General features: G+C 33.2%; 2 protein-coding genes across 6 annotated transcripts; one reads left to right on the forward strand and one right to left on the reverse strand.

Moving 5' to 3' along the window:
* Positions 1–33,539: 33,539 nt before the first annotated feature.
* Positions 33,540–37,426, forward strand: LOC107858502 (zinc finger protein GAI-ASSOCIATED FACTOR 1). The gene is made up of 4 exons (XM_016703182.2): positions 33,540–34,314; positions 34,425–34,821; positions 34,898–35,169; positions 35,976–37,426. Exons 1-4 carry the CDS (start codon positions 34,206–34,208, stop codon positions 37,274–37,276), a joined length of 2,079 nt encoding a protein of 692 aa, XP_016558668.1. The 5' UTR covers positions 33,540–34,205; the 3' UTR covers positions 37,277–37,426.
* A 1,413-nt stretch (positions 37,427–38,839) lies between these two features.
* Positions 38,840–51,370, reverse strand: LOC107858501 (G-box-binding factor 1). 5 transcript variants are annotated; one of them, XM_047406338.1, is made up of 13 exons: positions 51,071–51,279; positions 49,952–50,108; positions 45,870–46,007; positions 45,697–45,741; positions 45,497–45,583; positions 45,282–45,371; positions 44,995–45,152; positions 44,843–44,897; positions 44,680–44,728; positions 44,430–44,605; positions 43,279–43,356; positions 39,486–39,611; positions 38,840–39,213 (listed from the first exon to the last, which is right to left on the reverse strand). In XM_047406338.1, the coding sequence occupies exons 3-13, from the start codon at positions 45,924–45,926 to the stop codon at positions 39,112–39,114; spliced, it is 1,023 nt and encodes a 340-aa protein (XP_047262294.1). In that variant the 5' UTR covers positions 45,927–46,007; positions 49,952–50,108; positions 51,071–51,279; the 3' UTR covers positions 38,840–39,111. The 5 variants fall into 5 exon arrangements, with proteins under 5 accessions (XP_047262294.1, XP_016558664.1, XP_016558667.1 ...); XM_016703178.2 differs by lacking the exon at positions 49,952–50,108 and having other exon boundaries at positions 51,071–51,370; XM_016703181.2 differs by lacking the exon at positions 49,952–50,108 and having other exon boundaries at positions 44,430–44,575; positions 51,071–51,298.
* Positions 51,371–72,089: the final 20,719 nt, after the last annotated feature.

The following is a 72,089-nucleotide window of genomic DNA, read 5'->3' on the forward strand; positions in this document are numbered from 1 at the left end:
TTTTTAATACAACAATAACAACAACAAACCCAGTATATTCCTACATCATGGTGTCTGGGGAGGGTAGAGCGTACGCAGTCCATACCACTACCTCTAAAGAAGTAGAGAGGTTGTTTCCGATAGACCCCCGGCTCAAGACAAAGGACAGTACATATAAAAAATGCATGGAACATGATAAAATAACATAGGTATGACATCCACAAAAAATATTGAACACTGCCAAACAAGGACACCAAAGCCCTCTTACCTACTGCCTACAACTCAACCACACACCTTAGCCATCTATCCTAATGTTTTTCCTCCATACCTTCTTATCCTGGGTCATGTCCTCAGTCAGCTGTAATTGCTCCATGTCACGTTTAATCACTTCCCTTCAGTATTTCTTTGGTCTACCCCTACACCACTTGAAACCGTCCAAGGCCAACCTCTCACACCTACTAATCGGGGCATCCATGCCTCTCCTCATCATATGGCCAAACCATCTTAACCTAACTTCTCGCAATTTATCCTCCACCGACACCACTCCTACCTTCTCTTGAATACTCTCATTCCTAACCCTGTCAGTCCTTGTAAAACCACACATCCAACGCAATATCCTCATTTTCGCCACCTTCAACTTTTGGATATGAGAATTCTTAACCGGCCAACACTCCGTTCCATATAATATAGCTGGTCGAACTGCAACTCTATAGAATCTGCCTTTCATCTTGGGGGGCACCTTATTATCGCATAAAATTCTCGAAGCGAGCCTCCATTTCATCTAACTTGCCCCAATACGGTGAGAGACATCCTCATTTATCTCTCCATTCCCCTGAATCGTAGACCCAAGATACTTAAAATTATTCCTCTTGCAAACCACCTAAGAATCCAACTTCACTACCACCTCTTTCTCTTGCCTCGAGTCACTAAAATTGCACTCCAAGTACTCGTTCTTAGTCCTACTCAACCGAAAACCTTTAGACTCCATGGTTTGTTGCCAAACCTCTAACTTTTAATACTTGAGGAAAATATCAGGTATTTATAGCCTTAAGTGTATCCTTTCAGAAAGGATGCATTGGTTCAGCTGAAAGGCACTTTTTCTGCAATAGTTGCGTCCTTGCGTTGGGACTACGCTGGACCTACGCCCGAAGTGCGGCCGCAGGTGACGTTTTGCAGTTTTTAGTAAGCAAATATGCTGCGTCTGCACTACAGGTCGTGTATATGCGCTGCGTATGCGGTCGCATATCACCCTATATTGCGAAACAGTGTGCCTCTTCTCAAAGGGTCGCATCCCTTCGTAATGGGCGTTGCGTATACGTTAGCATTGCGTCCGAAATGTGCCCGCACTTAGAGAAAATTAATACTATCAGATTTTGGATTAAAATTTCACTTGTAAATAAGTTCCAAATAAATTTTGTCTAAAAAATTAGATCTCATCAATCGATCATTTTCCAAATCCAAATCCAAATTCGAAGCCGACGCCGAAGCCAAAACCAAGTCGAGTGAACGACGACGACAACAGCGTGAGGAATCACCTAGTTCTTGCCTCACTATCCATGTGGAGTTAGTGTTTCTCATTATAAACACTTTCAAGTTCTCTTCTCCTACCAATGTGGGAGAAATGAGTGAACTTTCTAATTTGAGAGTACACTTTCTAAATTAGTGTCTCCCTTCTCCCCATCATTTTTCCTCCATTTTCCATTCACATACACCTTGAACCCAACAATCCCCAACTTAAATGTGGAATTTCTATCTTTTGAAGAATTTACGGACAAGCATGTGATCATTTAGCAAAGACTGATTGCATCTGGATAAGTAGGTTTTCCTTTGAAATTTCCGTAGTGAACATCCATCGGATGCACTCGGTCAATCGGTAGATTTGATATTTTGAATCATCGATCTTTAATATACACATAGATAATACATGTTACACAACCAGTCTTTTACTGTTTATGGTTCTCACAATTTTATTCTTTTCAGCCATGAACACGTCCCAGTTTCATGAGAGCTTAGAGAATAGGCCTTTACTAACATTTTCTTTGAAGCGGCTTCCACTTCGCCCTCACATAGGTGATTTCTAAACATTCAATCCTATAGATTAAACTATTTGGTCAAATCTGCCAAATTTAGATAATAATTAAAAGGCTTTTCACTTTAAATCTTATCCTTATTTACTACACATTGTCTACATCATGAGAATGAGTTGGGTAATTAACAATGTTGAACCTGTCAGACACAACTTTGTTTGATCTCTTTGAACCTAGCTCTTGGATCTCCAGTCTGCTAGGTAGAGTTACCGCCATGCTGACTTATCCTAGGCCTTAAACCCATTTTCTTAGATGTCCTTTCCACTCCTTCTCTAGGTAGGCCTTTTGTAAGTGGATCTGACATATTATCCTTTGACTTCACATAGTCAGCAATGATAATTCCACTAAAGAGAAGTTCTCTAACGGTATTATGTCTTTGTCTTATATGATGAGATTTATCGTTATACATCATGCTCCCTGCCCTACCTATTGCCGCTTGGCTATCACAGTGTATACATACTGGTGCCACTGGTTTGGGCCAATAGGGAATATCTTCCAAGAAATTCCAGAGCCATTCTGCTTCTTCACCGATTTTATCTAATGCGATAAATTTAGATTCCATTGTAGAGCGAACAATACATATCTGTTTGGATGATTTCCAAGAGACTGCTCCTCCACCGATAGTAAATACATATCCACTTATGGATTTTACTTCATTTGATTCGGTGATCTAATTTGCATCACTATATCCTTCAAGTACCGCGGGATAGTTATTATAATGCAAAGCATAGACTTGAGTGTATTTAAGTTAATTCAAAAAAAATTTCATTGCCATCCAATGAGTTTTATTGGGATTACTTGTGTACTAACTCAACTTGCTAATAGTGCATGCTATGTCTGGTCGTGTACAGTTCATTATATACATTAAACATCCTAATACTCTTGCGTACTCCAATTGTGAGTCACATTCACCTTCATTCTTTCGAAGTGCAAAGCTCATATCCAAAGGAGTCTTGGCAATACCGAATTCCGTATACTTGAATTTGTCAAGTAAATTTTCGATATAATGAGACTATGACAATGCCAAGCCTTGTGGGGTTCTATGGATTCTTATACCTAAGATCACATCCTCAACTCCAAGGTCTTTCATATCAAACTTGCTCTCGAGCATTCATTTCGTTGCATTTATGTCAGAAATGTCTCTACTAATGATTAACATATCATCCACATATAAACAAACAATGACTTGGTGATTCGGAGTGTCTTTAATATAGACATATTTCTCACATTCGTTTATCTTGAACCCATTTGCCAACATGGTTTGGTCAAACATCACATGTCATTGTTTAGGTGCTTGCTTTAGTCCATATAGCGACTTAATAAGTTTACACACCTTATTCTCCTTTCCTGGAACCACAAAACCCTCAGGATGTTCCATATAAATTTCTTTCTCCAATTCTCTATTTAGGAATGTGGTTTTCACATCCATTTGATGCATTTCAAGATCATATACCGCCGCCAAGGCAATTAATATTCGAATCGATGTTATCCTTGTTACTGGAGAGTATGTATCAAAGTAATCAAGGCCTTCTTTCTGTTTGAAGCATTTTACTACAAGTCTTGCCTTGTATTTGTTAATAGTACCATCCGCCTTCATTTTCCTTTTGAAGATCCATTTAGAATCTAAAGGTTTATTTTCTAGAGGAAGATCAACCAATTCTCACGTATGATTGCTTAATATTAAATCAATCTCACTATTGACTGTCTCTTTCCAAAAGGATGAGTCTAATAACGACATCGCTTCTTTAAACATTTGAGGCTTATTTTCCAAGAGTAATGTTACAAAATTTGATCCAAATGAAGTTGACGTTCTTTGACGTGTACTACGTCTTGGATTCTCTTCATTACGTACATTTTTACATGGTTCATCTCGAGGTCGTTTAAACCCTTCACCAGACTGTTTATGTCTAGTTTTATATGGATAAATGTTTTCAAAGAATTTAGCATTATCTGATTCAATTACCGTATTTTTATTTATATTCAGATGTTCAAATTTATGAACCAAAAACCAACATGCTTTACTACTTTTAGCATATCCTATGAACACGCAGTTCACAGTCTTAGGTCCCTATCTTAACCCTTTTAGGCATAGGAACTTAAACCTTTGCTAGACACCCCCACACTTTAAAATATTTCAAGTTGGGTTTCCTTCTTTTCCATTTTTCATAAGGAATCGATTGTGTCTTACTATGGTGAACTCTATTGAGTATACGGTTGGCTGTAAGGATAGCCTTTCCCAACAAGTTTTGCGGTAAACCGAAACTTATAAGTAAGGCATTCATCATTTCCTTCAACGTTCGGTTTTTCTTTTCCGCAATTCCATTAGATTGAGATGAATACGGGGCTGTAGTTTGATGGACAATTCCATTCTCTACACATATTTGCGCAAAGGGAGATTCATATTCTCCGCCCCTATCACTTTTTATCATTTTTATCTTTTTCTCTAACTGATTTTCAACTTCAGTTTTGTATTACCTAAATGCATCTATTGCTTTATCCTTACTATTTAGCAAGTAGATGTAACAGTATCAAGTGCAATCGTCAATAAAAGTTATGAAATATTTTTTTTCACCACATGATGGTGTTGACTTCATATCATAAATGTCAGTGTGTATTAAGTTTAAGGGATTTGAATTCCTTTCAACGGACTTATAAGGATGCTTTGCAAACTTTGATTCCACATACATTTGACACTTTGATTTATTGCACTCAAAATTTGGCAAAACTTCTTAGTTAATCAATTTTTGTAATGTTTTATAATTAACATGGCCTAAACGTTTATGCCACGAATCATAAGACTCAAGCAAGTAAGAAGAATTTAAATTTTTATTGATTTCAATATTCATTACAGTCATCTTATAAAGGCCCTCAGTGAGATAGCCTTTTCCTACATACACTTCTCCTTTGCTAATTACAGTTTTTCCAGAAACGGTTACACATTTGAATCCGTTCTTGTCTAGAAGTGAAATAGAAATCAAGTTCCTACCTAACTCCAGAACATAGAATACATTGTTAAGTGTCAAGACCTTTTCTGAAGTCATTTTCAAGCACACTTTTCCTGTTCCTTCTACCTTAGCAGTAGCGGAGTTAGCCATGTAGATCATTTCTTCTACTTGAGCCGGAGCGAATGGCTAAAACAACTCTTTGTTGGCACAAACATGGCGGGTGGCACCAGAATCCATCCTCCATTCGTGAGGATGCCCCACCAAGTTGCATTCTGAAAGCATAGCACATAGATCATCACATTCTTTGTTGGACTCAATCATATTTGCTTGGTCCTTTTTCTTGCCTTTCTTAGGGGCACGACAATCCGTGGACTTATGGCCAATTTTGCCACAGTCGAAGCACTTTCCCTTAAATTTCTTCTTGGGTTGATTGCTTCCATGTTCAACTTTCTTTCTTTTCTTAGAATTGCTTTGGTCATCTTCTACAATATGTGCTCCATTAATTATAGAATTCCCTTTTGACCTTCTCTCAACAGCTTTATTATCCTCTTCAATACGTAGTCGGACAATAAGATCTTCGACAGTCATCTCTTTGCGTTTGTGCTTCAAGTAGTTTTTGAAGTCTTTTCACTTAGGTGGTAGCTTCTCAATTATCGCTGCTACTTGAAATGCATCATTCACAATCAAACCTACAAAACAGTTTATGTGAGTAATAAGAGAATTTTCAATTTGTTCAACTAAGGTATTTTTCAAAGATATACCTTTCGCTAGGAGATCGTGGATGATTACTTGCAATTCCTGCACTTGAGAGACAACCAATTTACTATCTATCATTTTAAAGTCCAGGAACCTTGCAACAAAGAATTTCTTAATTCTCGCATCCTGTCTTGTATTTTCGTTGTAGTACCCCCCACAATTCCTTCGATGTCTTAGTTCTACTGTAAATAGTATAGAGGTCGTCTTGGAGACCACTCAAGATATAATTCCTGCAAAGGTAGTCTGAGTGTTTCCAAGCCTCTATAATTATGAAACTCCCTTTGTCCGAGGTTCCCTCGAACACCTCAGGAGCATCCTTACTAGTGAACCTTTGAATACATAGTGTTGTGAGGTAGAAGAACATCTTCTACTGCCATCTCTTAAAGTCAATGCCCACAAATTTTTCGGGCTTCTCCTCAGGTACCATAGGTTGTGAAGCATTTTCTCGACTTGTTGAGGCAATACTAGTTGCCCCCACAGTCGTAGCTGCATCTTGCATTTGACTTTCGTTAGTCATTTTTCCTGTCACCCCAAGAAAGTACCTTTAGTATATTAAAATACTTATTAGAAAGTTGAAACAACTTTAAACACTTCTTGTTTCTAGTTAATGATGAAGTTTTTATGACTTTCAATCGTCAACCGAGTGATATTTAACTTGTGATGAAGATTTAATGTCTTCTAATCAATAGTTAAGTTCAAACGGAGTAGAAAGCTTAAAGTTTTAATCTCCAAAAACAAGCAATACAGATTCTGAGGATCATTCCTTAAGATTGTTATCTATGGTGTTTCGGGTACAAGAATCAGTATAAATGCAACACCAACTTCAACACAAATTCCTATATAAACAAGAACACCTATGAAGTTCTTTAACACCTTCAACACAATATTACTGATAATCTATCCAAAAAGTATGTTAATTTTTAGAAAACAGATGAAACAGAATTTGTAAAGCCGAGTCCCCCGACTTCAGGGAGTGTCCTTAAGGAATAATTTCCCTCACTGTACCCAAGGTTATGGAATCTTCCTCCCAAAATAAAATGGCCTTCAATCCGAACAATAGCGGTACCTCAAATTGTTGGATTCAACGAACTCACTCAACAGCTTAATGATCACATAGAGTTTTTGTTAATAACAAGAGAGTTTTTGCTGTCAGTTTTTTTTTAATGCCCGAGGAAAATATCAGGTATTTTTAGACTTAAGTGTATCCTTTCAGAAAGGATGCATTGGTTTAGCTGAAAGGCACCTTTTCTGCAACAGTCGCATCCCTTCGTTGGGACTGCGCTGGACCTGCGCCCGAAGTGCGGCCGCAGATGACGTTTTGCAGTTTCCAGTGAGCAAATGCTTTGCGTCTGCGCTACAGGTCATGTATATGCGCTGCATATGCGGTCGCATGTCACCCTATAGTGCGAAAGTGCTTCTCAAAGGGTCGCATCCCTTCGTGATGTGCGTTGCGTATATGATAGCATTACATCCGAAATGCGCCCACACTTAGATAAAATTAATACTAGGAGATTTTGGATTAAAATTTCACTTGTAAACAAGTTCCAAATAAATTTTGTCTAAAAATTTAGATCTCATCGATCGATCAAATCCAAATTCGAAGCCGAGCCGAGCGAGCGACGACGACGATGACGGGGCGAGGCATCACCTAGTTCTTTTCTCATTATCCATGTGGAGTTAGTGTTTCTCATTATAAATACTTTTAAGTTCTCTTCTCCTACCAATGTGGGAGAAATAAGTAAACTTTCTAATTTGGGAGTACACTTTCTAAACTAGTGTCTCCCTTCTCCCCACTATTTTTCCTCCATTCAAATACACCTTGAACCCAACATATAATACCTGTTTCCATTGAGCGGTGGAGTACTTTGTGGACCACAGAGATCGGTATGAATGAGCTGCAACTTCTCTATGGCTCTTCATGTGGAACTTTTAAATGGAAGCCTAATCTGCTTGCCAAGCAAACAAGCTTTACAGCTTGAGAGATGCTCCTCCAAGTTTGGTAAACCATTTACCATTTTTCTCATTTGCATAAACAACAAAGCTTTGTCATGAAAATGCCCCAGCCTTTTGTGCCACGTATCCCCAACGGAGGACTGACTTGTAAAGGCTATTTGTTCCTCCACCAATGGATTCAAGGAAAAACTTGTTTCCTGCATTTTAATTCTAAATATTTCTTGACCACTAGGATCACTGATTAGGCACGCCTTATCTTCAAATAATACTTTGAATCCATTTTCCCGCAGTTGTCCAACACTTAATAAATTCTGATCAAGTTCAGGAATAAATAAAACTTCATAAATAAGTTTTGTACCTTTATAACTCTCAATTGCTACAGTCCCTTTTCCTATCGCAGGGAGGTATTCTCCATTTCCGATCCTGCCTCTTGATTTAACTTATTTGTCAAGCTCTCTAAAAAGCTTTTCATCACTGGTCATGTGGTTCATACAACCACTATCAATAAGCCAGCTTTCACTTGAACTTTTGCTTGAGTAACAGGTAGCCACAAACAATTGCTCTTCTCGCTCTTGGTCTGCAATTTGTGCTTCATTTTGTTGTTGTAAACGCTTCTCTTTGCAGATAATCTCGGCATGACCAAGTTTTTGACACTTTCGGCATTTTATATCAGGCTTTCTCCAACACTTGAAGTGTGGATGATTTCTCCTTCCACAATGTTGACAAGGAGGTCTTTGTATTTGCCTTCTTTGTTGTTAGCGGTGGCAGTAGCATTTTTTTCAGATGTAGCTTCAGAGTTTCCATAATTTCCCTTCTTTCTTTTTCCCTTATTCCCCCCGGCAGCACCTGAATCAAGCTGCAACTTTGCTTGCAGGGCTCCCTTGATGGATCCTTCTTGCCTCATCATCCTCCGTTGTTCTTGTGCCTGCAGAGCACTCAATAACTCTGTCAAGCTAAGCTTTGACAGATCTTTAGTATTCTCCAATGAAGCAATAGTTGCCTCATATCTTTCAGGTAAGGTTACAAGTATCTTTTGAACTATTTTATTGTCATTAAGTTCAGTTCCAAGTATCCTTACCTTATTTGCAATCAGAAGCAACCTGTCAGAATAATCCTTAATGGTTTTGGATTTCTTCATTCTCTGCCTCTCGAATTCTCTGACCAAGTTCAGTACTTTCATTCCTCTGATTCTTTCATCTCCCTCGTACTCTTTCTTGAGGAAATCCCAAAGTTCTTTGGCTGATTTACATGTTATTACTCTACTGAAAATGGTGGTAGAAACTGCCGCAAAAAGATAGGATTTAGCTTTGGACTTTGTTGTTCTCTTCTCCTTGTGAGTTTTAATCTGAGCTATGGTTGGATTCTCTGGCAAAGGAAGCACTTCATAGTCTTCGTCGATAGCCTCCCACAAATCGCAGGCCTCCAAATAAGCCTGCATTTTTATCGCTCAGGCGTGATAATTTTCTCCGTCGAAAACTAGCGGAGCCATAGCAGAAAAAGAACCTACATTCTCCATTGTTTAAATGGTGTTTTGCTGGCACAAATTTGGATAAACACTCACAAGTCCCTTAAGAAGTAAGGCTTTGATACCAATGTTATAAACTGAAGCAGTTAGATGAATTGTTAATGGAAGAGCTATTTTATTTAGCTTCAAGCAATCAGAATAAATAGAGTAGCAGTATGCCTAGAAAATAGGAACAACTATACTAGGAGAATGACTAAAAATAAACTGCTATCCTAAAAATCTGCTGAGGTCTTTTAACCCATTTTCCTAACAGCTCCTGAAACACGGTAACACGAAGTAACAACCTTTTGATTGTTTTAACTAAGTGGTTGAAGAAAGAAATGATGAGGGAAGTTGTGAAATTAAGGCTAAGCTGGTGTCCTACAGGGGTTGAAGAAAAATGAGTGAAGCAACCGCAACATTATTAGTTTGGTGAGAGAAATAAAGTTAGGCAGGCGGTGATCACTGATTTGGAAAACAATGTTGGTTTTCAGTCTTGTTCTGCTTGGACCCTTGACCAATGTTATTCAATTGAATCTTAATTTGTTTTGAATGGTCGGTCCATAAAAAGGAGTTTGAAAGTCATACTGAAACTACTTCATATGATTTGGTTGTGATATTTATCTGTTATAGGTTAACCTGAAATACTGTCACTTTGTGTTCATTACCGTTAGTCTACTGCAAGTTCTTTCTCTTGCTGACAGGTCGAATGAGTTGAGAAATGTCTTAATTCAAAATTGATGCATCTCTTTCTTACTACCAAATGATCTTATATGCAACACTAACATCCTCTTTTACTTTCCTGTCTAGGCCTTTTACATTTTGTAATAAATTGGGAATACAATGTGTGAGTTTGTTAGAACTCCCATGTTATGAACTGTACTTTGTTAGTTCTGGAAATATATTTTCAAGATTTTGCACCAGTTATTATAAGCGGATTCCTACTCATATGATTGATAATTTTCTTGTCTCAAGAAAATGTGGTGAAAGATCATCCAGCTGTGTCGAGCATTATTCTTGACCCATAACTAAGTTATATATGTATGCCTCTTTTGTATTTAACTTGTAAGGTTGTTGAAATTGTTTGTTGTGCCATGGATATAGGTGGCTTTGTATGAATTCATCTTACCGGAAAAGTACGATGCTGTTTTCTTATTCTTTACCAATAGATGACACTTCATGTAATAGTTCAAATGATCAAGCAGAAATTCAAGTTGAACTTTTTAATTGTTGTGATGAATGCTTTGAAATTAGCTTATCAATTTGTGAAGGTTTTTCTTCTTCTTTTTTTTTGTGTGTGTGTGTTTTGAGTTGATATCTCTGTCAGTGACGAAATTAATAGATAACGAAAGCATTGTTGCTTCATTCCTTTTAATGTTCAAGATTAATATGAATTTGGCCTGCCTGTATTTACTGTTCTTATTTAAAATGAGTTGTGGATTAAACTCAGTGGCTCCCCTTAGATGCCCTGTGCTTGTTTTTGTTCTATGCATTGTAGTTTTTGACATTATGAGTAGTATGAAATTAGAAGATCGAATAGATGAAGATCATCTTCAAGATTCACTAGATTTGAATAGATTGTCATAGCCAGTCATGTATACTATGAGCTGCAAATGCAACAGACGTGCTTCCCTGTTTTATTTTCAAATTAGTTGCAGATGGAATTGAGTAGGTCCTCCCGAATTTGCCTTATTTTCACAAAGATAAAAAGTGCAAGTAGAAAACATGGTAAAGATCCATATCATGGCTGATAATCCTTAGGTGAAAGTACCACCGAAGACCAATGTACTTGCATCTTTATCCTCCTCCATCAGAAAACAATCTAAAGAAGATGAAAATAGAAAGGAGTTCATAGCATAAATGGACATTGTGATTTATTCCCTTAAAAGTATTGAACTAAGCATATTCTACTTTTAGTTTTTTAAAGTTGTGTTTTTTTTTTAACTCTGTAGTAACAAATTATCGTAACGAATTTTTTTTATTACTTGATCCATTTGAATAATCGATTTTTTTGTTAAAGATAAATTATTCTTGGTACTTTCGTTTTACTTTTAAGTTAAAAATAAGTTGGTAAAAGTTTCGTTGCAGGAGATACCAAAAAGTGATACCAATCAACTAAGGCAGGCACGAAATGATACTCAAAACAGTCCACAACCACAAGATAAATCGAGGATCAAAGGAGCCCAAGTCTCGGGTTCAACAACTCAACAAGAACACAATGACAAGGTGTATATGACACCAAAACAGCCACAAAACGTGATGAACATGAGAAGATAAGAATTACACTCGGCTTCACTAGAAACAAGAACTAACTAGTACAAGATTACAAGAAAAGGAAAGTGTGACATACAATATTATAAATTCTAAGAACTAAGGTGTGTATCAAAAACCAAAATCCATAAAATATGTAATACTAACACCAACACTCTTACGATGACACAAGAGGGCGTCTACCACTCAAGCACCAACGTTTCTAGCCAAGTGTTGCAACACTAGTGATTCCACACTAGTATCACCCTAGCAACGGTTACTCTCACTCTCTCACAAGAGGTGTTTTCTTTAAACAACATTCAAAAATTAAGGAAATAAAAACCTAATACTAGTCTATTTATGGAATTTATTACAAAATGAAGGGAAAGGTTCAAAAAGCCCTTAATGAAGGGAGCAAAAGAGGCGTCCTTGAAGTGTATGTAGGGGCGGCTTTGGTGTGTCCAAAGCCTTCTTCACACTTCAACTTGTACACTCCCTCTACTTGATTCCATGCATGCTCACGTACGTCCATGAACGTGCCCGTGTGCCCGTATCAAAAAGGGAAAAGGATCGTAGCTGCCTGGTCATTCTATTATTGAGAAAAGTTCAAAATTATACTGTAATACTTTCAATTCATATGCTCGTAATATTATATTATCGATCCACATAATGTTAATATAAGTGATTCAAATATCTCCTTCCTCTGTTAATCCCATCTATTTTAACTAAAATTGGTATACCAACACATCATATCAATCCTTCTTCTTCCACTACTGTATCTAAAGTCACCAATGCAACAATACCTGCATCATATGTACCATCATCAACAACATAAATCATCCATCCAATCTGTACATAAATACAACTTTGGGATTAAGTTCAAACAGAGGAAATTAATTACTATTTCTTATAACTGGGAAATATAAATCAGAACCAGACCATCAATGCTAAGGATATATTTGAGACCAACTAAAAAATAAAGGCAATTTTACTCCATTTTCCATGATGGAAGGGCATTTTTTGCTCTTTTTCCAAATAGAAATTAACACTTGTATCTCTAAAATAATCTTGTTTGTTTGATCCGTCTCTTGTTTTCTTTTAGTAATAGAGTTTTTTCACTAATAAGCATTACTAAATGTGGAAAAGGTATAATTAGGATCTGCTGCAAAGAGAAAAATATTTAGCATAAATGTATACACACAAAATCAGAATTTAGGAAATTTTCATACTAAGAAAAGCAAAATGGTGAATCTAGTGTCGAAGGATAGGTCAGCATTCGCATGGACAGTGTTCCTAAAAGGCAACAATCATTAGGAAAATACAAGACAAATGTAGTTGTGTGTTTCAGCTAATTTTGATCCCAGTTAATTATAGTTCACTCTCAATCTCAGATATTTATATTGTTACAAATACTTCATTCTAGAATCCTTTTGTAACAGCTAACCATTAATTATTACTTTTGTGTTGATTATGGTAGTACATAAGGCGGAGATATTTATGATTTTGGATGGTGATTGAAGAAGAAGAAGAAGGATTAGTATTATCAATTAACATGTTTTCTTTTTGGGTTAAAATAGATAGAATTAGCGGAAAAAAAAACTATTTTGAACTACTTTTCTATGTAATATAAGGGCAAGACGATGGCGTAAAAATATATTAGTTTTGGCATAATTTTAATTTGATGTTTGATTTTTATATTGATGGTGTGTAACAAATTAATTGCATCAATATGAATTTCAACATCAAATATTCAAGACAAGTAGCTTTTGCTCGATATATTTAAAATTACTTTTGATGCTTTTAAAATATTTGCTCGAGATAATAAAGTATCGTGTCAATATATCAAAATTATAAAGTAAGTAAAGTAGAGAAAATATATGTAGAGAAACTGATATATTATTTCACTTCAAACTGATGTACAAAGTGAATTTGATTTTGCTTGCTATTTTATTTGAAAAAAACAGAAGTTCTTTGCAGATTTCTTTATAAGCTATTTAGGAACTGCTTATAAAGTTAGTTATAAGCTACTTGTAATTTGGTAAGGTGTGGGCAAATTAATTAAGGGTGACAAAAGTTTCAAAATTAAAAAAGAGTGACATAAGTCTTAAATATTGAGTAGAGGTGACAATTTTAAGATTAGTATTAATGACATTAATTTTAAAACTCTTAAGTTTTATTATTTACACGAAGATACTACACCATCATCACCACTCCTCCTCCACACCTTTTTTGTTGCCGCTGCTGCTGTCACCTTTTTTTCCTCCACTATCACTATCACTACCATAGCTACCTTTTCCAAATTTACCATTATTTTCTTCCTCTACATAACTATCGTCTATTTTTCTTCTTTCTCCCCCACTATCGTCGCTATCAACACCGCAACAAATGTCGTCTTCTCATTCGGCGTCACCACCAGCATCACCACGTCCCTTTTTACCATAAATATCACTTTTTCATGGGCTCCTCCCTCAACCACATTTTTTTTCAGAAATTAAGTAAGTATCGAAGTTGTTGTAGCAACTATCAAAGTTGCTGCAGCAACAGTCAAAGTTGTTGCAGCAACTTCATCTGTTGCTGCAGCAGCTTCGATAATTACTGTAACACAACAACTAATAGTAGTTGTTGTAGCAATTACTGTAACTATTGTAGCAACTATGATAGTTGCTAAAGCAACTCTCGGAATTGTTGGATTTGTTGAATTATTTCTTCATTCATTTTTAAAAGAAATAAAAAAAATTCTTTTCAAACTTCTTAATAATGCTATTAGATATCAAGGTGTGTTATTTTTTGTCTTAATTTATTTGACATAAATAAAATTTAGATAATTAGTTATATTTTTAGATTTTTTAAGTTGTTAGCTATTGTAATTTATAGTACTTTTGTAATTTACTACTTTAAGTTATTAACTATTGTAATTTATAATACTCCTCTTGTTCAACCTTTTATAGCATCGATAGATAATTATATTTTTAAAATAATTTAAATTTTTACTTATTGTGATTTATAATATTTTTTCTTCTATTTCAATTTATGCAACACTGATATAATTTTGAAAGTCAATTAAATTTCACGATTGAAGTAGCGAAACAAACATGTCTTAAATGACTCATAATAACTAATTAGAAGTGACATAACAAAATCGTATAAAAAAATACTTGTGAAAAAAATTTAAGCAGCATCATATAAGATGTTAAATTAATTTAAAACGTCAAAAGTTAATTTATTATTTTATGTCTATTTTATTTTTTTTATTAAATATTATTAATTTTTTTATACCAAGATGACTTATGATAATTAATTAAGGGTGATTTAATAAAATTATGGTTGAAGCAGCCGAAGCAGATATTTCATAAATATCTATTTTTTTTATTGAATATTATTAATTTTTTAATACGTAAATGATATGTAATAATTAATTATTAGAAGTGATATAGTAAAATATGAAACAAGCAAATAGTTGGAAGCACACATGACAATCGTCAGCTGTCTGCTCACTGGCTCTTTAATATAGTTGTAGTTATAATTTTTCTTTAATATAGTTGTAGTTATAATTTTTCTTGGGAGAAATTAGGAGTTGTCTACGCAAAATATTATAATAGCTTCTCTTTATACTTTTGGAGATGTTTGGTACATGAATTATATTTCTAAAATTATGATCCTAAGATTATAATCTATGTATCAATTATGTTGTTTAGAAGTCGGATGAAATAACATGAAATGTTTCATGATTAAATTTAAAATAAAATATATATCGTTAATCAAACATAATATAGTATTTCACCTTAGTATATCAAACGACTTTTAATATCTTTAATCGAAAAATTTATTTTCACATTTCCAGATAAATAAGCAGTTCCAAATGAACTCCCATGAATATGAAGGAAGACCAGAACGGTGTACTAAATTAGTAGCCGTTCGGTCATGAAAACTAAAATTTTTCGAAGTTGGAGTTGAAATTGGAGTTGGAATTGTGTTTGACCATGTTTTTTTTGAAAAAAAAAATTGACTTTTGAAAAAACTTTTTGAAATATGATTTTATGCCCTAACTTTTACAAACTATCAAAATCATCCAACTAAAATTTACCTACTAATGGAAAAAGAACACAATTAGTCACTATTATAAAAATAATTACATATACATGGTCATATTTAATGAATTTCAATTATGACATATATAATATTTACATTAATAGCCGTTTCTCATATTTGAAAATTTTAAATATGGATGTTATACTAACAGATCACTGCTTCCTGTTTTTTAGGTAACAAATATTATCTTTCAAACAAATTTATCTTTTTAGGAATTTATTTAATTTATTTCTTTCGAATTTATTTAATTTATTTCCTTCATTTTTCGTTCCTAAAAAATAGGAAATGATGAGTTGTTATTAAATTTTTGGGTGCCGCTAATTTATTTATTTAATTTTCTTATTCATGAAAGATTTTACTGTGTGTGAATAAATTATTTCTATGTAAAACATACTTTGCATGTTTATGGTATATTATATCATATACCATAAATATATAAATATGCTTAGTATGTTTCTTTATACTTTGTATTTTTATATATGTGTGTGTATGGTATATACATGGTATAGACTTCATATATAATATACTTTGTATATTTATATTATAAATATGCTTAGTATGTTTCTTAATACTTTGTATATTTATATATGTGTGTATATGGTATGTATAAACTTTATACATAACATACTTTGTATATTTCTATTATAAATATAATACTTTATATATTTATGGGTATAAATATAATACTTTATATATTTATGGATATAAATATAAATTAGCAGTAAAATAACGTCTTAAATAAGGGAGAAAATTAAATGAGGGATAAAAATAATGATGAGAGAGAAAAAGAGATATATATTAATTAGGATAGCATTAAATTTGAAATTATAATTATCTTATTCTTTAAAACTGCTAAATACGTAATATTGAAAAAATAATGTTATATGGAGAGTTTTATGTAAAAATTTAAAAGATTGGGATTATATGTAATAATAATAAAAATTGAAATTGGAGTTAGAAAATTGTGAAAACAACAAAAACTTGTTTTCCCTTTTCAGAAAAAATTTTCAAAATTATTTTCCAAATTTTCATGATCAAACACCATAATTTCTACCTCCAGAAATTTTTTTAAAAAAAATAAATTAAAATTTCATGATCAAACAGGCCCTTAAACTACCGTTAGAGAACAGCTCATTCCTTGAATTTGCTTGCATGCAATGTCCATTAAATTACTTAAGTTTACAATAATACGTCAAATACTATAATTTGGCGTAAAGATGTATCGAGTTAATATCACACCTAACTTAAATAAATCCTACAATGTTTAAGTGCTATAACATTTTATTTCAATAATTTGATAAATTACATCATATTCCAAAATTTTAAATTTGTGATACATATATTATAACGTGCTACATAGAATTAGTGATACATTTAAAACAATTTTTATTTTAGGAAGTAACGAATTTAATTATTACGAGAAATAAAATTAAGCATAAATCGTGGAAATCATAAATCTGGTTCCGGATATATCATAATGATACATCTGGTCCCAGATGTATCACAATGATACATTTCGTAAAAATACTAACTAAAAATTCAATATCACACCAAAATAAATAATTTACATATATCAAATATATGTTAAATGTATCAAATATTTATAAATAATAGAAATTTAAATATTTATTAAATTACATCATATCTCGAATTTTTCAGATGTATCACAATGATACACTTCGTAAATTACTCACTGATCATTAAAAATTCAATATCATACCAAAATAAATAATTTACATATGTCAAACATATGTTAACTGTATCAAATATTTATAAATAAACATATGTTAAAGTTATATCAATTGATGATAATTTGGGAGAGATATTATGGGATGAAATATTTAAAAAAAAATCTTTAAAGATAAATAGATTACACGCATTAATTATGGAGTAAAAGTAGAGTTGAGATTTTATTCATATGTATCAAAAGTAAAATATTAAATTCAAGATTTTAAGTAATTATTTAAAAGATAAGGGATTTTTAATAATAAAGTCTCTTAGGTTTGTGGTTTTGTTTAATTTATCCTAATAATATAATATAAGTTTAGTGGAAGAAAATACACCCAATGTAAAACACGTGTCAATTATACAACAGCCTTTAAGTAGTAGTAGCAGCTTGACTTTTGTGCAGTCCATTTAACCTATTTTTCACTTTTACCCTCTGGGATCCAGTCTTTATTGCATTTTTCACTTTCAGTAACTTTATCCTAATTTAGCAAAATTGACCACTCCTATTTTTAGCCCCACCCCGTGTCACTTTCATCAATTCACTCAGGTTACTGGTAGTGATTTTGGAAGAACTTAAAGTTGGTCAAAATGAACTAAAAGTCACTTTTTAATTTTAGAAGTGTTTTGATAATTTTAAAAATTGCTTTAAAAAAAGATTAATTTTGACCTAAAAAAATTCAAAATTAAAAGTTTAAATTTCTAACTTAATTTTTTTTAGCTTTTAAATCATTTTAGTTTGACCAATTAAAAGATATTTTTGTCCCTCAAAATTTTTCTTTATTTCAAAATTACCTTTGTTTAGCCCCAAAATAGATTTTAATACTTAATGTTTGTATTAGTTGAATATTTTCACTTTTTATATTTATGACGAACTTAACTTTAACTATATTAGTATTCTTTTGTATGAAACTTCTAATTTATGAAATATGAATTTTTGTATATTATTCTCCTTCTTTAATATATTCATTTAAATTTGAACAATTATTATTGTACAACATATAAATTTCTCTAATAAAAAAATAATTCACCAACCAAAATATATGGAGAATACTCATTGAAGATATACAACTTCATGAACGATTAGTGAATGATCCATCTATATTTCACAACACAATATTCATATTCGTCAATGTTTTAATAGCGATAGTCATTATTCAATCAACGAATAATACATTTTCTAATTAAGAGACTTTTTATCAAAAAATAGTATCATTTGTGACCAACTATTTATCCATTAATGTAGTTATAATGATTAGTAACATATATATTTTGCTTAATGATTTAAACTTTTTTAACCAAAAAAAAGTTTTTAGCACACAAATTAATATTCATTCATGAAAATATTATATATATATATATATATATATATATATATATATATTAAAATATATATTAATTTTAATTTGAATCATTTTAGAAATAAAAATTAATAATAATCAACTTTATATATTGTTAACAACTTTAAGGGTATTTCAGACATTTTGATTAAAAAAAGTGCTTAAAAGCACTTATTTACCAAAAACACATCAATAACTTTTTTTCAGTTTCAACACTTTTATCCAAACACGTAACTGCTTATTTTTAAAATAAGTTTATCACTTTCAAAAATACTTTTTTAAAAAAAAATTAAAGCCATTTTTCTTGAACTTATCAAATGGGCTCTAAATAGTTATTGGTTAAAAGTGCTTCCATTCTTGAATAGCTACTAATATTCTTATTTCTATTATGTTTTTTTTTTTGTTTTTTTATTTATTCATATTAAGAATAATTATTTGATTTTACTTATTTTAATTTTAAAAATTAAAAGATAATTTTCCAATCTGTCTTATTTTATTTTTATTATCAAATACTATTTATTTTGTAATATTTAAATAATTTAATTATTTTTAAGAGGTATATCAAATCAAACATGGACAAGTAAAATTAGTTGAAAGTGGTATAAAAATATTCAAAACTAACTAATATTTGGCATTTACATTAAATTATATGACACGTATGTGTTGGGTTCAAGGTGTATGTGAATGAAAAATGGAGGAAAAATGGTGGAGAGAAGGGAGACATTAATTTAGAAAGTGTACTCCCAAATTAGAAAGTTCACTCATTTCTTCCACATTGGTGGGAGAAGAGAACTTGAAAGTGTTTATAATGAGAAACACTAACTCCACATGGATAGTGAGGCAAGAACTAGGTGATGCCTCGCACCATCGTCGTCGCTCACTCGGCTTCGGCTTTGGAAAATGAACGATGAGATCTAATTTTTTAGACAAAGCTTATTTGGAACTTGTTTACAAGTGAAATGTTAATCCTTGGAACTTGTTTACAAGTGAAATGCTAATCCAAAATCTGATGGAATTAGTTTTCTCCAAATGCGGGCGCATTTCAGGCGCATACGCAACGGACACTATGAAGGGATGCGACCCTTAGAGAAAAGGCACACCATTTCGCGTCGTAGGATGATATGCGACCGCAGACACAACGCAAGTCGAGACCTGCGAACCAAGTTCAAATGCAGATGCGCACTAGAATGTACAGAACGTCATCTGCAGCTGCAGTCCAGGTGCATATCCAACGTAGTCCTAATGCAGGGACGTGACTGTTGCAAAAAAAGTGCCTTTTAGCTGAATCGATGCATCCTTTATAAAAGGATACACTTAAGGCAATAAAATACCTGATATTTTCCTCAGGCATTGTAATCAATTTTGATAACAAAAACTCTCTTGTTATTAACAAAAACTCTGTGTGATCATTAAGATGTTGAGTGAGTTTATTGAATCCAACAATTTGAGGTACCGCTATTGTTCAGATTGAAGGCCATTTTATCCTGAAAGAAAGATTCCATAAACTCGGGTACAGTGAGGGAAATTATTCCTTAAGAACACTTCGTGAAGTCGGGGGACTTGGCCTTACAAATTCTGTTTCATCTTATTTCTAAAAATAAACATAATTCTTGAATAAATTATCAGTATTCTTGTGTTGAAGGTGTTAAACAACTTCATAGGTGTTCTTGTTTATATAGGAACTTGTGTTGAAGTTGGTGTTGCATTTATACAGATTCTTGTACCCGAAACACCATAAAATAACAATCTTAAGGAATAAACCTCAGAATCTGTATTGCTTGTTTTTTGGAGATTAAAGCTTTAAGCTTTCTACTCTGTTTGAACTTAACTAGTGATTAGAAGACATAAAATCTTCATCACAAGTTAAAGATCACTCGGTTGACGATTGGAAGTCATAAAAATTTATCGTTAACTAGAAACAAAAAGTGTCTAAATTTGTTTCAACTTTTTAATAAGTAGTTCAATATACTAAAGGTATTATCTTGTGGTAATAGGAAAAATGACTAACGAAAGTCAAATACAAGATGTGGCTACGACTGTGGGGGCAACTAGTATTTCCTCAACAAGTCGAACAAATGTTCCGCAACCTATGACACCTGCGAAGAAGCCCAAAAAATATGCGGGCATTGACTTTAAGAGATGGCAGCAGAAGGTGTTCTTCTACCTCATAACACTATGTCTTCAAAGGTTCACTAGTGAGGATGCTCCTGAAGTGCCCGAGGGAACCTCGAACAAAGAGCGTTTCATAATTGTAGAGGCTTGGAAACACTCAGACTTCCTTTGCAGGAATTATATCTTGGGTGGTCTCCAAGACGACCTCTATAATTTTTATAGTGGAACTAAGACATCGAAGGAATTGTGGGGGACACTAGAACGAAAATACAAGATAGAGGAGGCGGGAATTAAGAAATTCTTTGTTGCAAGGTTCCTGAACTTTAAAATGATAGATAGCAAATCGGTTGTCTCTCAAGTGCAGGAATTGCAAGTAATCATCCACGATATCCTAGCGGAAGGTATATCTTTGTAAAATAACTTAGTTGAACAAATTGAAAATGTTCTTATTACTCACATAAATTGTTTTGTAGGTTTGATTGTGAATGATGCATTTCAAGTAGCAGCGATAATTGAGAAGCTACCACCTATGTGGAAAGACTTCAAAAACTACTTGAAGCACAAATGCAAAGAGATGACTGTCGAAGATCTTATTGTCTGACTACATATTGAAGAGGATAATATAACTACCGAGAGAAGGTCAAAAGAGAATTCTACAATTAATGGAGCACATATTGTAGAAGATGACCAAAATAATTCTAAGAAAAGGAAGAAAGTTGAACATGGAAGTAATCAACCCAAGAAAAAATTCAAGGGAAAGTTCTTTAACTGTGATAAGATTGGTCATAAGTCCACAAGTTATCGTGCCCCTAAGAAAGGTAAGAAAAAGGACCAAGAAAATATGATTGAGTCCAACAAAGAATATGATGATTTGTGTGCTATGCTTTAAGAATACAACTTGGTGGGGAATCCTCGCGAATGATGGATGGATCCTGGTGCCACCCGCCATGTTTGTGCCAACAAAGAGTTGTTTTCGTCATTTGCTCCGACTCAAGTAGAAGAAATGATCTACATGGCTAACTCTGCTACTGCTAAGGTAGAAGGAATAGAAAAATGTGCTTAAAAATGACTTCAGGAAAGGTCTTGACACTTAACAATATCTTGTACGTTCCGGAGTTACGTTAGAACTTGATTTCTGTTTCACTTCTAGATAAGAACGGATTCAAATATGTAACTATTTCTGAAAAAATTATAATTAGCAAAGGAGAAGTATATGTAGGAAATGTCAAACGTGTGCGGAATCAAATGTCAAACGTGTGTGGAATCAAAGTATGCAAAACATCCTTATAAGTCCGTTGAAAGGAATTCAAATCCCTTAGACTTAATAAACACTGACATTTGTGATATAAAGTCAACACCATCACGTAGTGGAAAAAAGTATTTCATAACTTTTATTGACGATTGCACTAGATACTGTTACATCTACTTGCTAAACAGTAAGGATGAAGCAATAGATGCGTTTAGGCAATACAAAATTGAAGTTGAAAATCAGTTAGAGAAAAAGATAAAAATGATAAGAAGTGATAGGGGCGGAGAATATGAATCTTCTTTTGCGCAAATATGTGTAGAGAATGGAATTGTCCATCAAACTACGGCCCCGTATTCATCTCAATCTAACAGAATTGTGGAAAGAAAGAAAAACAAACATTGAAAGAAATAATGAATGCCTTACTTATAAGTTCTGGTTTACCGCAAAACTTTTGTAGGAAGGCTGTCCTTACAGCCAATCTTATACTCAATAGAGTTCCCCATAGTAAGACACAATCGATCCCATATGAAAAATTGAATTGAAAGAAACCCAACTTGAAATATTTCAAAGTTGGGGGTGTCTAGTAAAGGTCCAAGTTCCTATGCCTAAAAGGGTTAAGATAGGACTTAAGACGGTAGACTGTGTGTTCATAGGATATGCTAAAAGTAGTAAAGTATGTCAATTTTTGGTTCATAAATTCAAACATCCGGATATTAATGATAATACGGTAATTGAATCAGATAATGCTGAATTCTTTGAAAACATTTATCCATATAAAACTAGACATGAACAATCTAGTAGAGGGTCTAAACGACCTCGAGATAAACCAAGTGATAATGTACATAATAAAGAAAATCCAAAACGTAGTACACGTCAAAGAACGTCAACTTCGTTTGGTTTGAATTTTGTAACATTTCTCTTAAAAAATGAGCCTCAAATATTTAAAAAAGCGATGTCGTCATCAGACTCATCTTTTTAGAAAGAGACAGTCAATAGTGAGATTGATTCAATCTTAAGCAACCATACATGTGAATTGGTTGATCTTCCTCCAGAAAATAAACCTTTAGGTTTTAAATGGATCTTCAAAAAGAAAATGAAGGCGGATGGTACTATTGATAAATACAAGGCAAGACTTGTAGTAAAAGGCTTCAAACACAAAGAAGGCCTTGATTACTTTGATATATACTCACCAGTAACAAGGATAACATCAATTCAAATGTTAATTTCCTTGGTGGTGGTATATGATCTTGAAATCCATCAAATTGATGTGAAAACTACATTCCTAAATAGAGAATTGGAGGAAGAAATTTACATGGAATAGCCTGAGGGTTTTGTGGTTCCAAAAAAGGAGAATAAGGTATGTAAACTTATTAAGTCTCTATATGGACTAAAGCAAGCACCTAAACAATGGCATGCGAAGTTTGACCAAACCATGTTGGCAAACGGGTTCAAGATAAATAAATGTGATAAATGTGTTTATATTAAAGACACTCCGAAACACCAAGTCATTGTTTGATATGAAAAACCTTGAAGTTGCGGATGTAATCTTAGGTTTAAGAATCTATAGAACTCCACAAGGGTTGGCACTATCACAGTCTCATTATATCGAAAATGTACTTGACAAATTCAAGTATATGAAATTCGGTATTGCCAAGACTCCTTTGGATGTGAGCTTTGTACTTCGAAAGAATGAAGGTAAAAGTGACTCACAATTGGAGTACGCAAGAGTATTGGGATGTTTAATGTATATAATGAACTGTACACGACCAGACTTAGTATGCGCTATTAGCAAGTTGAGTCGGTACACGAGTAATCCCAACAAAACTCATTGGATGAAAAGAGTTTTGGGTTATCTTAAATACACTCAAGACTATGCTTTGCATTATAATAAATATCCCGCGGTACTTGAAGGATATAGTGATGCAAATTGGATCACCGGATCGAATGAAGTAAAATCCATAAGTGGATATATATTTACTATTGGTGGAAGAGAAGTCTCTTGTAAATCATCCAAACAGACATGTATTGCTCGCTCTACAATGAAAATCTGAATTTATTGCATTAGATAAAGCCGGTGAGAAGCAGAATGGCTCCCGAATTTCTTGGAAGATATTTCTTATTGGCCCAAACCAGTGACACCAGTATGTATACACTGTGATAGCCAGGAGACAATAGGTAGGGCAGGGAGCATGATGTATAATGGTAAATCTCGTCACATAAGACGGAGACATAATATCATTAGAGAACTTTTCTCTAGTAGAATTATCATTGTTGACTATGTGAAGTCAAAGGATAATGTATCAGATTCACTTACAAAAGGCCTATTTAGAGAAGGGGTGGAAATGACATCTAAAGAAATGAGTTTAAGGCCTAGGACAAGTCAGCATGACGGTAACTCTACCTAGCAGACTGGAGATACCAAGAGCTAGGTTCAAAGAGATCAAACAAAGTTGTGTCTGACAGGTTCAACATTGTCAATTACCCAACCCATTCTCATGATGTAAACAATGTGTAGTAAACAAGGATAAGACTTAAAGTGAAAAGTCTTTTAATGATTATCTAAATTTGGTAGATTTGACCAAATAGTTTAATCTATAGGATTGAATCTTTAGAAATCACCTATGTGAGGGCAAAGTGGAAGCCGCTTCAAAGAGAATGTCAGTAAAGGCCTATTCTCTAAGCTCTCATGAAATCGAGTCGTGTTCATAGCTGAAAAGAACAAAATCGTGAGAACCATAAATAGTAAAAGGATGGTTGTGTGACATGTGTTGTCTAGATGTACATTAAAGCTTGACGGTTCAAAGATATCAAATATACCGATTGACCGACTGCATCCGATGTATGTTCACTATGGAAAGTTCAAAGGGAAACCTATTTATCCAGATGCAATTAGTCTTTGCTAAATGATCACATGTTTGTCCGTAAATTCTTCAAAAGATAGTCATTCCCCATTCATGTGAGGGATTGTTGGGTTCAAGGTGTATGTGAATGAAAAATAGAGGAAAAATAGTGGAGAAAAGGGAGACACTAATTTAGAAAGTGTACTCCCAAATTAGAAAGTTCACTCATTTCTCCTACATTGGTGGGAGAAGAGAACTTGAAAGTGTTTATAATGAGAAACACTAACTCTACATGGATAGTGAGGCAAGAACTAGGTGATACCTCGAGCCGTCGTTGTCGTCGCTCGCTCGGTTTGATTTCGGCTTCGGCTTTGGATTTGGATTGACGGTTCAAAGATATCAAATCTACCGACTGATCGAGTGCGTTCGATGTATGTTCATTACGGAAAGTTCAAAGGGAAACCTATTTATCCAGATGCAATCAGTCTTTGCTAAATGATCATATGCTTGTTCGTAAATTCTTCAAAAGATAGTCACTTCCCATTCATTTGGGGGATTGTTGGGTTCATGGTGTATGTGAATGAAAAATGAAGGAAAAATAGTGGAGAGAAGGGAGACACTAATTTAGAAAGTGTACTCCCAAATTAGAAAGTTTACTCATTTCTCCCACATTGGTGGGAGAAGAGAACTAGGAAGTGTTTATAATGAGAAACACTAACTTCACATGGATAGTAAGGCAAGAACTAGGTGATACCTCGCGCCGTCATCGTCGTCGCTTGCTCGGATTGGTTTCGGCTTCGGATTTGGATTTGGATTTGGCAAATAATCGATCGATAAGATCTAATTTTTTAGACAAAATTTTTTTGGAACTTGTTTACAAGTGAAATGTTAATCCAAAATCTGATGGAATTAATTTTCTCCAAATGCGGGCGCATTTCAGGCGCAATTCCAACGCATACGCAACGCACATCACGAAGGGATGCGACCCTTCAAGAAAAGGCATATTGTTTCGCACCGTATGGTGACATGCGACTGCAGACGTCGCACAAGTCGAGACCTGCAGACGCAGTTCAAACAAAGATGCGCACTGGAATGTGCAGAACGTCATTTGCGGCCGCAGTCCAGGCGCATCTCTAGCGTAGTCCCAACGCAGGGACGTGACTATTGCAAAAAAGGTGCTTTTCAACTGAACCAATGCATCCTTTCTAAAAGGATACACTTAAGGCTATAAAAACCTGATATTTTTCTCAGGTATTGTAATCAATTTTGACAGCAAAAACTCTCTTGTTATTAACAAAAACTTTGTGTGATCATTAAGCTGTTGAGTGAGTTCGTTGAATCCAATAATTTGAGGTACCGCTATTGTTCAGATTGAAGGCCATTTATCCTGGGAGGAAGATTTCATAACCTCGGGTACAGTGAGAGGAATTATTCCTTAAGGACACTCCGTGAAGTCGGGGGACTTGGCCTTACAAATTCTGTTTCATCTTATTTCTAAAAATAAACATACTTCTTAGATAGATTATCAGTAATCTTGTGTTGAAGGTGTGAAAGAACTTCATAGGTGTTCTTGTTTATACAGGAACTTGTGTTGAAGTTGGTGTTGCATTTATACAGATTCATGTACCCGAAACACCATAAAATAACATTATGTAGAATATCACTTATGAAATTTATTTTTTCAAATCTTTAGATAAAATTTTAACCAAGTAAAGATAAATAAATTAAAAATATTTATTAAAATATATTATGGTTTTCTAAATCACTCATTAACAACGACATACCCAAAGTAATTTTATAAATGAAATCTAAAAAATTTAAGAGCGCACACAAATTCTATCCCTACTTAATGAATATATAAAAGTTATTTTCAAAAAATACTCAACTCATTATCACTCGATGTAATGGTTCCTTTTCCTTTTCTTCTGACCAACCTTTATTTATAGGTAATAAATCATCTTATTAACTAGCTAATAAAGTAGTTGATATGATTGATTTTGTAATATCTGAATGTTGGTCAATGGTCAATCATTATTTCTATAACGTTTCAAAATATTACACAGAGTTTTATCAGTAATACCATATATCATATATACACTAGTTTGATTTAAATGACCAAGAGGTGGTTTCGATCACGCAATTACCAAAAAAATCCCTCCACTTCTATTTAATTATATATCATATCCCAATATATAATAATTTTATTATTTCATCATAATGGTTTAAATATTTAATATATTCTATTAATTTATATTAATTAACTATAACTACATATTGGAATTAAATTTTATTTATTTATTTAATTGGCTATCATGTTCAAAACTAATTTGTTACCACGAATCACAATAATTAATAACTTAAAATATTTAAATGACATAGAGAAATTTTATTAGACTCTAGTTATTTTAGCAATACCACATAAATTGAGATAAAATAAAAAGTACTGTAAATCATAATAATTAACAACTTAAAATATTTAAAAGATATATAAAAATTTTAGTTGATTCTCAAAATTGTATCGAAGCCACATAAATTGGGACACAAGGAGTAAATATATTATTTGATAATTACGTAAAAATATTATAAATTGCAATAATTAACAAGTTAAAATACTTTTTAAAAAATAGATAAAAGTTTTATTCAACTCTCAAAATTTTATCGCTGCACCATAAATCATGACAAAATAAAAAATTATCTTAATTAATTGCAACTAAATATTTAAAGTAAATTAATTTTATTATTTTAATTGACTTTTATATAGAAAATTAATATTTTAATTTATTTATTTTAGTAAATTTAAATTTTAAAATTATTTTTTTCTTATATAGAAATAACAATATTTAAACTTAACTTTAAATTTTTAAAGTACAAAATTCTTAAAATACTTAAAAGATATATAAAAATTTTAGTTGATTCACAAAATTGTATCGAAGCCACATAAATTGGGACACAAGAAGTAAATATATTATTTGATAATTATGTAAAAATTATTATAAATCACAATAATTAACAAGTGAAAATACTTTTTTAAAAATAGATAAAAGTTCTATTCAACTCTCAAAATTTTATCGGTGCACCATAAATCATGACAAAATAAAGAATTATCTTAATTAACTGCAACTAAATATTTAAAGTAAATAAATTTTATTATTTTAATTAACTTTTTTATAGAAAATTAATCTTTTTATTTATTTATTTTAGTAAATTTAAATTTTAAAATTATTTTTTTCTTATATAGAAATACTAATATTTAAACTTAACTTTAAATTTTTAAAGTATAAAATTAATAAATTTAATTTAATAAAATAAATTTCTAATGGATATTTTCTTAGAATTTGTGTTAGGTCAATATGTATCAAGTTAAAAAGAAATAAAGAAAAATATATAGTAATATTTTATTATTGTGAAAGATAAATATAATGCACTATCCAATAATATTTAATAATATCATATTTTGAATATGCAAATATAGCATCCCATATTTAATTAATATACTATTTCGGTGAATTATCGATGATTACTATTGGATATGATAAAATTATATTAATTTTTATAGTAATAACATAATCGATCGCTCTTAATTAATTATTATGAGACATCTAGGTATTAAGAAAATAAATAATATTTAATAAAAATAAAATAAACATAAAACGCAAAATTAAATATTAATGTTTTAAATTAAATTTTCTTCTTTCGAACGATGATTTTACTATATCACTTCTTATTATAAGTCATTTATGTATTAGAAAAATAAGAATAACAAAATGATATATCAACATAAAGTATTTGATTGACTATCAAAATTATATTAGTACCACATAAATTGGGACGAGATAGAAGAAGATATAAAACAACATATATTATTTGAAAATGAAATAAAAAGTACTGTAAATAACAATAGTTAACAAAAAAAAAAATTAAAAATTGACTGATTTCTGCTGCTTCAATTGTGATTTTAATGTATCACCCGCAATTAATTATTATAAGTCAGTTCTGTATTGAAAAATTAATAATATTGAATCCACGATTTTACTCTATATATATATGCTATGAAAAAAAAATTTCATGATATTTTTTTTAAAAATAAAGATTACTACATATAATCAAAGGGCAAAAGAGTAAAAACACACAAGAGATAAATGTACATAAATCAAGAAGTACCAAATGGATTATTAACATTTGTAATATTCAACACATTTCTAAATATTTCCAAATTCTTCTTGAATCAACACATACACATAATAAAAATAATAAATAATAATAATTACATTTTACTATATCACCCCTAATTAATTATTATGGTCATTTAAGCATTGTGCCACATAAGTTGAAATAGAAAAATATTATAAATCACAATGATCAAAAATTTAAATTATTTTAAAAAAATATAATTGGCTATTATTGACACAAAACTCTGGACAAGGAGAGTAACATATATTATTCAAAAATTACATAAAAAGTATTATAAATTACAATAGTTAACAACTTAAAATATCTAAAAACAATTTAATATCTTATATATTTCAAAAAAATTACATGAAAAATACTAGAAATCACAATAATTAACAACTTAAAAATTTAAAAGATATAAAATATTTGGTCGACTCTTAAAATTATATTAGTGTCGCTAAAATTGGAATAGAAGAAAAGTATTATAAATCACAATAATTAAAAACTTAAATTATTACATAAAAGTAACATATGTTAATTTGAAAATTACATAAAAAATATTATAAATTACAATAGTTAACAACTTAAATTATCTAAATATGTATTAAATAACATATGTTGAACTCATGCTAGATTCCGGATGAATCCTAGAAAACATATGCAATCCTTTTATTAAAGAAATATATTTAAATATATCAAGATTGAAAAGATAAATAAATATCTTAATGTTGGGCCCTTGCTGACACGGGTCATGCTCCTCTAGTATATATAATACTAATCTATATATATATAAAAGTAAAACAATATCAAGACAAGATGTCACGTGTCAAGCTATTAAAATAGCCACGTGGCAATTTTTAGGACATAACTTAATAATGTTTTAATAATAATGTATTAAAAAATTTAAAATATTTAAATTTGAAAATATATTATTCTTTAATTAAAAAAAAATTTCATTAGCTTAAAAATAGAAATTCATGTTTGAAGAGTTTTGAATGAACTTTTACTCTTTCATTTTATCTCTTTAAAAATTCAAATAAATATTATAAAATTATCTAAATATTATTTATGTGAATATTAAATAAAAGTTAAAAATATAATAATAATATTAATAATAAATAATAACAGTAAAATTAGTAGTAGTAGTGTAATAATAATAATAAGTAAATCTCTCTATATAAAAGCAAAACAATATCAAGAAAAGATGCCACGTGTCAAGCTATTAAAATAGCCACGTGACAATTTTTAGGACATAACTAAATAATATTGTAATAATAATGTATTAAAAAATTTAAAATATTTGAATTTGAAAATATATTATTCTTTAATTAAAAAAAGATTTCATTGGCTTAAAAATAGAAATTTATGGTTGAAGAGTTTTGAATGAACTTTTACTCTTTCATTTTATCTCTTTAAAAATTCAAATAAATATTATAAAATTATCTAAATATAATTTATATAAATATTAAATAAAATTTAAAAATATAATAATAATATTAATAATAAATAGTAACAGTAAAATTAATAGTAGTAGTGCGAATAATAATAATAATAATAATAATAATAATAATAATAATAATAATAATAAGTAAATAGTAGTAGTGACAATACATATAATAGAAACAGTAATAGGAGTAGTAGTAGTAGTATTTAAAGTTTTTGAATTAAAGAATATTAAATATTAAACTTAACAATATTAAGGTTTTAGAAGAAGAAAGAAATTCATTTATTTTAAACTATGAACCTAAAATTAAATAGTTCTAACAAACTCTTGCTATTTCATAAACTTACCCTTTACAAATATTATTTGAAATATATTTAAATATTAAATTAAAGATAAATATTAATCTAATAATAATAATAATAATAATAGTAATAGTAGTAGTAGTAATAGTAGTAGGTGGTCTATACAAATATATTTTAATATATTCTATAAAAATAAAAATTAAAAGATACAAAATTTGTGAATAATTTATAAAACAACTCGAAGGGACAAAACATATTAATTTGATTTTATTGTATGTAGTAATAGTGGTGGAAAAATAATAATTAAATAAAAGATAAGAACTGGAAACAATTAAAAAGTACTTCTCATTAGGAGTTGTTGTACGTTGAAGAAGTATTTATAATAAGAAATAATAATATTACATTTTAAAGGAGAAGGAAGAGAAATATTTTTTTAATTTTGCTAGTATTTATTATAAAAGATATTGATTAATATTATTGATTTCAAATATTTCTCTTAATTGAAATATATATTTAAGATAAGCATGTTAAATTTGCAAAAAAAATAAAATAAGGATAAGGAAGAATATTTAACTTACATTTGAATTTAAATTTAAATAAGTAGTTGAATTGAAATAGAATTCTACCTCATTAATCTCTTTTATATACTGATATATACAGTTAAGATAACATGGCAAGCCACGGTAATGACAACCTTTCTAGCAGTGGCCAAGCTCAGGTAATCATTAATTAATTAGTACTCTATCTATTGAAAATAATTACTAAAAATTGATCCATATTTAAACTAAAGTTCTATTTTTACCCAATTGCAGATGAGAAAAGATAGCTCAAACGCACCTTCTGATGTCCATAATCAGGGCCAAAGCCCCAACTTCCTTCAAGAGGTAATTTATAATACGCCTTTAATTTCTCACTAAATTGTAGCTGTGCATTAGGGATTTAGAGCAGGATTCAACATATATATAATATATATATATATATATATATATATGTTAATTTATTAAATTTTTTAATAAATATTAGAGTTGAACTTATAATTTTAACATTTTAAGTAATAAATTCAGTACCAAAAATTTTAAGTAAATATATTCAATTTAAAGCCTAAATTCATATCTAATTTACTCTCAATTGCTTTGATCTGAACTCTTATATGTGTTCAATATCCTGAATATTAAATTTACAAAACCAGTAACTTAAATGATTAGTGAGTTCAGTTCAGTAATATCCTGAATTTATGAAGTTCGAAATTTTGAATCCGTCTGTGTTAATAGTAGGTAGGTTTGAATTGTATCGATTTGATATTTATAGAAATTTTAATTTTTACTTAGTAGGCGTTTATTACTATTATTACTTAACTTGTCCTATATATACTTCTATAATTATAACGCATAGGACGAAGCATATTTTATTACTATTATTACTATTACTATTATTATTATTGATAAATAAAAATAAAATATAGTTGTGGTGTATAAACTTATCCTTACTTGCAATTATTTTAAAGTTGAAAAAAAGATAAATTTGAATTTAAATTTGAATTTAAATGATAAAAAATAATATAGAAATTTTAAAATATTAGGATTTTTAAATTTAAAAAAAAAAAGATTCTCATTAACTTTAAACTAGAAATCTATAGTTAAAGAGTCCTAAATAAACTCTAACTATTTAATAATAATAATAATAATAATAATAATAATAATAATAATAATAATAATAATAATATAGTACTAGTAGTACTAGTAGTAATACTTATATAATAGTAGTTGTTAGTAGTAGATTATTTTTGAATTCATAGTATAATAATAACAATAGTATAATATAATAATAAAATAGTAGTACGTATATATATACACTAATAGTAGTAAAAGCGGTAGTAGTTATGTATTATATTTTAATACATTTGATCAAATTTTAAATGAAAGATAAAATATAACAACAACAACAACAATAATAATAATAATAATCTCATTGGTTTCAAATTATTATCTCAGTTCAAATATATACATTATTAGGTAAATATATATCACATTTAGAAAAATAAGGATAAAATAGAATAATAACAAACTAACTTTTTTTTAACAAATTAATATGATTAATATGATATTTGAAATTTGAATTTTGAATGAAATTTGAATTGGAATTGGATTCTATGTTCTTAGCCTCTTTTATATATGCTTCTACATCATAAGTTTTATTGGTGAATTTGTTTACTACATTCTTTAAAAAAATTATTTTAAAAATTATTTTTGATTTAACATTCTTCTTTTTTATATGCAGGTAGGTTATGATTTCTTCATCTTCAACTTTCTCTATTATTGTAAACGAAAAGGAACAAGTCTACATCCATTCGCCTCTTACTTCAAATGGTAACACATTTCAAGAAGATAAGAAAAAAAAATCGATCATAATTGAAACTTTGGTAAGCAAAGGATTTACAGGTAAACGGACTTCGAATTAATACAATTTTTATTGTTTAATTTATGAAGAAATCTTCTTGAGAGTTTATTCTAATTTTTAATGATAATTTTGTTGTTGTTGTTGACTTGCAGAAGAGATAAAGAAGACCGAAAGAAAGAAAATAAAAGATAAGTGCAGAGTAGAGTTTTCAGTTTTGTTGGTATAGTTGGCAAGCTTAAATTTTCAAAATTTTTGTTTGATATTCTTCTTCTTCTTTCTTTTAAATATTGTTTTATTTCACAACTTTTCTATATTTAATTTAATTATATGCAATTTATGATTGTCTGATTTTATCTCAGATAATCGTAAAATTGAAACATGACATTCCATAATAAAAAGTTTTAAAAAAATAATTTAATATTATCCACGTATCGCGTGGGTAATTAATTATATTATTACTTATAAAATGAAGATGCAGCTTGTCCTTAGCCAAAGACGATGGTATGAAATGAGACACGAAAGCACATTGTAAAAATAATACTGTCTATATCCCCATGTTGTCAAAAAGTTGTAATGTGAAGACACTACTACTAGTAAGTAGTAGTAACATACAAGTCTCTATTCACCATTTTTTCTTTCTCTCTCCGCCGACCACCTTAAACCCCATTTCTGCTTCCTCCGATCCGCAGTTTCATTATCTATATCAAAAAATTATTCTATAGAACTCCTATTTCAGCTACCTCTGAATCTTATTCGGAAACTCACAATTTTCAGTAATTTGGAAATTCTTTATTTATCTTCTCTTGTGTTGTGATTATATTGCGTTGTTGAAAATTTTGGTATTTGGGTTTTTTTCGTTAAGTACATTTGAGCTGTTTTTTGTAACATGGGTAGTTGCGAATTTGCTTGTAATTAGAGCTTGTTTTGAAAACAATCATAAATTTGGGTGCGAGGATTAAGAAGCAATATTGATAGTTAGATTCGCGAACAAGTTTGTTAAGTAGATTTTTTTACATTTTAAGCACTTGATAAAACCTAGAAGAATAATTTTGTTTCACCCGCCATGAACGATTGTGTGGGGTCAGGTGAAGTGAGTGTATCGTCTTCGGGTGATCAGGCAGCTCATTGTAAGGAAGGAGGAAAGAAAAAGAGGAATCTCCCTGGAATGCCAGGTAAATTTTTGAAATTTCTAATCAATACGACTATTATGCTTCAATTTCAAACTAGTTAGGGATAGGTTATGTTAATTGATGTTTTGGACTTCTCTATTATCCTTTGATAGATCCTAATGCGGAAGTTATAGCTTTGTCACCGAAAACTCTATTGGCAACGAACCGATTTGTGTGTGAAATTTGCAACAAAGGGTTTCAGAGAGACCAGAATTTGCAACTTCATAGAAGGGGTCACAATCTGCCTTGGAAGTTAAGGCAGAGAGAAAGCAATGAGGTGAGAAAGAGAGTGTATGTTTGCCCTGAACCTACGTGTGTTCACCATGATCCTTCGCGAGCATTGGGCGATTTGACTGGGATCAAGAAGCATTTCTGCAGGAAACACGGTGAAAAGAAGTGGAAATGTGATAAGTGTTCGAAGAATTATGCAGTTCAGTCTGATTTGAAGGCTCATTTGAAGATTTGTGGAACTAAACAGTATAAATGTGATTGTGGGACTATGTTTTCAAGGTCCATTCTTGATGCCCTTTTATAATTGTTAATCTCTCTTTATTGTAAAGCTGATATCCTTGTTAATGATATATAGGAGGGATAGCTTTATCACACATAGGGCATTTTGTGATGTTTTAGCAAAAGACAGGGAGAAAGCACAGGATGCAGTCACAACTCCTATTTCTGATGAGGACCATAAGGTTCAAGCTGTTGTTTCATCAACACCGTCACCATCAACACCTCCTACACCCCCACCATCCTCAGAGCCGCCAGCTGTTCCTTCACCAGCTGCCCCGGAGTCTCTACTGCCTCCTGTTACTCCATCAACTGCTGTAGTGTCTTCTGATTGTCCCATCCAGAATTCAGGTACATTTTCAAGTTCTATCTTACAATGTCGAAAATTTGGAGTTGTAGTTCAGCTGATATGTGTTTGTTGAGAATGGAAAAGAGGCTTTGTTCTTTCTTTGTGTTGGAGTGTTGCTAATTTTGTCAACAGCAACAACAACAACAACAACAACAAACCCAGTATATTCCCACTTAGTGGGGTCTGGGGAGGGTAGAATGTACGCAGTCCATACCACTACCTCCGAAGAAGTAGAGAGGAGTGTTGCTAATTTTTTCATTTAATGATATTTTTATCTGTAACTTTTGCCATGTATTAATCCTTCTTGTTATCTGTATTTCTCATTAGACTATGTCAAATAAGTGTTTGTTAATCAATCTGAGTATCTGACCAATTTCAACCTCTAACTTGAAAAACAGGTTTTAGGAGTCTTTTTTCGAGCTTTCACTCACTAAAATTCAGTTTCCAAATACTCTTTTTCAACTTTAACTTCAAATACTACTTTTCTTCAAATCTCGAACCAGTCATGTCCAAGCACCTAAGTGATGCTTTACCTAAACAAAGTTAGAATTGGAGAAACAGAAGTATGTTAATATAGGCAAAAAGAGATCAATCAAAATAATAGGATAGTAACATTTTCATCTGAGATAACTTTGAGTAAAGTAAAGGAAACATAGCAAGACTAAAGAAGTCTAACATGCGTTATCAAAAGGATATCACATCCTCATTCTCTTCTTTCTACAGATCTTTTATATCAAAAGCTTAACTTTCCCTCCTGCTTTATATGAGTGCTTCTTTCTGTCTTACTAAAATTGTTAAAATTTGGCAGAGTTGGTGGAGAGTCCACGCACAAATTCCGATGGAACTATTACCAAACAGTTTATGGAAGAAACAAAAGCGAAATCGAGTTTGTCTGGCATCTGCAGGAGTAGCTCAAGCATCGGATGTACCAACATCAACCGTCTTGCAAGCTTGACTGGAATATGCAGCAACAGCAGCATGAGCTCAAGCAGTAAAGGAAGTACCAGCAGCAGCAGCATTTTTCCAAGCTTGACTGGAATCTGTAGCAGCACTAGGAGCTCGAGCAGTAATGGAAGTACCAGCAGCATCAGTGTTTTTCCAAGCTTGACTGGAGTATGTAGCAGTAATAGGAGCTCTAGCAGTAATGTAAGTACCAGCAGCATCAGTATTTTTCCTAGCTTGACTGGAATATGTAGCAGTAGTAGGAGCCTGAGCAGTAATGTAAGTACCGGCAGCATCAGCGTTTTTCCAAGCTTGACTGGGATATCTAGCAGTAGTAGGAGCTTGAGTAGTAATGGGAGTACCCCCAGCAGCAGCATTTTTGCAAGTTCAACTGGATTCTGTAGCAGCAGCAGTAGCTTGAGCTGTAACAGAAGTACCAGCAGCAGCAGCAATTTTTCAAGCTTGAATGGAATCGGTAGCAGCAGTAGTAGCTCGAACAGTAATGGAAGTGCCAGCTGCAGCTCTTTTGCTAGTTTATTTGCTTCTTCAACAGCTTCAGGAAGTTTGCCGTCTCAAGCACCTCATTTTACAGATTGGTTTCAGTCTGTGGCTCCTGCACCGCCACCGGATATAGAACCACCATCATCTATGGAGCCAATATCTCTCTGCCTTGCAATGAATTATGGTTCATCAGTCTTTGGACCAACTGGGCAAGAGGGAATGCAGTATGCTGCAGCACCACAACCAGCCATGTCTGCAACCGCTTTACTGCAGAAAGCTGCTCTGATGGGTGCAACGTCGACAAACTCATCATTGTTGAGGGGTCTTGGGATATTATCTTCTTCTTCATCATCTAGTGGGCAACATGAATGGAGTGGGAGACAAATTGACACCGATGGTGCGACAGTGGCTGCAGGCCTTGGGCTTGGATTGCCATGTGATGATGGCTCTGGTCTAAAGGAATTAATGCTGGGAACTCCCTCTGTTTTCGGTCCCAAACATCCAACTCTTGACCTTCTTGGATTGGGGATGGCAGCTGGTGGTGGCCCAACACCTGGATTATCCGCTCTAATAACATCCATGGGCGGTAATCTAGATGTGGCTGCTGCAGCAGGACCATTTGATAGTGGAGAATTTTGTGGGGAAGAGTTGAGAAGAGGTTCATGATACCAAGGACCATGAAACGTTAGTTTACAATTTGGCAAGCCCTTAGTGTAGGGAAAAACTTGTTTGTTGTTGTAATATAGAACCCCTTACTCTCTGTAAAAAAATTTCTACCCTTTACTCCAAAGGAAGCAGTTATATTTGGTAAAAGTGTAAAAAGTGATCAAGGTTAAAATATAAGTTGCCATTAAATTAGGTACCTACAAGTGTTTCTTGTCATTAAGAATTCAAGGTAGGAAGAGCTGAGACTGAATGACCTATCCAGCTCTAAGTTAAATACCAATAAATTTAGCCAACAATCTGGCTTGAGCCTTGAAGTGACATAGATTTTGAGAAGTTCAACTGCAAATATAGATGAAGATGCGTATTTGGGTGTGGGGTAGGGAAAAAATCTCCGACGATTGTTAAAAGTGGCAATGATTTAAACCTAGAGCTTGAAATGACAGGCAATTGAGAACCTCTTAGTAGGAAACACTTTATTCTTTTAGTGAACCTACTCGACGTGGAGCTGAAAATGCTAGGAATTGAGAATTTCTTGGTAGGACGCGATTTATTCTTTTTAGTGTCGATATGGAGTTAGAAGTTTTAAAGAATCAAATGGTCGGTTGAGTGATTTCAGAATATGAATGACTAAAGAAAGAAAAAAAGAAAGCAGGTGGACCGAGCCGTTTTATTAGTGATAGGACATACGATGGAAAGGATGAAGAGAATGAGGTTTCCTGGACCAATTTTTGAAAGAGCTTTGACATTAAAAAGGAAAGGATCTGATGCAGTGTTTCTATGCTATTTCTCACTTTCATTTGACTTGATATGTTAACTGTCTTCTAAGGTTATGCCGTTTTTCTTGTCGTTTATTCTTGTTTTGGTAGCTGTCACATGGCTTTACCTTAACAAAGTGGGGATTCTTTTTGCATCAACTATTAAACAATGGCCCTTCACCTAACGTCCTTTCCTATTTGACCCTCTTTTTTTTTTTTTTTTATTAGTAACTATTTTTTCGGCTGTCTAACACCAATCACAATCAATTGAGGATCAACGTATTACTATCTGATTACCATTAAATTATGGAAACACAGTCATTATTTCAACAGGGATCTTTATAAGTTTATGTCTTCAATACATTCATCGTGTAGACCGATTTGATTTTTTTTCATTCTTTAACGATATATAACACTCCGGTCAACCAAGCCTAAGGTTGTTTGTTTGAATCAACAAGAGAGTAAAAAAAGTTGAAGCTCCTATTAAGGTATTAAAAGAGAACAAGCTGTGCTGGAGAGTGTTGCAACGACTAATGATACTTTGGGCTTCTAGAGTTGTACCTAGACATTGTCATTAGAGCTTGAACCCAGTAAACAAAGTTTCATAATTGACAGCTCGATCCTTTAAAAATGAGCCTCTTAACTCTATGCATTCAGAGTTGATTGCCTTGCGGGGCGGGGGCGGTAGGGGGGTGGGGGTGGGTGTCCCTCTGGCTGGACTAACTTGCACATGTGCAGCTCTCCACAATTGGGGACATGCATAACAGGAACATAACATACAACCAAGCCAGATCGAATACAAGACAAGTCACCAGAAAACCTAATGGTCGATGATCCAGTAATTCAGTTGCTTTTACAATGTTGTCATAGTCTCGTAGATTCACATTCAACACTGGGTCAAAAATCCACGAATTAATGTCACAAATTACACTCACAAGGGTTAAAAGGGCATACATTAGTAGAAAACATAGATATCTCATTCTAACGCACGGTAAATCTATAAATTTCTCACAGACCGTGAGAGATTTGTGAGCATTTTAAGTTTTTAACCAAAATCAGCTACTCTGTTATGGCCTGTCCTTAACTGTTAGCTTCCTCAACATTGGACTGAAGATGCATGGCATTAGAGCTACTCTCTAGTTTGGACACAGCCTCTGGTCCACACAACCTCGTCAGTTCGTCCTGTTTCAGAATCAGGTCCCAGTAAAATTCAGTTACTTCCATCCTTCTTATATTGCTTAGACGGTTTAAAAAGACAACATGAAGAGAAAAAGGAAGAACAGCAAATTTTCTCAGCATTCTTGAATACCAACAATTCTGTGCGAGGAGCACAGTATAAAAAACTTACAATCAAAAGGATAGATAATTGAGAATTTACTTTAAAGTGAGGGCAAATGAGATGAGCATACAAGAATATAGGGGGGTGAGGGTAAAGATGCTGAAGTAAATATTACCTTTATCGAATTATTCTCCGAGGTAAGCTTCTCACATTCCTCAGAGAGCTTACGCAACTCCTCTTTGAGTCCATGATTCTCATTGCTCAATGTCTCTACCTTATGTTGTAGCTCTTCACACTCAGCCTGCGGAGGATAAGCATAAAACAACACCATCAGAAAATTTAACACCATAGGTTCCTATCAAACAATAAAAGTGGTCTCATATACAAAGGTTTAGGCTCAATCTTGTCTGCTCACAGTAATTTCGTCAGACCAATTTTTAATCACATTCATAGTTACGATCCGACTTCCTCTAACCTGTGCAGGGATCCCATTTCACGTGAGAGAGAATGGAACCAAAACGAAAGCTTCTATATTCCCACCTTTAACAACCTTCTAAAAAGTGAGGTAAATGTAGAGCGTGTGGAGAAATGTAAAAAATAAAAAAAGTAGGGGTGTTCAGTACGTTTTCTATTTTCTCGTGTTTGGTTCTTCAAAAACTTCGCAATAAATTTTCTTTAGGGAAACAAGATCCTCAAAAATAAAGAAAATGACTAACATAATGAAAGTAGGGAAAACAAGTTTCATTGTCTCCTCCGCTCCCTCAGAACCAACCACCCCCAACCCCACGCCCCGCACACCCTGCCCCTTCCCCCAACCCCCCATCCTCATAATCTGTGTTAGATAGATACAAATGCTTTAAGGATAATATCTTTTACTTGCATACAAAATACAAGAAAATAAGTAAAGCAACCACTTGTTTTGTAGACTATGGTCAAATTTGCCTCAGATGAGATTATTTGCAGTCAGAATCACAAGAATGAGTTCTAAACTCAAAACCTATGCAAGGAATTCTCTCACACTGGGTCACCATTTGTTTCTTTTCACATCAGGAAAGTGATGCTGCATACCATAATTTAGGATAGCTTAAACTGAGAAGTCCCAGTGTGAGGAGGTTCTGTATTCCTAATCTCCTCCTCAATATCTCAGCTAGTGAATACGCAGTTCCACAAGTTGAATTTGAACGAATGGTTCTAGTCCTTAGAAGTACCATCCTTTTTGCGGAGACCATCATAGTCGGGGTGTGGAGCCAAGTTGAATCTTCTTGGCTTCTTCTTGTGTTTACTTCTTCATAGTTTAAACCTCTTAGTAAAAATTCTGACTCCGACAATGATCATAATAAGGTGGATGACCCCCCCCCCCCCCAGACACACACACAAAACCATGTTTTTAGATACTCTGATTATCAGGGATCCTAAGGGCATCTGATCTGCATACACACTTGTCTCTTGACACTGGTACCAGCGATCCAGTAAGGCTTCCGCTCCTCTCTTTGGGATCAAATGGTGCTTAACTAAGGGGCAGCATCACATTTTGGCTGAAAGTAACTTCCAATCTTTCAGTGGAGTGTGTATATATCAGTAATAAAATCCCCTGGAGGATTGTAAAAGAAGTGGAGGAGATTTAAAAACTTGCGGGTCAATCAGGTTTCACTTTGAAGCATTGCTATAGGGAAATGAATCAAGTAACTCACAAATCGTCTTCCTTGGCCATGTTTCTAATCATACAAAACTATTTTTCTACTTTATTGATTTACCACCTCAAGCCAAAGGACTCATGAACATGGACAAATGCAATCTGCCTGCTCTGCTCATATCCAACAGAAGGAAATTATAGATCACCTTTGAGCCTCTCTGAGTTTTGGCTCACATGTACAAGTGTAGGATTAGTTTTGGGAGTATATCCTTTTTGTATAGGATGGACATACCTGTCCGCAGGACACATTGGCCCTTGTAATGTCACACCAAATGCATTTTCATCATCTCTTTTGTAACAAGAGAATATGCGCCCTCTATCAAATCAACCTTAGACAACTCTCTCAAGTCATCTCTACCCATTTCCGAAAGATGAATGAAATGCACTGATGGTGTTTAAAAGAAAAAAAAAAAATCACAACCATGTAATGCACTAAGAAGAAATTCTCTAGATAGATGGCAAGACTTCTGATGGCTTATAATTTACCCATCTGCCTCCTTGTATGCACCGATAATGCAAGTCTTTCCCTTTGGTTGATTTTATGAAGAACCTTGCTTTTCATTTTAGAACACACTCTGTTAGACAAACTACAATCCACAAGAACTACAAGCAGATGTTCTTTCCCAATTTTCCACAAGAACAAGTCATTTCCTTGTTTTCTTAGTAATTATTTTGAATGTTTGCTTTATTTTGAAGTTGAAAAACTCGTTGGAGGAGTATTTCAAGAGAAATAATGACTTTAACTCACAAATCTTCAACTTTTATTTTTCTAAATGACATTGATGTACAAATTCAACTATTAACTTTCAAATACTTTTTATCAACTTCAGCTTTTTCTTTTCATTCAGACGTTTTTCAATTTCAACAAAAGATTGTCCAAATGCCAAGAGTTGGGAAGCAGGGACTCTACATCTGTGGCCACAAATTGATTCAGCACAGTAGTACAACAACAACATACCCAGTACAGTTTCACAGGTGGGTCAAGGAGGGTTGAGTGTGCGCAAACCTTACCCTTATCTCATGGAGATAGAGAGGTTGTTTCGAAATTAAATCATCACAGCGACACTCATATATATGCTATTACTACCATCATTGATTTTACCTTCTTCCTTTTGTGTTTCTGGGTACCTCTAATTTTTAGATTCTTGTACTTGAACTTGGATATCATGATAGAAACAAAAAGTGCTAATTGTTTCCAAGTTCAATAAATCAGGAGCAAAGCTAATTGTTCCCAAGTTCAATAAATTAGGACACACATACAGATACATAAAGAAACAGACATGTCAATACATAAACAACCCTTTAAAATTGCAAAAAAATTTCATTTAGACACGTCACCTGAGACAAGACCTATTGACCACCGAATGTATATGCAAAATGTATCTATCAAACATCACAGATCACGTGTCTCCAACTAGAATTTGAATGCGTTCAGCCAGAAAAGATGGTGTTTTCCCCAGAAATATGAACTTCCGGACATTTTCATTAGTTACTTTTTTCAGCCATTATTTTCAACTCTTTTTCCTCTTCTTTTACTCATATCAAATTCAATTCCCATATCTTCTTTTTCTTCTCCTCTCAAACCTATACCAGATTTAAACCCAAAACTTCACTTATCAAAGCACTGCCCTTCCACACTTACTCTTCATATACATCACCAGTAAACTTCACTCACCTCTCACCACTCAACACACCATATCCCCATTCCAGTTTCCCTGCATAAAGCCTTCATATATCGAAAATCATTTTGTATAATCTCATTGGTATTATTATTTTGGATCATAACGCTAGTCGCTACCCATGGTATACGTCAACTCTCCGACTACATTGTCATTAGCTAGGGAGCACATCATGCGCAAGATTAAGGTAAGTCTAAAACATAATAATGCTACAATTTTACAGAGCCCATTGCATATAACACTGTGATATTCTAATGTTTAATTTAGATGCATGACCATCAATTTCTTTCTCTATAAGTCAGACCCATCAGTTCCTTTTAGAATTTTCCTTTTGGCTCGTGATAACATTGGCTATTGGTGTTCAACAGAATTATAAGGCCTTCTTTTTCTCATTTCTGCTCCACCCCCCCACCCCACCTCATAAATGCTATGGATATTATACACCAATTCATTACCCAAACAGAGGACCTAAAGCCCAGTGCTGGACCCAAAATAATCCAGAAGAGCATTTTTATGGTTCCTAAAACAGTGGTATAATCTATCCTAATTGTTGAAGAGATGGAAGAGAAACATTATCTGTAAAAAGTAACTCATACCTGCTTGCGTAATCTTGACCTCCTAGCTGATTCACGATTAGATTGCTTTCTCTTTAGTCTTTTAAGTTCACGCTCATCCTATTAACAAGGTTATAAAGTATTTTTCAACAAAAATAAATACAGTGATGATAATAACAAGGGTACAGTCCCATGATTGACAGTCTAATATACATATTGAGATACAAATAATGATAACAATGATCAATTTCAGTGACGTGTAAAAATGCCTTTGGATTCCCACAAAGTTTACATACATAGCAGTTCTGAATCTCAATATAGCATAAGAAAGACACAAACATATAGAGCTGCCAAAATATGGAACCATAACGAAAGAATTATTGATATAAGGAATAAGAAACAAAGTTTAGTTTCTCGTGACCAAATTTTCAGACCTTATTCGGGTTTAAATTTTTAAATTTAATTTAAGAGAATATTTTTAGGAATGAACTGATTGTTTCCTTGAAAGTTCTCCAGCAGAATACTAGTGTATGTTTCAATATAATGATTACAGAAAGCACTTCTGCTCAGTAGCTAGCCATCAATTAATTTAGGACCAACCAGACCTAAGCTCCTCTTCAGATCGCTTTCAAGGTTTAGATCTTCTTTATCCCAGTTGCAATATCGTAGTTTCCCCGAACCATCATATTAGTTAAATAGTTACTTTGACTTAATTAAATATGTACATATGTATCATATGTTTAGTATTGTCATTCATTGGTTAAATGTAAGATGAGGAATAAATAGGTTTTTCTTGTATTACCTTATTATCAACACATCTCTCATTTCACATAATTTAATGTTTTGTTCAGAAAACAGCCTTGCTACTTCCCCGGAAGTAGTGGTATGGACTGCGTACATCTTACCCTCCCCAGACCTCACTATGTGGGAATACACTGGGTTTGTTGTTGTTGTTGTTGTTCAGAAAACATGATTCTGAATGTCAAGATACACCAGAAACAATGAGGCTTATTGAACACAATCTTCAAATACCCCTAATAACCATCTGGAAAGAAGAAGTGGAAGTATCTTTTTTCTTTTTAAAGTTAAATTTGATAAGAAATTGGCAGTATCTCTGGAGAACACGGATTAGCGTGATCAAATGCGCATCATTTGTTTCAGAAAATTGAATAAATGACAGAAAACAAAACTACCTGAATCCATTCACGTCCTAACCCAGAAGCTGGCGAGAAACCAGGTTGATTTGATCGCATTTTAATCATTCCAGGACCCGCAGATGGTGCATTCCACAAATCCATCCCAATATTCAGATTAGTTGCTGGCATAGCAACTGGATTCCCTGTTGCAGGATTGTTCTGAGCATTGGCTCCTAATATTGAAAATAACAGACCAATTTAATAAAATGAAGGCATAATCGACAAGAAGACGAGTGAAACAAGTTACCATTAGCAAGCATTAGATCAAAGCTTCTACTCTTGTCTGCAGAAAATTCCTAAAATAATAAAACAAGAAAAGTCTAGTCTTAACTAGTAATTGATAGGGAACAGACATGAAAACAATATATTTAAGTAAGCTATGACATAGTTAAGTTAATCAGAAAGCATACATGGTTATCATTTTCATCATTATCATGTGATGAACCTTCACTTCCGCTTTCAGCACTATTCAAGAGAATATAGTAGGTCAGGTGTACAAACAAAACATCCCCAAAAAAGAACAATTTGAAGGAAAGAGAGATTTAAATAAGAGTCTATAGACCTTCTTCGGGCACCATCATTTCCAGAACCAGAAGCCGCTTTTCCACTCTCTCCTGTCTTGCCGCCTGAACTTCCCTTCAATTTTTTGCTTGTATTCTGGTCCTTACCATCAGGTGCCTTATTATCTGATTCTGGATTTGTCTGCAGTGTGTTTGGAGTCTACCAAAACGATATAAATTAATATAATAGAGGCTTTTAAGAAAATTTATTTACAGAAAAGTTATATATGGATGACTCTTTTTCATCAGCTTTCATTGATAGTAACTAAATACCAAAAGGATTAATTACCATGGGCATATTAGGATGAGCATAAACTCCAGCAGGAGGATATAAAGCAGGATATGGGACTGGAGCTCCATAAGGAGGCATAAGCGGATGCTGAAATATCACGCAATAAAGAGTAAATACATTAAGAAAATATTCTGAGATTTATAATTTATAAAGTAAAAAAGTTGCAATGATCCATAGAAAAAATATAAATTAGGGAACGAAAAATCAATCACCTGGCTTCCCCACATGTATGGGTGAGGAGTAGGAGAAGCAACAGTTGAGGGAAAGAAGGGAGGTGCAGCTCCAGCACCATAATAAGCCTAACCAGGAAAGTTAGTGCTTAAGAATTAAAACATTCATCATCATATTGTATGACGAATTGTTGATATGTAGAACCTGACAATGATTAATCACAAAGAAATTCATTATCAACCTGCATAGAAGACCAATCAGGATATGAAGGTGTAGATTGTGCCTCCTGAAAATCAAACAAATGGAAAACTAGTGAACAGCAAGCCACAAAACAGAGAGTTTAAAAGAAAACCAAAACCATATAAGCACTTATTGCGTGTAGATGTATGGAAGAAAAAGAATAAGGAGAATGACCTGAGTTGAAGTAGCTTTCGAAGGCTTTGTAGGGGTGCTCTCTTCCCCAGTCCCCATTAGGTGTCGATCACTAGTCAAATATCCACGTTTATTTGATTACTTCAGAAGATTAAGTACTCAAGTAAAAGCTAGACGTACCTGAAGTAGGAGAAATAATGAGAATAGAAGTTAAAAATCTTCCGTTTTATTTGTTACTCTAGTCATTATCATGTGGAATAACTATACAGTTTTAGGACTTAACAACCATCGTTATTGACATGAATGGAAATTAATGTTTTACAAATTATATTCAATATAAAGTTGCCGCGAGGCTTTTCTTGTCACCTACAAAGAAGCTGGTCATGTAATCCTTTCTGTTGTCTATACCAAAGAAGATAAACCACAAAAATGTAAATAGCATCTTCAAGGAGACTGCAAACGGACAAAACTAGATGCATATACATCAAGGGTGATACAAGGATGGTTAGCGTGGGGCACATTATGATGGCTTCTATATATGGATGATAGCTTGGAGCCTGAAGAAAGCCATGGAGCAATAAAGAAACAAGGCTATAGGTGATCAAGATGCTAATTGGTCAATCAAGAAGGGCCCTTGTGGGTTATTTCCTAAAGTAGCCACTTTTGAGCTATTTTTGTAATAGGTTATTTTTGCAACGGCAATAACTATAAATAGTTGTCTTAGTATTTTCTTCCTTAGTTTATGATGTTTTTGATGAATTGAGAGTTTTTAAGCTTGTAGTTTCTAGGTGAACCTAGCAGTAGATTAATCAAGTTGTTGTTAATTGTAGTTGAGTGATTAGGGTGGATTCCCGATATTGCTCGTGTTAACTTCTTTTGCTTAATCAACCATCAGGTCTCCCTTTTTGCGGATTCAATTTAGTTGTCTCGTCTTTGATTGAGTCGGGGTTATTGTTGTTTGATTGGGTTCAATCAAGAGATGAAGGTATCAAGTCCTTTGTTGCTCGTAAATCCATTTGAATCTCGATATTCCACATATCCTTTTCCTTTGTCTTCTCTTTTTCTTGTTCTTCCTCTTTTGATTCTTATCAAATTAGACAACTGTAGTCTTGCGACATAGACTTACTAACTGCAGCCAATAACAAAAAGCCGATCCTGCACATAACATTGACACCAAACAACTTTTCTAATTTTTTCTTGATGTCAATACTTTCTTTAATCAATTGAATGGTCTTCCTTGTTTATATCCAAAAAAAAAAAAAAAAAAGAGATCTATATGCAGCATTTTCAAGCATCCTCTAAATCAAGAAACAAAAGTAGAAAGAACATGTCTGCTAACTGCTCCAGTCAGAAACAAATCTCAGATTGGAATTTTGAACTTTCTCCCATTTATTTGCACAATAAAGAGCCAATCTAGCCATAGTATTTTTTTTCTTACAACCAAAGTTTCATCAATTATTTTCTTGTTCTTGCAAGTAAATATTGGATATTCAAATAAAAGGCAATAGCAACACATTTTCAACTCGGGGACAACTTAACATGACTCGTCCACCTGATCTTCTAAAGTATTAGCAACGCACTGTCCAGTTAAAATAGTTGAATACTTAAATTCTTACTCAAAACACACACACGCACCAAAAAAAAATAAAGAAAGAAAGATGCCTCAAAAAGAGGCAGCCCGGTACCCTAAGGCTCCCGCTATGCGCAGGGTCCAAGGAAGGATCCCACCACAAGGATGTATTGTACGCAACTTTACTTTGCATTTTTGAAAGAAAGATGCCCCACATTTTCCAAAATTTGCCCACTTTATCTTCCCTATCCACAGCACATTATATATTCTAGTCTAATTTAAGAAGACATGGATCACTGAGCATGACAAAATAAAATGGCAGGACAATATCAGTGTCCATAATCGTGTTAAGTATTATAAAAGAAAATTGAAAGAATTTTTTGATGAAGTACGAAAACTGAAAGAATTTTCTGCTAAATTACCTGATTTAATGTTGAACTAAGTTTAGTAATGATAATAATAAGAAGTAGATAACGAGGGTTGAATATTACGTCTGAATCACAGATCCCAACATTAAAGGGATACATGAAATTTTGAGCTGCTAATGCTTTGTAATGGAGTCTGCTGTCAGAATCTACTGACAGCTCATTAGTCTTTTATAATTAGCAACGCAACTTAACAATAAGAATATGAGAAGAAGCTCCCATGATTAGTATATCTTGTATACTCTTAGATTCTCTCTTTTAACGCAGAATAAGAATGACTCTTGAGTACACCATGGGTTCGTACTTCTCATTAATCTTTCTAATTATGGATTCTTGGCACGAAGTGATGTCATTTGTTAAGAAAACTATTCTCATCTCTTCTATAAAGATCAAGCAGGACAAAATCTTTCAGTGTAAGCAATATCAATAGGTTTACTTTGTTTGCTCGTGTCTTAATGTAAAGTAGGAAAACTGCTCGTCAAATTTTTCCCTTTTCCTCTTTTTGGGGAAAGGGAGGGGTACAGGGTGAGGATCTGTATTCAATTCAATTTAATTTCTTGTACAACAAAAGTAAAGGGTTGTAAATTTCCAGCCTAATGTATACGTTGTAAAATGCAAAAATTAAAGTAATTGCAGCTCCATATAAAGGTAAATCTAGGATTTAAAACTTATGGGCTCTGGACCACAACTTTTTTTTGAAACTGAGTTATGAATAGATTATTTACACGTATCAAGCATAATTTTAGCACAAATATAGATTCTAGGCTAAAGTTACTGAGTTTTGCCGAACTTGTGATCGTCTAAGGGAAGTATGACTTCCCTTATATGATGTGTTAAATGCTTAAAGATCCTTCTTATCTACTATTGCAAACCAAAGACACTCTTCACCTATAAAACTAATTCCACTCTTAAGTCTTTTCTGTTAGTCCCCTATACTTAAGTTTTAATAATGACAAAACTAATGAATGGACTTTTGCAGGATATTTGAAGATCGCTAATAATGAAAGGATATCTCACACAAAGATATGAAGGATCAAAGAAGGGAAGCAAGTAAGAGAGTCGGCTCCAAAAATGGAAGAGCATCAAATCATGGAGATCTACGGCATCTAAAGATTATGGAAAACAAATCAATCCGATACAAGAATAGAAGGACGAAGGATCACAGTCCCGAAATCAAGGCATATCAAATCAATAAAGACTTAAAAGCAAAAAGGAAGGAAGACCACAACCTCTACATGGACATATCTGATATGGACATGTATAGATATGGAAGTTGCACCACGTATGGACATACCTGTACTTTATGGTGCCATCCCTCAATCAAAAAATCAATTCAAAATCCTTGATTGGGAAGAAATCTCTTGGGTTTCCTTACAAAGAGAAACGACAGAAGAAACTGGAGACTATAAAAGAAAAGACGAAAGGCTAACACACACGCAACCTCAAGGAGAAATCTCAAAGTGTCTCAAACTTAGTTCACAAAGCTTTGTAATCCTTAGTTTACAATTGTTATATAAAGAATAGGATCGAGTCAACTTTGTAATACAAAACTGAAGCTGTGTCACAAGATTTGAAGAACAAAATAAGTCTTCGGAACTTGTTTCTCATCATTGTACTCGAAGCCAACATTGAAAGATCTAAGAAAACGTTGAAACCCAAGGGGACTGGAAGTAGGCACCACATTGGTGTTTCGAACCAGGATAAATCTTTGTGTTTTTACTTTAAATTCAGTCATTTACTTGCTTGTTTATTGCAAATCTAATCTGTTTTGTGAAGTGTACTGATCCGCAGGCAAGTTGACTGTGAGGAGTCAATAGTCGACTCATAGAAATTTTCAATACACCCCCTCCCCTCTTGATTTTCACGATTGGGTTATACTTCAACCAAGCACAAACAAAGGAGTTTAATTCAATTTATAAAAAAAAGGAGTTATAATTTTAAGTTGCTAGGACTTTTCACTTTAGGTGCAACACCTGTGTCGATACAACATGAGTGTGGATATGAGATCCGTACTCGATCTGGTCAACCGATTGGGTACTTTGACCAAAATCAACGGGGACATTCCGGACAAATTCAATGATTTTTGTAATCAAACAAAAGCTAAAGTGAAATTGAAGAAAATGGAATACCTTATATATAGAAATTTCTATCACTCGTTTTAGAAATTTCTATCACTCGTTTTCCTTTTATCTCCTTCCAGGAGATCTGACTTCTAGACCAGCACCCATACCGAACACCCGCAGTCGAGTTCGAGCAACTTAAGTTTAACTTCTATTTATACTGACACTGTAAAATAACTATTAGGTTACCTAAACGATGACAATTGGTAAACACCATAAATAACTTGAAATATAAGACATGTTAATATCATGATGTTATGTTATATTAGGTTAAAATACACTAGCAGTGTGAAACACTGACAGTATACATACTATATACATACTATAAATCCCAAACATAATTATGTGTTCTTCCTTAAAAGCACAATTATAATTGAATGATTACTCTCTCATGTGACAAGTAAACATACATGTCAAGTTTCTATATATTAAAGGAAAAAGGGAAAACGGGAAATATACCCCTCAACTTTGTGATTTAGAGCAATATATCCCTCGTTAAAAACTGATGCATGCACACCACCACCACCACCACCACCACCACCAACAACAACAACATACTCAAAATATTCCTATAAAGTGGAGTCCGAGGAGAGTAAAGTGTACACAGTCCATACCACTACCAGTACCTCAGCTGGTGCATACACACCCTGCTGTCTAACAAATGCTACACATTTATCTTTATATTTTTCTAACAGAAGTTATGAAAAGTTAATTCCCTTAAGCCCCCACCTAGTTCAATTACACATACTAATCTGAATTTCAGGCAAGAAACGGTTTCCACCATTTGCAATTATTCCGCTAGTAAAATTCTCTATGAGAATTGTTTCCTCTTGTCGATTGAGTTACTAAATTCCCAACAACAACTACAAAGAAACTTCTGGGCCCTGTCAAATTTATTCTACAATATTCAAACCGATCTTAGAAGCTTAACCACGTGGACATACTTCAAACAAAACGGCTAAACTTAAAAGAGAACTCAATACTGAAAATTTCAGGATACAATTACAACATATGGTAATAATACAGCATAAACAAAACCATAATATATAATTCAGCTGTTTATTATGTTTTTGTGGTAAACTCAAAATTAACTAGAAATAAGGAAGCAAAAGAAAAGAGAGGAGTAACCTGGAAGGGGGGGTGTCTTGTGTGTGAGGTGGAACAACGAGAGTCCAACTCGGATACACAATCCTATTTTTTTTCTTTTTTCTCCTCTTTGTTCTTTTCTTTGGTTGTCGTTAAATGTTGGTTGGAAAAAAAAAAAAAAAGACAACGTTCCCTATATTTCTTTCTTTACGAAATTTAATGGTTGGTTAGGAGGCTTTGAGGATTAACTTAGTCCTAATTCTTACACTAATCCTAAGCTTATTATCCATAACAACACGCAATTCTTTCTCCAAACACTTGACTTTCTTTGACGGCGCCAACAATATGTGTTTAAACTCTCTTTTTTCTTTGTTGTCAAATAATTTTATTTTTTTTTTATTTTGATTTGTTCCTCCACTTAAATATTTATTTTATTTATCTAGTTTAAAAAGTTAAAAAGTAATTTATTATTTTATATATATTTTATTCTTAAATTTGATATAATTTCATAAGTGAGGTATGAAGAAAACAAGTAGGTATCAAAAAATATTTTGTTTTATTTGAATTTTTTAAAATTGAAATATTGTCATGATTTTTGCAGTAAATATTTAGAATTAATATATATTTTTTAAAAAATAAATAAAATAATATTTTAACATGAAATATAATTTAAATAAATTATTTTGTGAAAATAAAAAATTTAAGATTTTTTTTAAGAAAAAATTAATTAAAAAGTAAATATAAAAGAAATAAAAATAAAAATTTAGCTATTTTTAAAAATTAAATATAATTTAAAGTTATATTTAAATTTTTTGTGATCAAATAATAATTTTTGAAGGCAAGGATCCTGATTCACCCTCAATTCGATTTAGAGTTGTTAATTGATATACTTCCGTTTAAAGGGAAAAGTCATCAAAACCACCTTAAACTATAGTCGAAAAGTCGAAGATACACTTAAACTATTGAAGTAACCTAATAAACACCTATACTATCGAAAAGTGAATTTAATTCCACCCCGACGCATATCAACCAGTCACATAGTGGAAGGTGCTTTACACTCGCCCACCACTTCAGCACCACATCAACCATGTTAGAAATCTGATAAATTTTATTTTTTTCATTCTTTTCTTCTTTTTCTTTTATTAGTTATATTTTACATTAATTAATTCCTAATTAATCATTAATCCTCCAATAATTATATCCTCTTCATCAATAAACCACCCCACCCTCTGGGAACGACTTTTATTCTCTCTATATTTCATCTCTCAGTTGCTACTAGGTTGAATTAGCTCTTTAAGGTCTAAAATGATTGTTTTGTTCAATCTTCCCATGGTCTATAAATATTGTTTATGTGCCCAATGACATAAATGACCAAAAGTAAGCAAGCGGTCAAAAAAACGACCAACCAGTCCATGGCCACCACTGTTCAGCTCTCAAAGTTTCGACACCTAGAGGGGTTTTTCATAAGTGTAATCGAGCAACAACTTCTAGGACAAGGTCACCGATAGCAAATAAGCGGACTCGTTCTTCATCGTAAGTACGGAAAAACAGGAATCATAAAAATCCAACCAAAAGGAGAAAAGGAAAGAAGTGCTGAACAACCATTCCATACAATTATTCAAGTAAAAAGTAAACTTGTAAGGAGACAAGCTGAATTATCTATTTAAGATTTTCATCTTCATCATCATCAATAAACCACCCCACCTTCTCCACATATACGCTTTCAGCCGACCATCATCATTACCACTTATTCTTTTCTCTTCACCACCAACAACAAATCCAACATCACACTACTTCAATGTCTTCTTCTTCTTTGCAATCCACCACCATTATCATTATCGAATTTTTCGTCTTCATCACCACCCATCACTAACAAACCCGACGAGATATCGATTCCTCATCACAAAGCATTTTTTTTCTTGTAATTGATTATATTTAACTTGTAATGATTTCTTTTAATAAAGTGGGTATAAGTTTTTTTCGTGAAAAAAACAAAATAAAATTTGAAGTTTGTAAAGATATATATATGAAGGTTTGTAATGATATTAAGAGAAAGGGAGTGAAAGATAAGTTAAATTTTCTCTAAAGATATGTTGAGTTTGTAGTTTATGGTGAAAATGGTGGTGTTGGGTATTATTAAGAAAAAAGAAAGGGAAGTGATGAAGATAGAGTAAAGAAATAGTTAAAAAGTGTCAAAATAATAAAATAAAAGGAATAAATTGCAATAAACGTACCTATTTTTCTTTATTTTTATTTTTTATGCCACATCAGCTTGTAGGGTGGAATTAAATTTACTTTTCGATAGTATAGGTGTGTGTTAGCTCACTTCAATAATTTAAATATGTCTTTAATTTTTCGACTATAATTTTAGATGATTTTGATGACTTTTCCCTCCGTTTAAATAGTGACTCATATATACATCTAAATTTATACAAACAGAAAAAAGAGGAGGGCTGGAGGGGTGGGTTGGGTTTGGTCCGGCCCCGCCCGGCCCAAAATGGGGTTCCATAGAAGTTGACACGTGAGGTTGAAAGAGGAATCCAGCTGGCAAAAAGGAAGTGGATAGAAATGACAAGGCAACAATTAAAACAACAAGGTGGATAACTTAATTTAATTTCCCCCACCGCCCAACCAACTTTATACGTACTAAATTTACCCTTATGGTCCTTCATGTTTTGAGTTAGGTGACATTTTAGTCCTTAAATCTTTCATTTCAATTTTATGCTTCATGATTTAAAGGTGTTATTTTCTGAAAATAGGAGATACTCGCAAAAAGAAAAACTTTGCAATAGTAGTGTAGATTCAATTATTATTATTCTCTTTTAAAAAGAAAATTGCATAACACCATGATTTATCTTTGCTAAATTATATAATTTTTTTATTATTTTTATTAATTATTTAAATCTTTTTTTTTTTAAAAAACCGTCGAATACATCCACAAACTCATGAATCTTCGAATACATAATTTAATTTATGTATCTCCCTTTAATATAGTTAATGTATTATATATCTCGATCAAATAATTTTGTAAATAGATGTATCTCAGTAATAAAAAATATGTATCTCAACCTCAAAATTATGTATCCGAATGCTAATTATATATCCGAGCAAAAATGAAGTAATTAGATGTTACATTTTAAGTTCGAAATTATGTATCTCAACTTTAAAATTATGTATCCAGATACTAATTATGTATTCGAAAATTACAAAATAAGAAATTATTTGTTATTTAACAAAGAATAGGGATGGAGAGTAATTAGAGAGAAACTTGTTAGGATTTATGTAGGTTTTACTTTTTTGGAAGGGAAAAGGATACCTCATATCCATTAGAACAAAGAACTTTCACTAAAATGGACATTTTTCAAAGTAATGTTATAGGGTAACCACTCTACTATTTTAATTCCACCAACTAACCTTTTTTCAAAAATAGTATAGTATGTGTATAGAAACGATATAGAATGTATATAGAATCTATATAGTTGTTATGTTGAATACATACTGATATAAGATAAATATAAAAAATATATAGAATGTGTATATAAATTGTATAGTTGTTGTATAAAATACGTATATATAAGATATACATCTATATACAATCTACATTTGCATCTATATCTGCATCTACAATATATTAAGAGTGTGTGACACTTAGAAAAGTAATTTGAACTTTTTATCTTTTATTACAAGTCCTCTCAATAGATAAAATCGTCTTTCACCTTTTCTTAAACTAGTTTAGTATACGTGCTTTGCACATGTGTCTCACCTAATAGAATTATATATAAAAAGTATAATATCAATTTTGAACATATATTATTCTCATTTTTTTGGTCTTCCATCAATAACTTAGAGATATGCATTAACAAAGATTAGGATGTTAAAAAAAGAGTAGAAACATTAGGATGACCATAGAGTCCATAAACCTTGACTTCTAATTCTTAGATCGAGTTTCAACTTTTTCAAGTAATGATCTATCTTATTGTAAGACACTAAAAGAAAATAACCTCAATTAAATTGATAATAATCGTTTATGAAAGATAATCAAAAGAAAAAGACCGTTGAAGAATTAGGAAAACATCAAATACTAACAAGATACTATTATGTTTCGATCTTGTCAAACATCACTTCTTTACCTTACTATAATTTGATCACCTATGGACAAACTTTTTGCTCTCTTTAATTACTCAAAATCAATATTGTATTTATCTTAAATTAAAAAATACATAATTATATAGATGTGAATATAATATGACATACATCAACATCAGAATGCAAATGAGAAAGTGTGAATATAATATCACATACTTAAACAACATTAGAATGCAAATGCAAAGCGATAACTTCAACCTTTTTGTGACAAATTAAATTCTTTGGTCATCAAATAGATTTAAGATTTGTTCCTGAATGATGTGACTCCCTCTCCTATTTAATATTGTTTCTTTCTTCAATAACAATAAATATATTATTTTGAAGAAAACAAAAAGATATATAAATTTGCACAATTTTCATCAAATTTAATTAATGTTCCCTTCACTTATTTATCTCTTTTTAATAAGTCCATCCTATACTATAATTCTTCGTGATGTATTTTAGTGAAATTTAATTTGGTGATTAAAAAAATAGCATATAACATGCAATTTTATCTTTAAAGAAATAAAATGGTTGGCTAATTTATGTTCTCGGAGTATATTGAAGTGGTGGTCTAATTCTAATTTGCTCGAACAATTATTGTTAGAATGATGAAAGGAAAATCTAAACCTAGTGTGTAACTATTTCACACGCTAGTTTTCTTTTTCTTTTTCTTTATAATAAGATAATTATGTTACCTTGTAGCTTTTAGTAAAATACTAATTGATCTCAAAATGTGAAATTTTAAATTCTTTAAGAAAAACATTAAAGCAACAAGAGAGTTAGGAGTTACAGTGATTTGCCTTCTGGCTAGACTGAATGAACTAAGACCACCGTATTAATGACTTTTAACCTAACTACTAGTTTCTAGCTCTTAAAACTTTCATGTGTGAGGGACTCATAAAATATTACAACGATGATGTAGACACGTAATTTTGTCCCTCTCGAGAGTGTATTTTTATTCATTTTTACCCCGTCTTACCACGTACCTTCACCCATATGATAATTTTCACTCAATAACAAATCCAACAAACTCTTAACCATTTTTGACACCTTACCCTAACAAATTTTTTCTCATCCTAACTACCCTACACCCATTCCTACCCCCACCCCTCTATACCTACATACCCCATACCCCTTTCTCACATTTTATTCCATTTCTTAACAAACTCAAAGAAAAGACAAAAAATATATATACACATCACTGTATATACGCATACACACACAACTACATACACAAGACCATCACCATCGAATTCAACATATACACACATACCTTACTATACAAACGAACCTCGCCATATATGTTGGGTTCAATTGGTGTGAATGAAAAATGAAGGGACACAACCTTTTATGAAAAGACATATTATTTTGGAAAAGGAGTGACTGTTCAGATAGTTGTGTTTGTTCAGAAAAAGACACAATGTTTCAAATGAACAAACATGACTCTTTCAAAGGATACACCTTTTTGGATAAACCATTGCCACCTTTCGGAAAGGGCACTTGATGAATATATAAACCTGCATTTATCCATAGGTTTTGGTATGAATTTCTTTTTGAAATACAAACTCTTCTTGTCTTCAAAACATTCATTGTGATCAATTAAATAGTTGAGTGAGTTCGACGAATCCAATTATTTGAGGTACCACTATAGTTGGATTGAAAGCCATTTTATTCTGGGAGGAAGATTCTAAACCTCGGGTACAGTGAGGGGAGTTATTCCTTAAGGACACGCTGTGAAGTCGGGGGGCTTGGCTTTACATTTCTGTTTCATCTTAATTTCTAAAAAAATAAAACACACTTCTTAGAAAGATCACTTTGATCTTGTGTTGAGGGTGTTGTTGTACTTCATAGTGTTCTTGTTTTAAACTTGAACTAGTGTTGAAGTTATTGTGTCAAATTATAAATTCTTGTACCCGAAAACATTGAAAAATAATAATCTTAAGGAATAATTCTTTAGAAATTTTTTTTTCTTTTTGCTTGTTTGGTGAAATTTTCTTTTCACTAAAGTTTTCTTTTTCCGAATCTGTATAGCTTAGTTTCTGGAGATTAAAACTTTTAGCTTTCTATTCCGTTTGAACTTGACTAGTGATTTGAAGAAATAAAATCTTCATCATAAGTTAAAGATCACTCGATTGACGATTGAAAATCATAAAAACTTCATCGTTAAACTAGAAACAAAAAGTGTTTAAAGTTGCTACAATTTTTTAATAAGTATTTCGATATACTTAAGGTGCTGTCTTATGGTGACAAAAAAATGACGACTGATAGTCAAATGCATGATGCTGGAACGACTATGGCGGTAACTAGTATTGCCATGACGAGTCGTACTAATGCTTCGTAAGCTATGGCACTGGCGGAGAAACCCGAAAAGTTCACGGGTATTGACTTCAAGAGATGACAACAGGAAATGTTCTTCTACCTCACAACTCTATTTCTTCAAAGGTTCACGATTGAGAAAGCTTCGGGGGTGCCCGAGGAAACCTCTGAAAAAGAGCGCTTCGTGATTGTAGAGGCTTGGAAACAGTCAGATTTCCTTTGTAGGAATTACATCTTAAGTGGTCTCCAAGATGACCTTTACAATACGTACAGTGGAACAAAGACATCGAAAGAGTTATGGGGGGCGCTAGAACAGAAGTACAAAATAGAGGATACAGGAACTAAAAAGTTCTTTGTTGCAAGATTCCTAGAGTATAAAATGATAGATAATAAGTCTATTGTTTCCCACGTGCAGAAATTGCAAGTTTTCATCCATGATCCTCTTGCGGAAGGTATAATTTTGACAAATACCTTTGTTGAACCATTTAAAAATGGTCTTAATATTCACTTAACCTTTATTATAGGTCTGATCGTGAATGAAGCATTTCAAGTAGCAACAATAATAGAGAAGCTACCATCAATGTGGAAAGACTTCAAGAACTACTTGAAACACAAATGCAAGGAGCTGTTAGTCGAAGATCTGATTGTACGACTATACATTGAAGAAGATAATAAGGCTGCGAAAAGAGAGTCAAGAGGTAATTCTGCAAGGAATGGAGCAAACATTGTAGAAGATGACCAAAATAACTCTAAAAAGCAAAAAAAAGTTGGAAATGAAAGCAATCAACCCAAGAAGAAATTCAAGAAAAAGTGCTTCAACTGTGGCAAGATTGGCCATAAGTTTACAGATTGCCATGCCCGAAGAAAGGAAAGAAGAAGGACCAAGAAAATTTGGCTAAGGAAAGAAGAAGGACCAAGAAAATTTGGCTGAGTCTAAGAAAGAAATGGATGATCTGTGTGCTATGCTTTTCGAATGCAACTTGGTGGGAAATCCTCGCGAATGGTGGATGAATTCTGGTGCCACCCTCCATGTTTGTGCTAACAAGGAGTTATTTCCGACATTCGCTCCGGTTCAAGTAGAAGAAAAGATCTACATGACAAACTCCGCTACTGCAAAAGTAGAAGGAGCAGGAAAAATGTGCTTGAAAATGACTTCCGGCAAAGTGTTGACACTTAACAATGTCTTGTATGTTTTGGAGTTACGGAAGAGCTTAATTTCAGTTTCACTTCTAGACAAGAACGGATTTAAATATGTATTTATTTTCAGAAAAGTTGTACTTAGTAAAGGAGAAGTGTATGTAGGAAAAGGCTACCTCAATGAGGGCCTATTAAAAATGAATATAACGAATATTGAAATCAATAAAAGTTCAATTTCTTCTTACTTGGTTGAGTCTTATAATTTGTGACATGAAAGTTTAGGCCATGTTACTCACAAAACATTACGAAAACTGATTAACTTAGAAGCTTTGCCAAACTTTGAGTGCAATAAATTAAAGTGTCAAACTTGTGTGGAATCAAAGTATGCTAAGCATCCGTATAAGTCTGTTGAAAGAAATTTCAATCCCCTAGACTTATTCCACACTGACATTTGTGATATGAAGTCAACACCATCACATGGTGGGAAAAAGTATTTCATACCTTTTATTAATGATTGCACTAGATATTATTATGTGTACTTGCTAAATAGTAAGGATGAAGCAATAGATGCATTTGCAATACAAAACTGAAGTTGAAAATCAGTTAGAGAAAAGATCAAAACTATAAGAAATGATAGGGGCGGAGAATATGAATCTCCCTTCGCCGAAATATATGTAGAGAATGGAATTGTCCATCAAACTACGGACCCGTATTCACCTCAATCTAATGGAATTGTGGAAAGAAAAAATCAAACTTTGAAGGAAATGATGAATGCCTTACTTATAAGTTCAGGTTTACCACAAAGCTTGTGGGGGAAGGCTATCTTTACAGCCAACCGAATACTCAATAGAGTTTTCCATAGCAAGACATAATCAATTCCTTTTGAAAAATGGAAAGAAAGGAAACCCAATTTGAAATATTTCAAAGTGTGGGGGTGTCTAGCAAAGGTCCAAGTTCCTATGCCTAAAAGGGTTAAGATAGGACCTAAGACGATGGACTGTGTGTTCATAGAATATGCTAAAAGTAGTAAAGTATGTCAGTTTTTCATTCATAAATCCAAACATCTAGATATTAATGAAAATATGGTAATTGAATTACATAACGCTGAATTCTTTGAAAATATTTATCCGTATAAAACTAGACATGAACAGTTTATTGGAGGGTCTAAATGACCTCGAGATGAACTAAGTGAGAATGTATATAATGATGAGAATCTAAGACGTAGTACACGTCAAAGAATGTCAACTTCATTTGAAATGGATTTTGTAACATTTCTCTTAGAAAATGAGCCTAAAATATTTAAGAAAGCTATAGCGTCTTCGGACTCATCCTTTTAGAAAGAGGTAGTCGACAGTGAGATTGATTCAATCTTAAGCAACCATACATGTGAATTGGTTGATCTTCCTCTAGAAAACAAACCTTTAGGATCTAAATGAATCTACAAAAGAAAAATGAAAGCGGATGGTACTATTGACAAATACAAGGCAAGACTTATAGTAAAAGGCTTCAAACAGAAAAAAAACCTTGATTACTTTGATACATACTCGCCAGTAACAAGGATAATGTCGATTCAAATGTTAATAGCCTTGGAGGTGGTATATGATCTTGAAATCCATCAAATGGATGTGAAAACAATATTCCTAAATAAAGAATTGGAGGAAGAAATTTACATGGAATAGCCTGAGGGTTTTGTGGTTCCAGGAAAAGACAATTAGGTGTGTAAACTTGTTATGTAACTTTATGGACTAAAACAAGCACTTAAGCAATGTCATGCAGAGTTTGACCAAACCATGTTGGCAATCGGATTCAAAATTAATGAATGTGATAAATGTGTTTATATTAAAGACACTTCAACTCACCAAGTCATTGTGTGTTTATATGTGGATGATATGTTGATCATTAGTAGAGATATTTCAGACATAAATGCAACAAAATGAATGCTCGAGAGCAAGTTCGATATGAAAGACCTTGGAGTTACGAAAGTGATCTTAGGGATAAAAATCCATAGAACTCCACAAGGGTTGGCATTGTCACAGTCTCATTACATTGAAAAGGTACTTGAAAAATTCAAGTATATGGAATTTGGTATTGCCAAGACTCCATTGGATGTGAGCTTTGCACTTCAAAAGAATGAAGGTAAAAGTGACTCTCAATTGGAGTACGCAAGAGTATTGAGATGTTTAATGTATGTAATAAACTGTACACGACCAGACATAGCATGCGTTATTAGTAAGTTGAGTTGGTACACGAGTAATCCCAATAAAACTTATTGGATGACATTAAGAAGAGTTTTGGGGTATCTTAAATGCTCTCAAGACTACACTTTCCATTATAATAAATATCCTGCAGTACTTGAAGGATATAGTGTTGCAAATTAGATCACCGGATAGAACAAAGTAAAATCCACGAGTGGATATGTATTTACTATCGGTGGAGGAGTGTTCTCTTGAAAATCATCCAAACAGACTTGTATTGCTCGCTCTACAATGAAATCTAAATTTATCGCATTAGATAAAGTCGGTGAAGAAGCAGAATGGCTCCAAAATTTCTTGGAAGATATTCCTTATTGGCCCAAACCAATAGTACCAGATGTATACACTGTGATATCCAACGGTGATAGGTAGGGCAGAGAGCATGATGTATAATAGTAAATCTCGTCACATAAGACGGATACATAATACCGTTAGAGAAATTCTCTCCAGTGAAATTATCACTGTTGACTATGTAAAGTCAAAGGATAATGTGTTGGATCCACTTACAAAAGGCCTATCTAGATAAGGAGTTGAGAGAACATCTATGGGAATGGGTTTAAGACCTTGGACAAGTCAGCATGGCGGTAACTCTACCTAGCAGACTGGAGATCCTAAGAGCTAGGTTTAAAGAGATCAAACAAAGTTGTGTCTGATAGGTTCAACATTGTCAAAATACCAACCCAATCTCATGATGTAGATAATATTTAGTAAACAAGGATAAGACTTAAGGTGAAAAGTTTTTTAATGATTATCTAAATTTAGCAGATTTGACCAAATAGTTTAATATATAGGATTGAATGTTTAGAAATCACCTATGTGAGAGCAAAGTGGAAGCCGCTTCAAGGAGAATATTAGTAAAGGCCTATTCTCTAAGCTCTCATGAAATCGAGACGTTTTCATGGCCGAAAAGAACAAAACCGTGAGAACCATAAATGGTAAAAGGCTAGTTATGTGACATATGTTGTCTAGGTGTACATTAAAGCTCGACGATTCAAAGATATCAAATCTACTGATTGACCGAGTGAATCCAATACATGTTCACTACGAAAAGTTCAAAGGGAAACCCACTTATCCTGAAATAATCTATCTTTGCTTGATGATCACATATCTGTCCATAGAGTTTTACAAATAAAGCCATTCCCCCATTTATGTGGGGGATTGTTGGGTTCAATTAGTATGAATGGAAAGTAGAGGGACACAATCTTTTATGAAAAGATATATTATTTTAAAAAAGGAGTGACTGTTTAGATAGTTGTGTCTGTTCAGAAAAAGACATAATGTTTTGAATGAACAGACATGACTCTTCCAAAGGATACACCTTTTCGGATGAACCATTGCCACCTTTCGGAAGGAGCACTTGATGGCTATATAAACCTGCGTTTATCCACAGGTTTTGGTATGAAAATTTTTTCGGAATACAAATTCTTCTTGTCTTCAAAACATTCCTTGTGATCAATCAAATCGTTGAGTGAGTTTGCCGAATCCAATTATTTGATGTACCACTATAATTAGATTGAAAACCATTTTATTCTGGGAGAAAAATTCCAAAACTTCGGGTACAGTGAGGGAAATTATTCCTTAAGGACACTCCATGAAGTCGAGGGACTTGGCTTTACATTTCTGTTTCATCTTAATTTCTGAAAAAATAAAACACACTTCTTAGAAAGATCACTTTAATCTTGTGTTGAGGGTGTTGTTGTACTTCATAGTGTTCTTGTTTTAAACTTGAACTAGTATTGAAGTTACTGTGTCAAATTACAGATTCTTATACCCAAAAATGTTAAAAAATAACAATATATACACATAGATGATACACAAAGAGGGGGGATTCCCTTCAACACACACAGACTCCCTCACTAAAAAGACAACCTAATAATTCCACATAGAAGCAATAGATTATATACTCTCACAATACATCTTCGCACAAACTCACACACAGTAGAAAAGATACACTCACATAGACTCACAATTCATAGAAACCCATCGATGCACGCGCACACACACATCTGTGATAGGGAGAGATTAAAAAAGAGATCAACGAAGAGAGGAAAAGTAGAGCAAAACCGTGAAAAAACTAGAAAGAAAAGAGTGAATTAAAGATTGGAGAGAGGGAGAGAGAGGGAAAACAAAGAGAGTGTTCGAAAATAGAGAGAAAAAGGAAAGAGTGACTTTTTCAGCGAGTTCATCGAAACTTGACCTGTATTCCTTTGATTGCTTCACTACCAAGCTCCCCGAAGCTCTAGCAAAGTAAATCAGCAACTTTTGCCCCATTTGCGACAAAAATCTGACCTTGTCATCGATTTCAGAGATAATCCACCAAAAATTATTTCAACTGAAATACAAATGATCCAAAATTGATCCCTTTTTGTTCTGTCCAACTCCGATTCAATTTGGTTTTTGGTTTTAATTTAAGAAGGCTGGTTCGAGGTTGAATTCAATACCGAGTTGAATTTTGTTTCGTGTCGAGGTTCGAATTAAGGTTTTTAGGGTGCGACTTTAACTTTGATATATTGAAATCAATAATTGAGGTCCAATTCTTCAACTTTCTCTTTTTATTTCATCTTAAATTTGGGAAATTGATTCTATGATTGTCTGTTGGATGATGATAATTGAGTGATTTTATTGACGTTGATGTTACTTGTTACGGATAATTGATTGTGGTATGAATTCGGTGTTGGTATGGGTTGGATAACCATGTCTCGTATAAGAAATTTCTGTTAAAAACCTATTTGGGGGAAGGGATTAAAAATTAGTAAAAGTGAATATCAACTTGTATTGATTAATTGCTGTTGTTTGATTTGAAATGGATGTTAAATTCATGGGCTCACCCGAGGTGAGGACTGCTTTCTTTCTTGCTTTGTATCGAGGGTATGTGTATGCAGTTGTAGTACATCTTTTTTATTGTTAGAGGTTTCCTTCTCTTATTATCTTTGTGGCAGAAAGTAAGATGAGGGGAAGCTCACATCTGCGATAAAGACTTATACTATAGTTTGGGAACTCATGTCTTCTCGGTCGCCTTCTTGATTGTTGCATTGGTTTAGTCAATCCGACCGGCGCACTTGCTTTATTGTAGTTTTTTAGTCTCCTTTGATTCGTAAACCAACCGGAGCAAGAACTGAATAGAGGCTTCAGTTTATGAGGCTTTCTTTTCTCCGAGCTCTGGTTATAATTTGATAGTATCATATCTAAGACCAAGCATCAATAGGCAAATGGTAGGTTAGGTAGGCAAGATTTAGGGATTATGGATTATTGAATGTTTGTTGAATGATTCTGTTTTTCTCTCATTCAAAAAATATATTCATTTTGCTGGGGAATTCTGTGAGGTCATTTGTACTTATTCACCGGAAAATGCCCTGAAGAATCTTGTACGCAAAGAATATTCATGATCAGGCCCGAGGCATCGGGTAAAGAATAGTGTAGGATAGATAGAACAGTTTAGGTTTTAATTTCAGCATTTTTGTTTCAGTTTGTAATAAATTGGACTGGACACTATATTTCTGGACTTGTTTGTTTTGATTGTTTGATTGACTGTTTTTTTATGTCTTATGTGGTTTATATATTCATAGTATCATACTAGTCGATCTACTCTATAAAACGACCATGGTAGAATCACGGGATCGAGGGGTGCCTAACACCTTTCCCTCGGTCAATATAATTCCTTAATCGGAATCTTTATTCGTGGACCAGTTTTTAAAGAATCAAACCATTTTGAAAATTTTTTTTCAACGGTGACTTGCCATACTAGATTTATGCCAAGTGGCGACTCTGAGTTCAAATGAAAATGAATTCTTTTCGAAACAACTTTACTTTTGTCACTTCATAATAAAAATTCTTTCAAACTTAAAATCATAATTTTTTTGGTTAAAAAAGAGGTGTGACAGCTTTGGCGACTCTGCTGGGGATATTTTCAAAATTCAAGTTTTTTTTGAGTTGTATCGGCTTAATTTGGCACTATTGGTGTATAGACATTTTGTTTGTGTTGTTGTATGTGTGATCGTATTATCATTGTTAATTACCTATGTGCTACTTGTTTATAGTTTTTCTTATGTGTTACCGCTTTATATCTGGCATCATAAGTATAGTCTGAGTCATTTTTTCTGTCACAAGTCCCATAGTACACGTGTGTACACGACCTTTACTTGAGTCACTCTTATTTTAGGAAGGGGACCCATCGGGTGTATGGAGTGGGTGGAAAGCTCTCGCAGCCACTATCAACCATACGCTCTCTCGAACAGCCTTATTAGCGGACCCCAGCATAGGTCAACCTTTAAGTCATTCTTATTTGCATCATATTGAAACCTAGAGGGACCCACATAGCCCTTTGTAGGAGACTCACCTCTAAAGCATCCCTACGTGCTAAATGTTGCATCTTTGAGGGTAACAGGGTCATTTGACGGACTGATTTGGAAAAAACATGTGCTAGAATTAAAGGAAAGTGTGTATGCAAGAAAAATTTGAAAAAAAGAGAGAAAAGAAAAAAGTGAGTCAAAGAAGAGTTTCGTAGTTTTTAGAGTTCTTTATGACTTTTGTTTTTGACAATCCAGAAATTCAAAAAAAGATTTTTTACCCTTTGCACTCAGTTTTTCAAAAAAAAACAAAACAAAACAAGAACTACAAAAAGATATCCCTTTGTTTTCTTTAGCAAGCATTCATAATTCAAAAATTTCAAAAAGATTTTTTTAGGATCTTTTTATATAAAAAAATTCAAAAAGATGGTAGAAGTTTTGTATATTTCATATAACAAAAAACCAAAAAGATTTTTTCCTTTTATAGTTGTTGGTGTCAGTTTTATGTGAAGTATCAAATTAAAAATCCAAAAAAGATTTTATTGACGTTCTTCATCTTCTGTTTGTTATCGTATCTCTCAAGTCAAGGTTTAGTTGGTTTTTTAATCTTTAATTATCCAATTTGGATGAATTATGCACACCTGATTCTCCTCTCTCGGGAGTGAGATACGTAGGCAGCCCTTTGTGGGTTCGGTGATCTTATTTAAAAATTCAGAAAGATTTCTTCACTCTTTATTTAGAGTAGGTGTTTCATATACATCTTTAAAAGAAAACTACAAAAAGATTTTCCTTTAATAGTTTAAATTTTTATTTTCGTATGAAATTCAAAATAGAAAATCCAAAAAGATTTTCTTTGGTAACCATAGGTTTCATTTTGTATAGAGATTTTAAAGCTGAAAAATTCAAAAAGTTTTTCGTCAATTCTTTTGACAATTTATTATTTTCTTTTCTTCTTAAAGCTTCAAAAAAAAAGAAAAAGAAAAAGAAAGAGAGTTTGATCGGCCATGTTGTGCCAAAACTTTACAAACAAACTACGCACACCTGATTCTCCTCTCTCGGGAGTGAGATACGTAGGCACCCTTCTCGGGTTCGATTATTTTTTTCAAAGAAAAAGAAAAAGAAAAAGGTTTTGAGAAAGTGTTTAACCCTAACGCATTTTCTATCTCTTGTCCACTTAGTTTAAGGTGGTTGGTTTGTGTCATTGTAGCTGGTTCTCCACATCACACCAAATCCAAAGTAAGGTTAGTTGTGTTCAACAAGGATATAGAGAGTGACATCATGGATCAAACAAAGAGTCAGGAAAATGAGAGTTTAAAGCAAGAGATTAAGAGACTAAGGCAACAAATGACGGAAATGCACCAAGCTTGGACTAGTGGGTTTCCCCCTCCTCCATTTACCCCTATTGATCCTACAAATACCTAGAGTTTTCCATCATAATTGGAAAGTTAGTTTACTGTTGTTGATACACCACATCATGCCTCAGAATCCATTTAACTTCAAATGCATCCCAATACTTCCACCACTCTTTATTTAGCTCCTCAGTATAAGCCTACCACATTCACAATACCACATACCGTTTGTGCTTTTGTTGCTCAACCTTTTACTGAAGCCCCTTCTTTGGCTACCAATCCAATGGTTGTGCTTCCCCATGCTGCTAGTGGACCCATGTTCAATACTCTTGGTGATCATTGTTATACTCCTGAGCCTACTTTTAAGTTAATTGGTTCACCAAAATTTTTTAACGAGAAGCCTAGTGGGTCAAAAGAACCAGAAAAAATAGTTTAAAAAAATGAAGAGCGCAAAAAATGCTAAGAAAAGTTTCCTAGGACTTGCGGGTAAAGAAGGTGTTTTATATAAAGACTGGGGCATGTCTTCAAGTGTTAATCCTCCTCCAAGCCTTGAGATATCAAATTTTGAGGAGCATGATAGACACGAGAAATTCATGAAATATTTGGGACGATATTTCAACCAATTAAGGGAAACTGGAGGGAAGAAAAATGAGAAAGATGTTGCTGCTATTGAAGTTGGACAATGGGCACGTCTAAGAAGGCCACGTCGTTGTTACCCTCAGTCTCAAGCCCAAGTTCATATCCCAGCTTTATATAACCACTCCCAAAATCCATTATACTTTATTTCCCTACCTCCATATCCAATATATCACGTACAACTATATGTTCAATCCTTTCTTACCCACAATGGCGAGCATCGACTCCTCAGAGTCATCCTCCAACTCCACAAACATATCACAACCCTTCTAGGCCTGATGTTTCATCCAAGTCAAACAATGAAAAGAGGCAGAAGTGTAGGGATAGTTTCATACCAATTGGAGAATCATATGCCAATCTTTTTTAGAGATTAGTACAATGGGACATGATCACTCCTCTCCTTTGGTATACTCTTGACCCGCATTCATTCTGATATTCAGGGTTACAGTATTGAAGATTGTCGTACTTTGAAAAGAGAAATGGAAAAGATGATTAAAGATTAATTGATTGTGGTGCAGAACATTGACAGTGGTGAAAGCTCTACTCATGCTGATATGCAAACCAGTTGCTAAGATGTCAAGCTCAGCAATTAGGAAGACACTCCTCTCCTTACATGGAAAGGGGTTTTGGTAGTTTGTTTTGTTTTCCTTACTATTTTCCAAATTATTTTAGTGTTGTAGATCGGAATCTATCTTTTTTTGTTTCTCTGTCATTTTTGTTTAAGCCTTCCTATCTTTTCTTTTAATAAAATATGGTGTCCTTGTTGTTTTGTCTTATTTTAAGTTGTTTGTTTGTTTTCTTTACACAGTTTATTTTATGTTGGTTCTAGTGATATGATATGCTGGGAAAATTTCCAGCTAGATCTTAAAATCCAGTTTAAGCATGAACTTTGAATCAAAGGGCTAAAGTTAGAAAAAAGGCATCCGAGAAATTGATAGAATGTTAACACATTTGGTGACCATGTTGAAGCCTTCTTTCAAAATTAAGACAATTATTTTGAGAATCACAAGAATAACTTGGTCATCAATTGAAAAATATATCCCAATTAGGTCATATAGTGGATGGGTGATCCCTATATCAAGAGAAACAAGAAGATAATCAACTCCACGAAAGCATGAGTCTTCAATGTGAGGGATGTACAACAAAGGTGGAGTTGTATGTTTGACAAGTGTAGAAGAAGAAGTGACACACATGCTCAATTAAAGTTAGTTTTGTTAAGGTGTCGCAAATGATCTCCATCTTTCACTTCATATCGCAGATGTGTACTTGCATTCTCAAGGATTGATATGATAAAGGCATTTCATTCTGCTATGCAAATATTATGTCATCCTTTGTTTACCCCATTTGAACTTTAGTTCTACTTTCTTTCATACCCCTCTTTTAAAGTCAAGATAGAGTTAGCAAAGCTCAAAAGAAAAGTACCGAGCAAAACAATAGCGTTAGAAAAATTTCAAAAAGAAAAAGGAAGAAAAAGAAAAAAAATGTCCAAAAAGAAAGAAAAGAAAAGAGTGTCAAGAAAATTAGAGTCAGAAAAGGTCCCAAAGAGAAAGAGTCAACAAAAGAAAATAAAGAAGAAATCAGAATCAAGCAAAAAAAGTTGTTGGAACTACGTGTGACCTGATTCTTCTCTCTCAGGAGTGAGATACGTAGGCTGCCCTACTCGGGGCTCGTTCCAACTAAATAAATAATTTAGAGTCACCTAGCCAAAAGAAATTGGGGCATGAGTTAATCCTCATTTTTTGAGTCGATTCCAAAAGTTGTAAGTCCTACCCCACTTCAAGTGTCATTCGGGCCTCATGCCATCCTTTCTTTCTAACCTTATCCAAAAACCAAGTTACAACCAAAGAAAGACCTTTAGACCAATCTTTGAGAATGTTAAAGCTAAGCATGCAATAAATATGATGAGGCATTTGGGTACTACTTGTCTTCCTCAACATAAGGTATCAGGAAAGAGATAAAAATGAGAGAGTTTTATCATTGAAAACTCTCACGGTCACTGTAAGGTGATAGTTAGTTAAGAGAAATAAAAATGAGAGAGTCTTATTAGTGAAAACCCTCATGGGCACCACAAGATGATGGTAGGTTAAGAGAAACAAACATGAGAGTCTCATTGGTGAAAATCCTCACAGACACTCAAATTGAGAGAAATGAAAATAAGGCAGTCTCATTACCTTAGGACAATGATGAGATAAAAGAAAGAAAATGAGAGAGGTTTGTTGGCGAAAATCCTTCAAGGTGTCACTAGCTGAATGCGGTCTATAAGTGGAATTTACCTAAGGAAGCAACTCAATTTTAGGGTCATTAACTCAACAATAATTGGTGGAAAGTTTGGATAAAAAGATCAGGTAGCTTAACCTCAAAATGTATGGCATAATCATTAGAATTGATTGTCATTTTTAAATAAATTTTTCTTTTCTTTATTTTCAAAAAGGGACAAACAGTGTCTTTTCTTTCTTCTCGTTATTGTTATTTTTGTCCTTTTGAGTCTGTCATTCAAACAAAAAATCATTTTTCTCATGTCTTTGAGTTAAGTCATGTCAAAACAAGTGATAAAAGATCTCGAAACTTATTACCAATTTCTTCAACTGCACACAGTAAGACAAAAGGCCAGCATATGAAAGAAACATGATTGAAAGTTAGAATAAAGCATGCAGAAGGTTGTTGTCAATAGCAAAATTTAGGGGATTCGGGGAAATACCGAGGTGTAAAGTGGATTATCTGAGAAACATAGCAAAGCAGAGATACTGTGTTTGTATCAGAGTCACTCTTAATATTCTGAGTTTGGATCAACGGCGTAACAAGGCAATGACAAATGTTAATGATTGGAAGCAAAATTTTAATGGGACCAGTGCAAGAGAAATTGCCTCAAAAGCCAAAGCCGCAAGCCAACCACCTTATTTTAAACTCGCAAGTTTTCTTTGTATGAAACAGGAACATTTGCTACCTTCAAATCAAAGGCTTCAAAGTGTAAATATACAGAGGTGCAATTCCTCGTTTCTGAAAATGCAAGAGCAGTGTTGCTGTATAGGTTTGGTAATCACAATTGCGGTAAAACTGATCATCTTGTACCCCTAAGAGTCACATTCTCTAATTTGTGTTTTTCATGTATCATGGCTAAGAGGTGCACTTTATAAGAGCCTTTAATCCTAAAAGATATACTTTTAGTAAGAATCTTTCACTTTCACTCTTAAGAGTGGGACTTGTTGGTCTCAGTCATTCAATTTTAGCCTCAAAAGGTGCATTTGTTTATCAGAATCATTGATTCATCTTTGCATTATGCATTGTTGTAAGTAGTTGTGATTGGGTTTGGCACTCGCAAAAGCTTTTGATGATAAACTGGGGAAAAAAAATTTAATTCTTGTTATTAGGAACTTCACTTTAGGACCTCCTAGCAAAATGAGACTTTATTTTTCTAGAAAATGAAATATTTCTTTATATACTCTTTGTATGGGATACTTTTTGTTCTAACTTTGATTTTGATGAACAAGAGCCCTCCTAATGAATAGGGTGATGAAATTGAAAATCAGGAGCCTGCCTGAAGAACAGGGTGATGAAATTATAAGTCAGGAGCTTGCCTGAAGAACAGGGCGATGAAATTGAAAGTCAGGAGAACGCCTGAAGAACAGGGTGATGAAATTGTAAGTCAGGATCCCGCATGAAGAACAGGGTGATAAAATGAAAAGTCAGGAGCCCGCCTGAAAAATAGGGTGATGAAATTGTAAGTCAGGAGCCCTCCTGAAGAACAGGGTGATGAAATTGCAAGTCAGGAGCCCGCCTGAAGAACAGGGTGATGAAATTGAAAGTCAGGAGCCCTCTTGAAGAATAGGGTGATGAAATTGTAAGTCAAAACCAGCCTGAAGAATAGGGCGATGAAATAGCAAGGAGCCCACCTGAAGAACAGGGTGATGAAATTGCAAGGCAGGAGTCTGCCTGAAGAACAGGGTGATGAAATTGCAAGTCATGAGCCCACATGAAGAACAGGGTGATGAAATTGCAAGTTAGGAGCCTACCTGAAGAATAGGGTGATGAAATAAAAAGTCAGGAGCCCGCCTGAAGAACAGGGTGATGAAATTGTAAGTCAGAAGCCCACCAGAAGAATAGGGTAATAAAATTGAAAATCAGGAGCCCGCCTAAAGAACAGGGTGATGAAATTACAAGTCATGAGACCGCATGAATAATAGGGTAGTGAAATTGTAAGTTCGGAGCCTACTTGAAGAATAGGGTGATAAAATTGAAAGTCAGGAGCCTGCCTGAAGAATAGGGTGATGAAATTGTAATTTAGGATCCTGCCTGAAGAATAGGATGATGAAATAGAAAGTCAAGAGCCAGCCTGAAGAGCAGGGTAATGAAATTGTAAGTTAGGAGCCCACTTGAAGAACAAGGTAATGAAATAATAAGTTAAGAGCCCGCTTGAAGAATAGGGTGATGAAATTTCAAGTCAGAAGCCCTCCTGAAGAACAGGGTGATGAAATAAAAAGCCAGGAGCCCGCCTGAAGAACAGGGTAATGAAATTGCAAGTTAAGAGCCCACCTAAAGAACATGATGATGAATTGAAAGTCAGGGGTCCGCTTGAAGTACAGGGTGATGAAATTGCAAGTCAGGAGCCTGCCTGAAGAACAGGGTGATAAAATTATAAGTCAGGAGTCCGCCTGAAGAACAGGGTGATGAAATTGTAAGTCAGGAGCCCGCCTGAAGAATAGGGTAATGAAATTGCACGTCAGGATCCCACTTGAATAATAGGGTAATGAAATTGCAAATCAGGAGCCCACCTGAAGAATAGGGTGATTAAATTGTAAGCTAGGAGCCCGTATGAAGAATAGGGTGATGAAACAACAAGTCAGGAGCCCGTCTGAAGAATAGGGTGATGAAATAGCAAGTCAGAAGCTCGCCTGAAAAACAGGGTGATGAAATGTCAAGTCAGGAGCCTGCCTGAAGAACAAGGTGATCATATGTCAAG

Source organism: Capsicum annuum, chromosome 2 (genome assembly GCF_002878395.1).
Source record: "Capsicum annuum cultivar UCD-10X-F1 chromosome 2, UCD10Xv1.1, whole genome shotgun sequence".
Classification (NCBI taxonomy): domain Eukaryota; kingdom Viridiplantae; phylum Streptophyta; class Magnoliopsida; order Solanales; family Solanaceae; genus Capsicum; species Capsicum annuum.

Excerpts from the sequence above, each read along its gene's own strand:
- LOC107858501 (XM_016703178.2), bottom strand. The coding sequence starts at position 45,926 with ATGGGGACTGGGGAAGAGAGCACCCCTACAAAGCCTTCGAAAGCTACT. Across the intron at positions 44,606-44,679 it reads TGATCTAATGCTTGCTAATG|GAGCCAATGCTCAGAACAAT; the intron begins GTAACTTGTTTC and ends TTTCAATATTAG. Across the intron at positions 43,357-44,429 it reads TAGGACGTGAATGGATTCAG|GATGAGCGTGAACTTAAAAG; the intron begins GTAGTTTTGTTT and ends CCTTGTTAATAG.
- LOC107858502 (XM_016703182.2), top strand. The coding sequence starts at position 34,206 with ATGAACGATTGTGTGGGGTCAGGTGAAGTGAGTGTATCGTCTTCGGGT. Across the intron at positions 34,822-34,897 it reads TGTGGGACTATGTTTTCAAG|GAGGGATAGCTTTATCACAC; the intron begins GTCCATTCTTGA and ends AATGATATATAG. Across the intron at positions 35,170-35,975 it reads TTGTCCCATCCAGAATTCAG|AGTTGGTGGAGAGTCCACGC; the intron begins GTACATTTTCAA and ends AAAATTTGGCAG.